Source organism: Cornus florida, unplaced genomic scaffold, assembly GCF_030987335.1.
Source record: "Cornus florida cultivar Cherokee Brave unplaced genomic scaffold, ASM3098733v1 CherokeeBrave_3.0.0_Hap2_Chr10, whole genome shotgun sequence".
NCBI lineage: Eukaryota > Viridiplantae > Streptophyta > Magnoliopsida > Cornales > Cornaceae > Cornus > Cornus florida.
Window position 1 is genome coordinate 91932488 of NW_026775580.1, and position 51955 is coordinate 91984442.

At 35.4% G+C, this 51955-nt stretch overlaps 1 protein-coding gene across 1 annotated transcript; it reads right to left on the reverse strand.

The window, feature by feature from the left end:
* Positions 1–3180: 3180 nt before the first annotated feature.
* LOC132278128 (uncharacterized) lies at positions 3181–26115 on the reverse strand. Its single transcript, XM_059779944.1, has 17 exons — positions 25782–26115; positions 25346–25440; positions 23725–23802; positions 22913–23358; positions 22682–22760; positions 22137–22553; positions 20026–20123; positions 19847–19884; positions 19662–19744; positions 16811–17068; positions 6416–6493; positions 6218–6308; positions 5992–6129; positions 5719–5844; positions 5487–5566; positions 5202–5356; positions 3181–3401 (listed from the first exon to the last, which is right to left on the reverse strand). Exons 1-10 carry the CDS (start codon positions 26113–26115, stop codon positions 16823–16825), a joined length of 1914 nt encoding a protein of 637 aa, XP_059635927.1. The 3' UTR covers positions 3181–3401; positions 5202–5356; positions 5487–5566; positions 5719–5844; positions 5992–6129; positions 6218–6308; positions 6416–6493; positions 16811–16822.
* Positions 26116–51955: the final 25840 nt, after the last annotated feature.

The following is a 51955-nucleotide window of genomic DNA, read 5'->3' on the forward strand; positions in this document are numbered from 1 at the left end:
CAGGATGGCTTTAGGGCATTAGGTGTTCAAACATCCCTAAGGATTTACAAGCTCAAATCGACTAGGTTACAAATCAAAACAACCTCCATCTAATCATTTCCCACTTCTCACCTTTTGGGAGAAGTCCTCACTTTTAATTTATTTTTTGCAAACTTACTTTTTTTTTTTAATCAAGTTATTAACCTAGAGTTTGAACCCTCCACCTTTCGGCGCGATAAATTCAATGCTTGATGAGGCTAGAATCCTGGCTACTCAATGAAAAGGGTTTGTTATCCACTTTTGTCAAGATGAAAGCTTTTAATGCACTACTAGCCCAATTGGGATATAACCAAATCAATAATCAACAAATGATGTACTCCATAAATGAATACTAGTGTGCGCATGTGCTAGTGTAGAATCCTAGAGAGAATCTCAAAGCAATCATAAAGTCAAGATGATGTGAATCACAAATACAAGCATGATATCAATCTTTCAAAAAATTTACTCTTAAATGGTATCCACAAGGCATACAAGGAGTATTGAACTCTCAAGTCAAGCAATTTTTAAATTCTAAATATGATGGTCCTCAAAAGATCAAAATCATAACTCAAATGGATCTCAAATCTCAATCATGCAGTTAAGTCTCAAACTTATGTAGAATACAACAAAATCACCTTACCCCGAACTTAAACCGCACATTGTCCTCAACGTGCAATGAGAACAATGGAAAATATGGAAAGAATATACCATGGTGGCAAAGACATGAAGCCTAGTAGTAATCCATTGGGAAATAGTGCACCTCCAAACTTGGAATCAATAACCTACTTGAATAACTACGCTAGCAAACTCGCATCAAATATCAAATGAGATAAAGATAACCAAATCAATCATTCTAAGGCAATATAGCATAATATGAATGAGAGATATAAGATCAAGCCCAATAGAAAATATGAAAGTAGCATGACTACACATAAGGGCACAATGGTGAAATAAATTTTTATATTTTTCATTTTATGAAAGCAAGTATAGACAAAATATAAGAAAAATAAAGAATAAAATGTATGAACAAAATACAAAAAGAAAAATAAAGAAGGTAAAATGCAATGAAATAATATGTACAATGCAATAAATGAAAAACAAAAAGAAAAAAAAAAAAATGCAAGAACAAAATAATGAAAAATGAAAATAAAAACTTTTTTTATTTTTTATTTTATTAGACATAACAAGTATGTACACACACACAAAAATAAAACAAATAAACATGCAAGGAAATAAGGGATACAATTTTTTTCTTTTTTTGAACAGTGCTCGATTGATCGAAATTTACTTCAATTGATCGAGCTGGCCATGATCGATCGAAAACATGAACAGTATTGCCTTGAAATAAAAAAAATTTCGACGCAATTTCGATCGTTCGAAATTATTTTTGATCGATTGAGACCATATTCGATCGATCGGAATAAGTGTTGATCGATTGAAAAAGTCTTCGATCGATCGAACTACCTGGACACTAATTGCTGAATTTCGAAAAAATTTCAAATGCAAAAATTTTCTAAGGGCCCAAAATGCATGAATATGGTCTAAAAACCTGATTTTTGACAATGAAGTACAATGAAACGTATCTAGGCGCCGCAAGAAAAAAAAAATAAAAAAAGGGGGAAGGAATAAAGTTGTGAAACTTTACGAATATTAGTGTTTAACGTCTTTAGCAAGACGTTGGTTCAACTTACTAGTCAAATGTATCCAAAACCGGATATGAAACATCTTTATTGACCCTCTTTTCCATTTTCTCATTAATGCCTCACTTACAACAAAGAAATCATCTTCCAAAAGAATGACTTGAAAAGAAATTATGGAAGATGCAATTTGTTTCTTTTCATCCACGGTCTTGAAAATAAAATCAACGATGGGCGGCCTTACACTTAGCAATGCAAAGTATTTCAAAGACTCAATTGGATTAATAGAAGTTACATTCTCTTCATTCTTTTTCCCTTCCTTAAAAATCACCATCTACTCACCTTTTAAGTTAGCTAAGGAGTCCATTAGAGAGTTCACTTCATTTTTGGAGCTTTCAAGGTCAAAACCATAATTTTTATACATTTCAAAATGGCATGTCTCGAGAGGATTTTTGGAGATAATAGAAGGAAGGCCTTCTTCAACAAGTTCCTCCTCCATCTCTTCTACCTCTATAGTGGTCAACATTTCCTCACTCTCTAAAGTAACAATGGCCGGGATAAAATCATGATCAAAACAAGGGAAGTCCTCATTAATCATGTTGTGCTCTATTGGAGTAGCCACTAACTCACTTGCCACTTCATCCTCTATACAAGATAGAGTGCTAGGCATTAGATCATTTTTCTTATCCTCCTCGATCTCCTTATCCTCATTTATACAAATTGAAGTTCTTGCCATTTTTTCAGTTGCCTCTTCCTCCTTCTCTTAACGAGAAAGAGTACTTGCAATTTGCTCAATTTGAGCTTCAAGCTTGGCTAAGATTGGAAAATGAGAATTAATATCTTGAGTGTGTGAATTAAGCCCATTAAGTAGAGCTAACACTTTTTCTTGAAACTCGGGTGAACAAGGTAATGGAGGTGGTTCTTCATAAAATGGTGGGGGAGGGTAGTAGTCATAAGAAGGATTAAAAGAGTGATTAAGTCCATGATAAAATGATGCATGTTGAACATTGAACTCAATCTCATAAGGATTAAAATATGACGGAGGAGTGTAAGGTGAAGGGATATAATTTCCCCCCAAACTTGGATCAAACAAGTCCTCTATTCACAATTAAAAATCTAAATGTAATAAAATATTGGCCTCCACGCGGGTCGATGCTTGGACAAAAAATTTAAGCAATATAACGAGCCTCAACAAGGGCTATCACAAGCATGCAAAGAAGTGCACAATTAAAATACAAGAGTTCCCAGAATTGCTCACAATGGTCCTTAAGCAATTTCAAATTTTAATATTAGCTTTAAGCTCAAATGATTGCTTCAAGTTCCATAGTTTGTCTTTCTTGTATTCAAGTACTGTGATACCCCCGGATTTCCGAATGTGGGTTGGCCAGGCCCACGCCTGATTACCCGAGGATATCAAAACAATTAGCAATAATCGAACACAGAATATAATTAAGATAAACATGAGTAAATAAAATTCGCTGGAAAGAAACTAAATGCAAATCCTTTACTGAAAACTTCAAAATAAATCTTATAAATAAGAACTAGTCTGTTACATCCAACTCCTCCAATTATAATACAACTCGGGAATCCATCTGGTGGACCCCTAATCAAAAGCCAATACTGGAAAGCGAACAACTAAAAAGAAGTCCACTGCTAAACCATGAAGAACCCCCTACATCGTCGATAGAATGAGTAGTCATCTCTGCTCGGCACGAACAAGCTCTAAGACCTGGAACCGTCCGTTACCTGAAAAATAATAGTGGGTCAGGCCCACGAACAAGTTCTATCCTAACTACAATCCAAACAGAGACTCGATACGCAGATACATCCTAGACGTCTCAAACATATTTATATAGTCCGTAATAGATAAATATATATCCATACTACAGGACTCTCACCAACTATGCTGAGGGTCTCAACCTGAATAGAAGGTAACATGCAATACGCACCTGAGTGGGCATGACTACCTAAGCCTAACAGGGTATACCTCAACCAACATAGCTAGCTACGCATCCTACTGCATATACGCACCCTAACCGTCGACTACGAGACTCAAGCTCTTGTCACGGTAACATAATGATATATTTAAAATCCATTTACATTCATCCATAAAAAATTCAGTAAGTCGTTCAGCTTATTCAACTGCACAGACTTAAGTATTTAGGGTGGATTCTGTTTTAATCATCCGAACCCTTATTCCAGTATAGGTAGGACTTTAGCAACTGGTGCTGTCCAAACCTAGTATGACACCGTCCCATACCGGTTCATACAATCCTCCATATCCATGTAATTGACTGAACATATAATAATTCAGCAATTAAATCCACGATCATGTAACAATTATAGACTATTAATAATAGTTCAGCAATTAATATCCAAAAACAAATCCATCCATGTAATTAAACGAGACAAAGTTTAGTAACTCATTAAGTTAAAATCCAGCATCCATCCCGTTAATTGACAGAAAATATAAATATAATTCCTCAATTAATTCCAGGCCAAGCATTGAATTAGATTTATAAAGCCTAAGTACTGGTTCAACAATTTAAATCCAAATCCTAACCCAAATAATTGCAGTGTAATGCTTAATATTACAACAATTGTAATTCAAATCTTACATCCATGTATTGCAGAAAAGAATTTAATATTTTAACCAATAATGTCCAAACTATACACAGACCAAACTTGTTAATTAAATGGTCCTAGCATGCCACCAAAAATTAAGATTTATAATTATAATAATATTTCGTTAAATTGCTAAAGTTTACTTAAGCAATTAAGCTCATTCCATCCGTTAATCGCCTGTACTGTTATATACTTTTCTACGGTTAAACTCATGAGTACTAAGACCTTAATTTATTAAAGATAGTATGGTATAATATTTGGAATCCATGTTCCAACTCTTTTTAATTTTTAGACACAGTTTGCACAGTTAAATCCTTTCGATCCGCTAAATCCGTAAACTGCCTGCGACTTGCCTTAGATTTTCCTACGGTTTAAAACATTAGCATATAGTTAAATTAATGCACCCTAAGGCTTAAACACTTCATGAATTAATTTTTAAAAACCTTTCCCTAACTCAACACAGTTCAGAAAGTCTAATTTGAACTCAAACAGTGCCAAAAATATCAAACAGTGCCTTAAAACTAACCACCGAACGTCGGAGAAAAGTGGAGCCGGCTCTAGACAAGTTGAGCAGGCTCCAAAACACTTTGGAGCTGGCTCCTATACTCTTGGAGCCGGCTCAATGAAGGGGGAGCCGGCTCCCAACTTCCTGGAGCCGGCTCTCACCTTATTTGAGAGCTCCGTTCCCCTTTTTGCTCCGGCATCGACCCTCTGCTTCATCTCTGGCATATTTCTACCATTCAGTTGATTTATAAAACTGATTCTAAGGGTTCTAGGAGTATCCAGTAACATCTTAAACATTAGTTACACTAGTGGGCATCATTGAAAAATCTTAGAACACTTACCAAATAGAATATGCTTAAAGACTAACACTGAAACTCAATAAGCACAAACTGAAACAGATTAAATTGCAACACATACCAAATAGAATATGCTTAAAGGGTTAACTTTTCTCGAGCAACCAACAGTAGAGTAGCCATCTCAATAAGTTCTCCCTCCATAGCATAATGAATAAATACTTTATCAACCTCCTTTGTGTTCCATGCCAGCAACCTATTAATTTGTAATGGTACTTTCTGCCACATTTAACCATAATAAGCAACAAACAGAAAGGAAAAAAAAAAAATAGATCAGACCACTCAACCCATTCAAATGTATAGAAAGTAAACATTATTTGTAATACACATAAATTTTGTCTAAACAAACCATTTGAGGCAGACAAAAGAACAACGATCAACTTGAAGATAGATTTTTTTGGGGTCCAATCAATCAAGGATCGATGATAACTGCATCAGCCACATTAAAAATACAATCAAGAAAAAGGGAAAAGAATTAGGTAGTTAAGAATGATGTATTAAACCTTGATCTAAGTTCATATTATAGGCCCCATGAAAGATATAAGAAAGAATAATTTTATATTATAAAATCTGTCTTCTACCTTACTGTTTCAAGTGATACGTTGAGAGGAAACAAGTCGCCCCTAAATTCACCCTCTATGGTTCTGCATCAGTCCGAGCTCCATGGCAAAGTAATGTCGCAATCATTTCATATGATAAACTATTAGCTGCTAAATGCAATGGATATAATCCATCGTTAAACGGAATATTGAGATCAGCGATGAAACCAGTCTCCCCTCCGAGAAAAGCGATGGCACAATCTATTATGCCAAACTGACAAATTTGATACAAAATTATTGGTGGGCAATATTTACCTTGATAATCAGATGATTCCTTCTTTCCAACTTCTTCTGTTTTTGGTACTTTTCTTTGAAATAGCTCATTCATAAAAGAGAGAAATAGAGGTTTGTCATCATCACAAACAATTTCTTCTTTAGATGAGCATATCCAACCTGTCATTATCTGAACAACACTAACATCAACACGTGAAGACGACCACAAAAAGATAATAGTGCATATCATTAAAATAAATGCACGAACAGTAATATAAGTAAGAAAAAGGGAGCCCCGATCCTCTGCTGTAATCTCCCTTGCTGTAGTGGTGCCATAGGGTTTTTCAACACAATTACACCTGTTTTCAACATATTACATATGCCCCAATTACAACAGAGGAGATTATAAGTGAGGATCCGAGTGCATGAAAAGGGAATGTGAATGTATTCAAGTTTAAGTAGACACCTCAGACATCCTTGCCCCAATTACAGTATCTGCTCTGAATTCTGACCTCCTTAAAAGGCACTCCAATATAAGAATAACCTTCAGAAGGAAAAAAAAAAAAAAAAAAACATAATCGAAATAAACAACTAAATCACAATGGGGAGGCAATCACATAATTATATACTGTACTTCAATTCAGTTTATAGTGCAAAATAACTACTAGAGAATGGAATCCCAACATTCGTCGGATGCACAAAAGGGTTTATGCACTTGTGTATAAAAAACATAAAAGCTCGCATACGAAACAAGAGGCCATTACTGGCCTAGTTGATAGAGCACCTAGCTCCTCGAGCAGGTGTGCCCGAGTTCAAATCCCCACTCCACCTAGTTTGCGAAGGGAAAAAAAAAAAAAACAAAACAAAACAAAACATATGAAACAAGACAAACTTAATCCCTACCACTCGCGCCTGTTAAGGTACATAAGCCGATGCTATGTATTTGCTACAATCAGATCTACACCAAATCAAACTAGGTAGAGAATATCTGAATCCAAAAGCACAAATATTTCCAATAGAGATGAAATGCAAATTGATCCAATATAGTCAAGGGCATAAAACTTCTGCACAATAATCATACAATTTCGGAAAAAATATTGAAACAAATACAGGCCAACGAAGAGATATCAAAGACCAAAGGAACACCGATATTGGTGTGGCGGACTAGTTTCGATCTGGTGGCAGTGGTGCTCATAAAATTTAAGCACAACAATCATACAATTTTGGAAAAAAAAATAAAGAATACTGCCCCACGAAGAGATAACAGAGACCAAAGGGGACACCGATATGGGTGTGGGGGACTAGGTTCGATCAGGTGGTGGTGGTGCAGTGGGAGAGAAGAAACCCACCTGGTGCACAAGGTCGATCACTCTTGGGGGAGAGGCACGTGAGATAGAAGCTGGGGAAGTAAGTTTTGAAATAACATAAATAGCCACCTTTTATGAGCTGACATACTCGGAGGTTATTTTTTCCAACAAAAAAATTTGGGGGAGAAATCCTCCCCATCAAGGAGGGGAGCTCAGCTCTACAGTATATATCCGATTCATTGTTAGGGTTGATAAGTCGGGTTTAAATATAGTTCAAGACCGCCTCAGGTTAGGCTTCAAATTGATCCACACAGTAACTAGAGCTCCAATCAAAATGAAATGGGGTTGTTACTTTTCAAACCAAGCTCGGACCAAATTGCAAGTTAAACAGCCCGCCCAAAAACTTTGGAACTAGGATCGAGTTTGTCCGAATTGGGCCCAACAATTTGCACCCCTAGCTATATTTACTATGGAAAGCTAAGTGACCTCACTGAAATTTCGATATTTGATGGGTAATTAGTTGGTTATTACCAAGTGAAACTAATAGAGAGAGTGCTCTTACTACTACCTTTCTTCATGATTATCATTACAACCTTTCTTCTTCTTGATTAATTACAACGTACATAGGGATGGTAAAGGGGGCAGGAGTACCTTCCCCCTCCCGTTTAAGTCTCCCCACCAAAAACTGTTTAGCAAAATCCCCCTCACCGTCCCACTTAAGTTTCACTGCCCCGCCCCATTTAAGTTTCAATTTACTGATACACTAACATATAATCAAAATGAATGATCAAGTATGCGTTCTGTGAGCTTAAATGATAAATGAACTACTGTAAAAATAAAGGAAATATATAAATGAAATGTGTTCTGTTAAAGTAATTTTATGAGATCAGAATCATTAGATCTGTGTAAAAGATAAAGAAATTTCAGAAGATTGGATGTATATTCTGTTCGAATTGAACCCATAAATCATAATCAAACACAAATATCTGTAAAATAAAGATTTACCCATTTTTCAAGTAATAAATTGGTGTAAATCTATACGCACTTTAGACATATAATATATAGACAGCCGCTGTCCACCCACGGAGTAAGTTCACTGAGTTTTACTTTATGTATACCACACGCAGCAAGTTCACTAAGTTGTACTTTGGGTATACCACACACAGCAATGGATCTTTAACTTTGAAGAAAAAAAGAAAAAGAGAGAGAACTGACCGTAGGCCGTAAAACCAGTGGGCGGGTGGTCGGCGAGGTTGACGAAGCCGGCTTCGGTGGCAGGCCGTGAGGGATGCGAGAGTGAGGGTAATTGGTTATCTCTAGAACGGCTGTACGCTGAAGCGATGAGATATTGATTTCTATTAGTCTATTACCATATCGTGTGTGTATATATACGTATGGGTAAATTACAGACTTCCCTTGAGTTCTGGGTAAAGAAAGACCATTTGGCATTTAGTTATTCCTCATATTTGTGATTCAATTGTTTTGTTTTCGATGCCAAATTTTATAAAATAATAATTTTTTTCCTTTTCTTCTATAAAATAAAAATTATATTAATTTTTCTTAAAGTTTATCATAATTACCGAACCTTCCTTAAATTTTAAAAATTACTCTAACCCCCTAAAACAAATCTTGTGACATAGGTCTCCCTTTTTAACAATTACCACTAGTCCATGACGAAAATTCGATTTGCTTCCAAACATTTTGAATTCTACCTCACTCCTAATCTATTCATACATCCATATATGTATGTAAATCACCTCCTAAAATTCAAGTATACCTTCTCCAACACCATATTGCAACAACACAATGTTATAATTAACCATAAATAACGGGTGTTGTCTATAAGGAGGTGACTTATGAAGTTGAAATTATGGAAAAGAAAAAAAAATATGTTTGTTGCAAGGTGGTGTGTGTTACAAGGTTTAGTTTTTAGGGGATGCTCGAGTAATTTCAAAAATGGTAGGGGAGATCCATGTAATTATGATAAATCTCGAGGAGGTCAATGTAATTCGCCCTATATTATAATATAAGGGCATTACTGACTTTCACACTTTTGGGCCACCCGTGAACCAGTTTAAGGGAGATTAAAGTAATAAACGCTAAAATATTCTTTATATTTGTAATTTGTTCAAACATCATGGGAGGTCAGTGTAATTTACCATATATATATATAGACACACATGCAATATTGTTCAACAACGCAAAGACTCTCACTCACCTTAATTATGATACCCCTAATTTTCACACATAAGTTGATCATACACGCAAAAATCGGGTGATATCATAGGCAATAGATAATAAGCAAGCAAATAGTACAAAATGATAAATAAAATAAAAAAATTAAAAGCAAAAAGAAATAATAATAAATGATAATAATCTTCAACCATCCATAAAATCGATAAATGTTTAAATCTCCAAAAATACAACTCGGAAATCCCGTAAAACAAGGACCCCTAAATCCATATTTAATTGTGTCCAAATTGTTTTACCACTTTAAGTGGGTATTCGCTTTTTGGAAAACGTTGCATTGGTTACGTATTGGTTAAACTATATCGTACATTAAATAACGTGTTAGTTATATATTTTATCCCAATTGTTATAACCAATTTGGATAATGTTGTGTTGATTAGGTGTTGGGTGAATAATTCTAAATAGTTATATGACGTGTAACGTGTTATTTAAATATTTGTTATAACCACTTTTTGGACAATATGGTAGTGGTTGGTCAATTTTACCACTTTAGTGGAAAATACATGCTATATATTGTTACACGTAATTACTATAAATGGTTAAATTACGTAATAAGTTCTAAATTATTTTGTGCTAACACGTTAATTGTGCAATTAATTTCATAATCTAATTTATGGTTTAATTATATATGTTGATGTCCTTGTGATCTATAAACATGATCTATGATTGTATTATTCGTTATATCTCTAATTTATGCCTTGTGGATGAAATAAATGAATGTATGTGATGTAATCATTGAGATAACTAATAAGGTAAACTCATTGTTAGATATGGCTTTATATATGACAGAATCATTAAATTAGCTACAGGGACAGAGGCATAATTTTTTTTTTTTCAGGGGGGCACATTATACACTAAATACATATAAATTAGTATTTATGGAGTATATATACATAAAGAGACATAGGTGGATATATATAGAGATTGATATTTCTGGGATGAGATAAATTAATCAATTACATATATATAATATAATAAAACAATTTAAGAAAAAACATTTAAGGAAACATATATAGTATATAAAGGAAGGAGAAAATTCAGGGGGGCATTTTTACACATTTCCAACATATGTGACGTTTCTGATTTTTCTCATTTTCCATTTTTCTGGAATTTCTGATTTTTTTCTAGGGTATTTTCGTCTTTTCTCGTTTCGCGTGCCGAACACCGTGGGGTGTGCCAGTTATGTCTAAGAGTTAGTTGGGGGCATTCCATTGAGCTCAGGACTCTTAGAAATGAATGGGTTACCATTTCGGCATTTTTCTGCTTCTTATGCCGGGAGTCCTAGGTGGGACCCGCTACCGGAATTGTCGCGTCCGGGGGTTTTGTTTGGGTCTAATTGTATTTCATTTATTTTGTTTAATGTGTTTTATGTGGTTGTGATTTATTATGTGCATATATATATTTGTGGTAGAAATTAAAAAAGGGAAAAGATATTTTAAAAGGTGGGACCCACTAATTTTTATTAAAAGAGGGCAAGAGGCCAATTTTGGCCTCACTTTTCCTCATTCCTCTCTCTCTCTCTCTCTCAACGAATCTCTTTCCCCCATTCTCTTTTCATTTATTTTCCCTACAAGCTTTAAATCTCGATTTTTCTCAAACTATTAGGAAATTTTTGGTTCCGTTTGTGGCAAATTGAAGAGCTCGTTAAGATTTACGATTTGATCGGAGCAAAAGTGTTTTTGGTGCACCTTGGAATTCCAAAAATTAGGGCTTGGATTTGGGGATTTTGGGGTTCTCTACATCAACTTAAGGTATGTCTAATTGTCGATTTCCTTGGATTTAATAGCTAGTTTGATGTTTTTCCCATCATTTGGCATGTCAATTTGATTATTAATTGAATAATGCAATTTCTAGTGTTTTAGTTTATGCTTGAGTTTAACCCAATTGATGGTTTTGATCGAATTAAATGTTTATTTTGGGTATGAATTTATAATAACATGCTAAAAAATGACTGTGGTGGATTATATATGTTATTCCTAGTATGGTTGTTTAGTGTATGTTGAAGCACGCTAAAGTTGTTTAATTAACTTGTTGTGGCCATGAAATTGTTTATTGCATAATGAAGGAATGTTGAAAATTGAATGATTGAAACTAAGATGTTCCATATGCATCACATGAGGGTATTGATAGGCATAAAAGAGGTGAGGGTGTAGATGAGATGTGTAGATGTGTGGGAGTGGATACACGGTGGTATGGATGGGATGTGTGAATAAGTGGGGGTATGGTGTGACATGCGGTTGCATTGATATTTTTATGTATTGCATTGTATGTGATGGTGATATGCATTACTTGAAAATTTAAGTGCCGTATGTGAAATCCCTCGCATGACCCCACTCATTTTACCTATTCATTGTGTGTAAGGCATTGGATTACTTACTTTGTTTGAGGAGGTGCCACTTAGGCAATCTCAATTGAGCCGTTGTGCTCACTCCTCTACAATTTTTCAGGTCACGGGATTGAGCTGGTGGGTGTTGAGCTTCCACGAACACGGATGGGGTTGGACTTATATCACATTGTATTAAGATGTATATTTTGTGAATCTTAAACAATTATATGTAATCGTTTTATTGTTATAATTTGACAGTGTATCCGTATTTTTAGACAACAATTTGATGTATTTTGTGTATGGCTATGGAAGTATGTAATAATCATGATGGTTTATTGGGATGGGTGAGATGACTATGGGTTATTTGATTAATTTCATTGATGATGATGACTCGTGATGTGTATCATTATTGTTGTGAGGTTGGGATAGGTTGGGCATTGGGTTTGGCTCACAAAGAGCCTAGAGTTTATAAACCTTCAGGTACATTCCAGGGCTCATTAGCCGACTGGCAAGGCATGTCAGCCGACTGACAGGCATCTCGAGACCATTCCATTGAGTTGTGTAGTTGAGAAGTCTTATTTCGGCCAACCGAACCTCACCATCGGTCGACCGAAACTCCATCATCAGTCGGCCGACACTTCATCACCAGCCGGCCGACACTTCATTTTAGAGAAGTCCCGGGAGTAAACAATTTTGGAGATCATTTCAGCCGGCTGAACCTTACTTTTAGTCGGCTGAAGGATCACTTTACCAAAGTCTCGAGAGTGAGCAGCTTTGGGAGTCGTTTCGGCCGACTGACTATCTCAGTCGGGCCGACCATGCATTCTCAGCCGGCTGATCCTTCCATTGACTTGGTTAACCTCTCTATCAGCTGGCTGACCTTATCCACTGACCTGTACTTTGACTTCTCCTTCTAAACTGTGTTTTAGAATGACTCTGGACCCTTGAATGATCTGAGTATCCCCTGTGAGCATAGAAAATGACGGAATTGCCCTTAGTTGACCCCGGTTTGGGTCGTTACAAAATTGGTATCAGAGCTTTAGGTTCGAAAACCCAAAGACGACGGGTAGGGTTGACCCAGGTTGAGTTAGAGTTGAGATTGACAGTATTGCATGCTTATGTAGTTATAGTTTATTTAGTTAAAAAGCACGACTTGCTATTACGTGTTTACATGCGAATCGATTATGAGACTTATAAAATGGTGATTAAATTTAAACATGCTAAATGATAATGTGCTTATTTTTCTTAAGTCATTGTTTAATGAATGTGAAAACATGCCTATTTGCTAGATGCTTATGTGAAATTTTTTGTATGATTAATGAAATGGTTAAATCTGTTTAAAGCATGCTTAATTGCTATATACATATATGTTTAAATGTTAGTATGTGTATTTCATGACTATAATTATTAAGTGCTTAATTGTCTACTGTTTATTGAGTCCTTGCTTAGTAGATGTACGTATGACTAATGCGTTTCATTGTTGATGGGTTTGAATGTTCGTGGCGGTGCTGTGTGTTGGGTTACGAAGGGTTCTAACCCGCGTATATGGAGAGCTTAGTCATTCCTATGTTTCTGAACGTTTTAGTTCTTATCGAACGGATAATGTGAGCACCATAGCTCGTGGATTGAGTTACTTCATGTATTCTTGTTTTGATCGTTTAGTTGTCTTTGTAGAACCATGTTTGAGGACGACGTAGTGAGATGGATCCAGATGAAGTTGGACAGCGAGCAAGTGAAGGGCCATCCTAACCAGACAGGGTTTCAATAGGACAGGGTCGAGATAGAGAGACGGATGATAATCCACAAGTACCGGTGGATGATATCTTATTAGCAGGGGCTGTAGCCTCAACCTTTCAGAATTTAGCGAATACCACATCTCCTCAAGTGGTACCACAATCGGCTATTCAGCCGTAGGAGACGGAGACGAAGCAGAATCTTAGGTACCTGATTCAGTTTGACAAACTCATGAGAGTAGCATTTGAGGGAGGTCCAGATCCGTTGGTAGCGGACGATTGGTTAAATGAAGTTGAAAAGCATTTCAGGGCAATAGCCGTGCCCGATGATCAGTTGAAGATCACCCCAGCCACGTATAAGTTTGTTGGCAACACGGCAGTATGGTGGAAGACCATGACTAGCGCACATGATATTGACAGTATGAGTTGGGATGCATTCAAGAGTCTTTTCTTTGATAAGTATTTCCCGCAGACTAAAAGACGGGAATTGAGGACGCAGTTTGACGGGCTTGAACAAGGTGACATGGTAGTGACAGAGTATGAGAATAAGTTCACTTCTCTTTCACGTTTCGCTACAGATGTGTTAGGGATCGAAAATGAGAAGACATGGCAGTTTATGTACGGTCTAAATCGTTTAATTAGGCCGGGGGTGACACTTTTGGGATTAAAGAATTATTCGGAAGTGGTTACGAGCTGATGGCAGAAACAGAAGCCAAAGATTGGCAAGAAATGAGTGGTATTGTGGGTTCTCAGGAACGAGGTACGAATGTGGGTACTTCTTCCAAGAGCCAGGACAGGAAAAGGCACAGAGGTGCTTCATTATTTTCTCAGGAGCAGCAAACGACAGGTGTTACTCCTATTGTTGGTGTTTCTTCAAGGTCCTCTAGGACGAGTGTGATGTGTTATCAATGTAGACAGCCAAGACACAGCAAGGCAGAGTGTCCTCTTGATAGACCTAGTTTCGGAGTTTGTTTTCCGTGTGGTCAGCCGGGCCACATGAAGAGGGATTGTCCACAGAGGAGACGAGATATTACTGTGATTGATTATGATGTAACGGGGGGTTACCTGTGACTGTGATGTAACGAGGGCGACCTGTGACTGTGATGTAACGGGGGGTTACCTGTGACTATGTAAAGGGGATACCTGTGAGTTTTGTAATGAGGGCTACCTGTGAGTCGTGTCGTGTTGTAACGGGGGCTACTTGTGAGTCGTGTTGTGTTATAATGGAGGACACCTGTGAGTCATGTCGTGTTGTAACAAGGGAAACCTATGAGTCGTGTTGCACGGTTGTCTGTGAGTCGTGTTGCATTATTGTCTGAGTCGTGTCTCATAGTTATCTGGGAGTCATGTCGCATTATTATATGTGCGTCTTGTCATGTTGTCGTCAGTGCGTCGTGTCGTGTTGTAACGGGGGTTAGCTGTGAGTCGTGTTATGTCGTAACGGGGAATACCTGTGAGTCTGGTGCAGTAACGAGAATTACCTGTGACCATGGTGCAGTAACGAGAATTACCTGTGACCATGTAACGGGGGATACCTGTTAATTCTGTAACAGCGGATACCTATGAGATTGGGTGTGACAGGAGATGCTTGCACACTGTTGTTGTGGTAATAGGGGCTACCCGTGAGTTTGGGTAGATGCCTGTTCACTTTTTGTAGGCATCTTTTTAATTTGTAAGCTTATACCAAACCCAAATGATTTAAATCTTAATAGGCATACGCAAACCCAAGTGATTTAAATCTATAATAAAATCACACTTATTCAATTTTTAAGCTTATTCCCTTACTATTGTAAACATTGACACTCCTTAATTTGTCAAAATATTAATAATAAATTTTTATTTTAATTCAATTTAGGGTACCAATCAAATATATAATTATATAATCTTATTATCTTATATAATAATATTATTAAGAAAATTTTATATTTTTAATTACAATATTGTATTTTTCTTTCATTTTATTTTATTTTATTTTGGTTGAATTATATTACACTCGACGAACATTGCACCTGCATTTTACAAGTACGATAATAAATTCATTATATAGGACACATGATTATTATCCGTTCTTTTATTTATTATTATTATTATTTTTTTCTCATCTAACTAATGTTTTCATTTCATTCATTTTCCATTGGACCGAACAAAGCCCTAGCGATCTTTGATATTACAGAAACCTCGTAGAAAAGTGAAATGCGATTATCATCTCCCTTACAAGATTGTTTCCAAAAGGAATTGATTAGGACACCCATAATCTAAAATTAATACTTAACAAATTCTACCAAAAATTGAGTGATTCAAGCTAAAGTAACAATACAATTAATAATAAGATATGAAAATAAGTATCAAGGCATAAAATGTCATAATTTATTATTTTTTAGTATCGAGGCATAAAATGTCAGAATTTGTTCCTCCTATTTATTATCTTGGTCATAAATCATAAATAATTAATTGACGAAAAATACATAAATTTCAATCATTCATCCTTACTTAGGCATAAAATGTCATAATTTATTATTTTTTTCTCAAATAGTCCAATGAAAATTACTAATTCATGATTATATATAAGTAACCTTTATGCTAGACCCCAAATACAATCAACTGTAGTCTATGGTTAAGTACATGAAATTAACAAACTGGAACATGCATTTAAAATTGTTTAAATATTTTATTCAGTTAGTATGAACATCAAACAAATTTAAAAATTGAAAACATAGAGTTACAAGACTAACTTACGAAGGCTTTCCTCTCAGGCTCTCAGCCAAAGTTGAGAGATTAGGACTCAAATAAATAATAAAATAACAACTATAAAACAAGGCATCATGAGTAGAAAATCTTCTGTATTTTATTTGTCACTTGCATAAGCCTCCCAGCTTTGCTTCTTAAGAAAATGCACGGCCTTTAGTGCTCTTATAACAGCTTCCATTTACAATTCAAACAGTGGCCAAGTCAACCCCAGTGCAATCATGAGTCCATTGACTACAGTAAGACAATATAATTTTCATTATCCATAAAGATCCAATCCAAGCAGGTAATAATTCAATCACCAAAAATTCCACATGCACACTAATCAAATCAAAATCAAAACATATTGTAGAGGTAATTATTTGTAAAAGCTGAAGATAGGGCAAGAGGATATGCCAAAGTTGAGTTGTCGATCATACAATATTGATCAACAAATGAAACTCAAGGAATAAATTTGAAATGAATAGACAAATTCAAAATGCAGGAAAAGCAATCAGTACCTTATTTGCCAATCATATGCAAGTTAACCTCTTCTTGATTGCTAATGCCAAGGAGGCAAACTGATTTCTTGATAGAAGATATGCCGCAGATACTATCATTGCTGGGGGTCTAGGGGTTCTCGAAAAGTTAGCACTTATAGCAACACGATGTGTCTTTTTATCCATGAGCGGGAATGTAACGTATGACCGTGACGAAGGCGTAAAAACAAGGGGCCCATATTCGATGAATGTTCTAAAAGTTTTATATATGACCGAACTCTGTTCAAAAATACACAAAAAGCATACTTGTTAAGGCTCAAGGTATACACTAAAGCGCCAAAGGTCTCCTGGAGCCCAAGCACAAGGCACAATACAAGGCAAGAGACTGATAAAAGGCGCATGTATGATAAAGAAGCATATTAAAGATTAATTTAATAAAAATTATTGAACTATGCAACACATACTAGTCAATATCAAAATAAAGAAATCTTTCCAACATTTCAATGATGTGCAAAAATCATATCAAAATAATAATTCTATAAAAATGGGATTTTTGACCTATCAAGCTAAGAGGATCTGGTAAACTGATGTTGCATAAATCATTTCTTAGGCGTATAAATTTAGTAAATTAGATGTGATTACAAACGTAAAACAATAAAAAGCTATGATCAAGTAGACATTAAACATATACAATCATGTTTATTTAGAATCAAAATGAATGCAATTAATGTAATAAGTCAACCATAAATCTATGAATTTGTCAAATATATCATAAAGTCAAACAATATGATCCATTAAATATGATCGTGATATTATACAAAACATTTTAATTTAATGGTCATTAAATAAAGGACGTAAAATGAGAGAGTCTGGGGGCTTGGGCTTGGCCTTTAGTAGGTCGAAGCACTCTTAACTGAGCCTTGACAAGCCTGGGGCTTTTTTGGATACTAGGCACACTTTTAATGTTGATCAACATTCCCACTTTGTTACTTCTTTATCCAAGAAAAAAAAAAATTAATGAAACAAAAATTACAAGTACACATACAAGGGTACCAATATTTCTCTAAAAGTGAGTCCAACTCATTGATAGTTTGGCATTCCACTGTCGTAAGGATTTAATTGGTAATATTGTTGAAATAATAAAAAAATGGAAGAAAGACATCCTCAACATCCCCGACTTGCTACTTCTTTATCCCAAAAACAAAAAAGAAAAAAAATACATTTAATGAAACAAGAATTACAAGTAGACAAGGTTACAAAAATTTCTCTAAAAGTGAGTCTTACTAATTTAATGTTTGACATTCAATTGTTGTCAACAGGCTATCACACATAGAACCTTTGGATTAAATGAGGTTGGAAGGAAAACAAAACACGTGACTTTTGGTGCTCATATATAGCCAAAGAAATTTGCTAATTGTAGAAGTTATACATATATCTTTTTCCAGAATTTCAAGCAAATTGTATAAAACAATAAAATGAAAAAAGTGGACAAGTCCACCGGATAAGATCTCTAAGTGAGAGACCAGGCCCAATTAGAAACCACCACTTATAAATGGGAATACGATACAAAAAAAGCCAAAATAAACCCAAGCCCAGTAACAATTCTCAAGCCGATCTCAAGTCAAGAGGCTTCCTTGGAGGATGGCAGGAGGAGGGGGAGATACCCCAGATGAGCAAAACACAACAAGATTGGGGTGAATCTTTCAAAAACCCACCCATGAGCCTCTCTATGATGGAGGAACAAATTTGGTCCAAAACATGGTTCAGCAAGGAGATCTTGCCTCTGAAAACCCAAGCATTTCGTTTGATTTCCAGTGGTGGGATGACGCATTAAAAGACCTATCAATATTGAACTCATGATGTTGGCTGACTCAGTAGACTTAGTAATATGCTACAAACAAATAATTTTCTGGTGTTCTTTTATCAACAAAATCATATAGAACCATCGCCCTGAAAGGTAGAGGAACATGTATATGGTTTATAGATGAAAGGGGTCAGAATTAGTTTGGTTTGGGAAGTGATCGATTGCTAGATTGTAGATACAAAAACTTTTCCGCACTAATGAAGTAATGCAACCCTAAGGTTACCTAGATTCAGATTATTAAGAACAATTTTTTGGGGTATAAATAAAAAATTGTGGAGAATATCGTGGAACGGCTCTTAATAGACACAAGACCAAATCTGAGATTATGTAAAATGCACCTCTAGCCTTGAAAGCTTCATGCTTTGATAGACTAAAAAAAAGGGATATGATAGAGGATGCAGAAAAGTACGTAAAAGTATGCAAGTAAAGAGTAGATTTCAATAATATTGTAATGAGAGCCTGGAATAGTCAGGACTATGCAAATGGCCACATAAGACACTTCCAAAACCCAATTAAACATACGGGAAGAAAGAGAATAATTCAATATAAGATGAATAGAGGGAAGAAGAAGAGTAGAGAGAGGCAGCAAAAACATTTGGAATTTTTACAATCAACCCAACCATAGTTTTTGGGAATGGGCAAGAAAAAGATAAGCCACGAGATCATCACCCGCGTTTTCCAAACCTCCAGTGCTAAGAACCTATGTAGGTAGAATCAATGCATCATATAACCAACCACACATAGGTGATCCTCAAATGCCACATAAAAAAGCTGATAATATAGTAGCATCAACCTCGGATATGAGAAACACCAAAAATGAGTGTTTGCTAGGTCGGGAGGAATGATAAGCGGATGGGAGAGATATGAGTTGCTCAAGTATTCATGAATATAATTCTTAACAGCACACCAAAAGATTAAAATTTATACTTCAAAAAATGTGAAGCAAGAATTTACCATTCCTAATGAGAAAAACATCAGCAAGGACAAACTACTATCTATGTCTCTTACCTTTTCCTCGGAAAAACTGTTAGACAGTGAGGGAGGTGGCATCCAGAGATCCTTTGAATAAGACCTCATTGTTAAACTCTCTTCTGTGTAAAACAAAACATAACAAAATCAGACTAGTTTAATGGGTTTTTTCTGGAAAATTCCTTTGAAGCATGAGTCAGTTGAAGTGGAAATCAACCAATCACCTAATTCTTCCGTTGCCTCTTTGATACTTTCACTTTCACTATGGCATTTTAATGTCACGAAAAAATAAACATGCATTAGAATACTAAAGCTTATTCACAATCAAATCACCTAAAGAAAGAGAGATAAGAAGATACAAAATTTTCACTGATCAACTGAACAAAGTAATTAGGTGCCAAACCAGTCAATGTCACTTAAATCAACATCTTTGTCGTTTATAACAAACCCGGCTCTCTCAAGCAGCGCCTTAATGTCGTTGACCACCTTTTCTTTTGGCATCTATAAGAAAACATTAAGGGAGTAACTTTGTGGAAGTGTTGGGTCAAAGCTTAAAACATGAGGAAACTGGTAGTAATACGAGTTGAAAGATGACCATTTTCATTCAAAAGGAAAAACAACTAGCATTCACAACACCCCTGTGGTTTGCCTCTTTGACACCCAATTCTTTCATAGTGACACCTCCTCAGATTCGCTCCATTAGACAAAGACACTCCATGAACGCTCTCGCACATGGTAAAATGACCTGAATGCCCTTTTACTAGTGAAGTGACACTTTGAATAGTTAAATTACCAATTAACCCATTCTAACTAATTTTAAATGTCCAAAATAACTTCTTCATCTCAACCACCTACCCACAATGCTGCCACCACCACCACCCCCACCCCCACCCACAGCCACCACCTCTTCTTTCTTCTCTTCCTTCTCTCTCTAAAACACATGCATTGCAATCCTCTGCAACCACTACTCCATGGTCGAACCATCAAGGTCCAGACCACCCTCAATCACCCCCAATTGAAGTCTTCACCATTCAAGATGGCCCCATATAACCCCTTCACTGACAAAACAAATAACTAATGAACCAATGAAGGCAAGTCATGCAATTTCATCAATTTCATTCCACCAAACACCTTCTCTAAAACCTCTCTATGCCTTCCCTTATCTAGAAACGAAAAGTTCTCTCCATAATGTTTATATTTATAAAAATTTCCTCCATTTATGAGGAAAAAAAAAAGTTCTCTAAAAAATGACACCATCTTCACCATCAAAACCTTAAACCAATCACAACCAAAACACGAAAGAAACAAAAATTCTCCAAAAATTGACGCCATCTTCACCATCAAAACCATAAACCAATCACAACCAAGCAACAATCACAAAGCACGGGCAGACGTGGCTTGCCAAAGCCTACATCCACAATGAAATTCTGGCGAAAGCATTCGCTATGCAAAAATCTGGTAGGTACAAGTTTCAACCCCCAAACCCTAGCTCTCGCTCTCGCTCTATTTTCTACAATTTTCAATGTCTATCTATATCCCACTCCAAACCCTAAACGCCCATTATATATCGGGCTACAAGAGGGTACTAAACGGGGCGTAGTTGCGACCCCAGAACCAAACTCAGGCCACAACATCACAAATTCTAAGTAATTGAGTTGTCAATAGTGGTATAGGCTAGGGTTTCAGAGGTGTGTAGTGGTTGGGTGGTTAGAGTGGTGGAGTATGGCGAAGGGAGTGATGGAGGTGGGTGGTTGGAGTGGTGGAGGTGGACTATTGAAAGAGAGAGTGAGAGAGAGAGGAAGGGTGGAGGAGAGAGTGTCCCAATTGAAATGTGTAGAGAGGGATGTGACAGCTGATTGTGGTTGTGGAGGAGAGAGAGACATAACTGAGGTGTATAGGGGTATTTTTGTCTGCCTCGGTTTCGAGGTCGAGCAAGGCTTCAATGGCGGACGAGTTGGACTCAACTGAGTTGGGGTTCGGGTTGGTATGTGATTGATGCGAAGCTTGTTTTAATGGTGGTAGTGGGGTGAAGGTTGCGGTGGTGAGTGGGGAGAGAGAAAAGGAAGGGGCAGGTGGTGGTGGGCGGCGATGGTGGGTGGTGTTGGAAATGGTCAGTGGTGGGGTAAGCTGAAAATGTGAGAAAAGCATTAAAAATGGGTCTTTTGGTTTTAGGGGCAAAGTAGTCTTTTGGTTTCTCTATTTTTTATAATAAAAAAGCATTAAAAATTTAGGGCAAATTAGACATTTCACACATTTTTTATGTGGAAAAGCTAACGGGAGGTGTGACTTTCAAAAACATTGCCAAGTTCTATCTGGGTGACAAAGGCAAACCACATGGGGGTCAGTGTAATTTTTAATAGGTATAAATATCATAACCAAATAAATCTCTACACAATTTCTGGAAGAAAAGAAAAAAAGTTTAAATCTATGCATGTTGCAAACAATATGAGAATTACAATAAATCGCAAGAAACAAGCACAAACACCATAAAAAACACGGATCATAACAACTTACTTCACTCTGTACTAACTGCCTGTATTTTTCAAGAGCAACACCAGCCTTCTCAAACACTTTGAGCAACAATATTCCCCGCGTCATCGCTGCCTTAATATCGTTAAGCGACCGAACCAACTTACCAATCTTATTAATTCCGAGCAACTTGCTTTCATCTTGAGTTAGTCCTACAATCTCTTCAACCAACTTATCATTCTTGTGACTTCCGATCAATTTGATTTCATCTTCAGTTAGTCCTACAATCTCTTCAATGATGCTTTTGCGTATTGACATGCTCAAAGGGATTAACTTTTCTCGAGCAACCATCAGTAGAGTAGCCATCTCAATAAGTTCTCCCTCCATAGCATAATGAATAAATATTTTATCAACCTCCTTTGTGTTCCATGCCAGCAACCTATTAATTTCTAATGGTACTTTCTGCCATATTTAACCATAATAAGCAACAAAAAAAAAAAAAAAAAAAAAAAGATCAGACCTCTCAACCCATTCAAATGTATAGAAAGTAAACACTATTTGTAATACACATAAATTTTGTCTAAACAAACCATTTGAGGCAGACAAAGAACAACGATCAATTTGAAGATAGACTGTTTTGGGGTACAATCAATCAAGGATCGATGATAACTGCATCAGCCACATTAAAAATCCAATCAAAAAAAAGGGAAAAGAATTAAGTAGTTAAGAATGATGTATTAAACCTTGATCTAAGTTCATATTATAGGCCCCATGAAAGAAATAAGAAAGAATAATTTTATATTATAATATCTGTCTTCTACCTTACTGTTTCAAGTGATACGTTGAGAGGAAACAAGTCGCCCCTAAATTTACCCTCTATGGTTCTGACATCAGTCTGAGCTCCATGGCTAAGCAATGTCGCAATCATTTCATATGATAAACCATTAGCTGCTAAATGCAATGGATATAATCCATCGTTAAAGGGAATATTGAGATCAGCGATGAAACCGGTCTCCCCTCCGAGAAAAGCGATGGCACAATCTATTACGCCAAACTGACAAATTCCATGCAAAATTTTTGGTGGGCAATATTTAGCTTGATAATCAGATGATTCCTTCTTTCTAACTTCTTCTGTTTTTGGTACTTTTCTTTGAAATAGCTCCTTCATAAAAGAGAGAAATAGAGGTTTGTCATCATACCAAACAATCTCTGCCAATGTTGCTATGACATCATCACCAATTTCTTCCTTTAGATGAGCATATCCAACCTGTCATTATTTGAACAACACTAACATCAACACGTGAAGATGACCACAATAAGATAATAGCGCATATCATTAAAATAAATGCACGAACAGTAATATAAGTACGAAAAAGGGAGCCCCGATCTTCTGCTGTAATCTCCCTTGCTGTAGTGGTGCCATAGGGTTTTTCAACACAATTACACCTGTTTTCAACATATTTACATCTACTTATTTTTATTGCGTTGAGAAACAGATGTAATAAGTTGAAAAATCACAGTTGAAAAGCAGATGTAATATGTTGAAAAACCATCAGCACAGCAAAGGATATTATAGGTGAGGATCCAAGTGCATGAAAAGGGAATGTGAATGTATTCAAGTTTAAGTAGACACCTCAGACATCCTTGCCCCAATTACAGTATCTGCTCTGAATTCTGACCTCCTTAAAAGGCGCTCCAATATAAGAATAACCTTCAGAAGGAAAAAAAACATAATTGATTGAAAGTTTTTCAAATAAACAACTAAATCACAATGGAGAGGCAATCAAATAATTATATACCGTACTTCAATTTAGTTTATAGTGCAAAATAACTACTTGAGAATGGAATCCCAACATTCATCGGATACACAAAATGGTTTATGCACTTGTGTATAAAAAACATAAAAGCTCGCATACAAAACAAGAGGGCATTACTGGCCTAGTTGATAGAGCACCCAGCTCCTCGAGCAGGTACGCCCGAGTTCAAATCCCCACTCCACCTAGTTTGCGAAGGAAAAAAAAAAAAAAAAACAAAACAAAACAAAACATATGAAACAAGACAAACTTAATCCCTACTACTCGCGCCTGTTAAGGCTACATAAGCCGACGCTATGTATTTGCTAGAATCAGATCTATACCAAATCAAACTAGGTAGAGAATATCTGAATCCAAAAGCACAAATATTTCCAACAGAGATGAAATGCAAATTGTTCCAATACAGTCAAGGGCATAAAACTTCTGCACAATAATCATACAATTTCGGAAAAAAATTTGAAACAAATATAGGCCAACGAAGAGATATCAGAGACCAAAGGAACGCCGATATGGGTGTGGCGGACTAGTTTCGATCTAGTGGCAGTGGTGCTCATAAAATTTCAGCACAACAATCATATAATTTTGGGAAAAAAATAAAGAATACTGCCCAACGAAGAGATATCAGAGACCAAAGGGGACACCGATATGGGTGTGGGGGACTAGGTTCGATCTGGTGGTTGTGGTGTAGTGGGAGCAAAGAAACCCACCTGGTGCACAAGGTCGATCGCTCTTGGGGGAGAGGCACGTGAAATAGAAGCTGGGGATGTAAGTTTTGAAATAACATAAATAGCCACCTTTTATGAGCTGACATGCTCTAATGAGGTTATTTTTTCCAACAAAAAAATTTGGGGGAGAAATCGTCCCCTTCAAGGTGGGGAGGTCAGCTTTACAGTATATATCTGATTCATTGTTGGGGTTGATAAGTCGGGTTTACATATAGTTCAGGACCGCCTCAGGTTAGGCTTCGAATTGATCCACACAGTAACTCGAGCTCCAATCAAAATGAAATGGGGTTGTTACTTTTCAAACCAAGCTCGAACCAAATTGCAAGTTAAACAGCCCGCCCAAAAACTTTGGAACTAGGCTCGAGTTTGTCCGAATTGGGCCCACCCAATTTGCACCCCTAGCTATATTTACTATGGAAAGCTAAGTGACCTCACTGAAATTTCGATATTTGATGGGTAATTAGTTGGTTATTACCAAGTGAAACTAATAGAGAGAGTGCTCTTACTACTACCTTTCTTCTTCTTGATTAATTACAACGTACATAGGGATGGCAAAGGGGGCATGAGTACCTTCCCCCTCCGGTTTAAGTCTCCCCACCAAAAACTGTTTATGTATACCACACGCAGCAAGTTCACTAAGTTGTACTTTGGGTATACCACGAACAGCAATGGATCTTTAACTTTGAAGAAAAAAAGAAAAAGAGAGAGAACTGACCGTAGGCCGTAAAACCAGTGGGTGGTCGGTGAGGTTGACGAAGCCGGCTTCGGTGGCAGGCCGTGAGGGATGAGAGAGTGAGGGTTTTTGGTAATCTGTAGAACGGCTGTACTATGAAGCGATGAGATATTTTTTTTTTTTTTTTGGTAAAGTACACAAACATCCCATAAGGTTTGGCACAAAGACAAATAGATACAAGTTAGTCTATTTTTGGACAATCACACCTCCTGGTCAAAAACTTGATCCAAACCGCTCCTTAAATTTTGTAAAAAGTCAAGATTGCCCTTTAATATTTTATTAATTTAAATTATAAAATATCAAAAAATTTAAATGACTCTTTTACCCTTATACATTTATTACACCAATACATACATACATATATATATATATATATATATATATATATATATTATATATCTATATGTATATTGTAAACCTATCAAACCCAGACCCGGCCATGACACCACTTCCACACCTTCCAACCACCGGTCGACGAGTGGTTCACCATCTCCTTCATTCACATGTTGGTTACTCCTTTCACCGACACCTTCATCCTCCAAGAACCCCTCAAATAACTCCTTAGCCGCCGCCGCAAGTTTCTGGCGTGAAGCGGACAGATCAAGGATTGACAGAGACATATTCCCTACGCCGGCGTCTTTGATTCTTGACGGCGGCAGAGAGTTGATGTTTGAGTGTAGAGCGAAGCTTTGAGTATGGAGTGATTGCTGAATGAGGGGCGTTTGGCTCGACTCTACAATTGGTTCCGTCATCTTTAGATCTGGATGATATGGACAGTTGAGGATGAAATCGGTGGTTTCGCCGCCGATAAGGGTTGCTGTGAGCTCTGTATGTGAGAGAAAGCTTGTAGATGTGGCCGTTGTTGGTAGGAGGTGAAGCTGGAGCAAGGGTTAGCAAAATGTGGCTTCGGTTGGTTTCTAAGGCCGAGAAATTGAGGTGGTTAGCACCGGCAGCAGATGGTGAGCACCATAACATCGTCTGTAACTTACAAGGGTTTCATGAAGGAGGTGGTAAACCCCAGCGACAGATGGTGAGCTTCGAAAAAACATCGCTGAAGAAGGAGCGCGTGAAGGTGTGATGATGATGAGCGTGAAGGGTGAACCCCGACGGCTGAGGTGTGATGATGTGGCGGCGGTGGCGGAGTTTAAGGTGTGATGTTGGCGACGGCGCAGGGGTGATGTTGATGGCAGTGGCAGTATATGCAGTGTGTGTATATACACATACAGATGCTTCTGGGTTTCGCCGGCAATTTCTTTCGCCGATGCTTCTGGGTTTCGCCGCCACTGTCGCAGTCATCGCCGCCGCCACCCCCACTGTCGCAGCCATCACCACAATCTCTCTCCTATCTTCTTCCTCCCTCTCCTTTTCACCTCATCTCTTCAACTAAGGCTGCCCCTCTCTTCCCCCTATCTCTACACCCACCACTACAACCGCAGCCACAACCACCATCCATCTGATCTCCCTTCTCTCTCCTCTGGTGAACTGTATAAGGCGGGTTCGGGTTTGGGTTTGGGTTTGGTTTGGGTTCAATCAAAGGGTATTTAAGTCAATTAAAATGTTAATTTTATTTGAAAGGGTAATAAGGTCAATTCACCATCTTCAGGGTCTCTTTGTCCATTTTTCAAACTTGAAGGGGTGTCATTGTCCAAAAATAGGCTAACTTTCCTCTGCTTGTCCTTTCCTCAAACCTCAGGGGGTGTCAATGTACTTTACCCTTTTTTTTTTTTTTTTTTTTGGGTTAATTACAATGACACCCCCCGAGATTTGCCTTAATTACAGCCATATATAACTTAGTGTTTTTTTGAACAATGACACCCCTTCTTAGTTTTATATCAAATTTTGGTAACGAAATGTCTACATTGCCCTTCAATATTTAATTAATATATGATGAGAAAATATTAGAATCGTAAAATGACTAAAATGCCCATCTTAGAAAACCCAACCACCACAACTCTCTCTATTGTTTCTCTCTCTAACCTTTCAACTCCTTTGTCATCACTCTCTTAACCCTTGCAGATCTCACCTCTCTTATGTAACCCTAGCCTTATTTTCAACCGACAAAATCTCTTTATACCCTTACCCTTAGATCATGACAAACCCTCTCGAAATCCGACCGACTTACGACGACGACCAGCACCACCGACCATCGTCGACGATCAAATTGGCAGCGATGATCTTGACGTCTTGGCCAAGGTGATCATGGCTTTGGTGTTGAAGAGATCATGGTCGTTGATCTGATGAAAACGATCATCCCAATTGCCCGCATTGGTGGTCTCCTCGAGCTCTCGATGAACCTCTCCTGTCATCTCGTTGGATGCATTTTCTCAAGATCAAGGCATGTTTTTGCGAAATCATTCCACAGCTAGCTCATAGAACTCCAATGAGAAGGAAGTCGCAGTAGGGGAATTCTCAAGTACGACAATTAGGAATTCTTCGTAGAATTAACAAACCTGTCTAGCAAGTTAAACCCAAGTTTGGTTTGATACGTTCTTCACCAAAACTAGGTGTGTGACCCCAAATGCCTCATGGGTTTCTTCGATTGGTCTCGTCTCTAAATGGGTATCCCTTAATTCTTGCGATTTTACTCTACAATTTGTATTTATTTACGCATACAAATTAAGTTATTGAGTGAATGATTGAAAGCGATAAGCCCGTTTCGGCAATTTTGGATTCAATTGTTACTTGTTATGCGAATCTTGTGTTTATAATGGAGGTAATGGTTGGGGTTCTAGAGAGGTGAAAGCTGAAGTGGGTTTATTGAGATAAATATGTGATCATAGAGGTATAATTTATGTGTGGAGAGCATTTAGCATAAGGATCTAAAGCAAGAAAATGCAAAAAAAAGAGAATGGGAGAATCTTCCTTGATCGTCGCCATCATAGGATTCTCACCACCATGTTTGTTCTGTGTCGCCAGGATCTCGTCGCCTTGTCTACGTTGGAATTGCATCACCACACGTCGCTGCTAGTCGCCAAACAAGATCTAGTCGACGTAAAAATCGCTTCACCATCATGCCAACACCACTGCTACTCAATGTTGCCAGAGCATCGTCACCGTTGCTGGAGCCCGAGAGAGAGAGAGTTGCAGAAGTATATGGGTTTCTCGTTGAAATGATAGAGTTTAGACTTTATTAACTAATCGTTTGATATGGATGAATTGTTTAGAGTGAGTGAATGTAAGTCACCGAGCTCGGCAAGGACAGTTCCGGTGAATTTAGTATCTGAAATGATGAGTCTTGAATCAATGAAGATAAATTCAAATTCAATGGAAGTTGTAAAGGGACTGATTGGATATTGATTTTGGATTGTGGGTGGAGAGAGATAGGGAAGATGAGGGTATTTTTGTCCTAAAATGGCCTTTTGATACATTTTCTTATTTTAATTAAAAAATTAGGGTAATTCAAAAGCTAAAGGGTAATAACGTCATTTTAACTTGTGTCAGACCTGGCAGGAGTGTCTTTGTTAAGTTTATGAAATCTGAAGGGGTCTCATTGTTCAAAAAGAGGTTAACTTGTATATGGCTGTAATTAAGGCAAATCTCAAGGGGTGTCATTGTAATTAATCCTTTTTTTTTTTTTTTTTTTATGGAGAAACGATGAGATATTGGTTCCTATTAATCTATTACCATATCGTGTGTGTGCATATATATATATATATATACTATTTTATTTTATTTTTAAATACAAAAATAAAATTTTAATGAATTATAAATATGTTATAATTTCATTAGTTGAGTTTAAGCTTTTGGAATACGCACTTAATAAAGTTATAAATAGCCATTTGAATATCATTGAAATGAGTATATTAAACATGCAAAGGAAAACCATAAAAATGGAGTTTATATGTTTTAACTTGAAACTCAAGACTTGCAATTTATTCTTCAATCTTTGTTCTAATCAACTTTCTTTCTATCACGATCGCTTCTTTCCTTTTAACATCTTTAGTTTATCAGGTAATTATAATTCTAAATTTCTTGTTTTCAAATTCAATATTTTTGTTTGTTTTTTGTTTGTTTCATTGTAGATTTTTTCTATTTTGTGGGAATTTTGAGGTCAAACTTTTAATTCCTATCTCTTTATTCTAGTTCTAAAGTATAATGAACTTGTTATACCAGCTCTTTTCCACATATGATTGCATACATATATTTTCTCATCATTTAAATATATTTTTGTTAAATGTCATTTCTTGCTATAAATTATAATTGAGAAAGTGTGTACTTCTATCTCAAAATGTCTTCTTTTGATTTGGAAATCATCTACATCCAATCCAATCAAATGAATATATGCTTAATCTTGAGCTAAGAGCAACCAAGAATATAAATGGTATATTTTGAGGTGTTTGTTTCTTTCTTTCTTTCCAACTCTTTTTTTTTCTTCTATTTTTTTATTTATTACTTAACATATTTTCTCTAGATTTATGAAGTTAATATTTACTTGTGATTCATAGAGTTAATATACAGATACATATACATATTGTGAATTATCCAAATTAATTTTTTTATTATTTTTAAAAAAATTTATCTAAAATTCATTTATAATATAAAATGTTTATTTTATCACGTGCATCGCACGTGGATTACACTAGTATATATATACATATGGGCAAATTACACAGACTTCCCTTGGGTTCTGGAAAGACCATTTGGCATTTATTCCTTTTACCACTCCCTCATATTGTGCTCAAAGACACTTATATTGTTTTGTTTTCGATACCAGATTTTATAAAAAAATAATTTTTTCCTTTTCTTCTATAAAATAAAAATTATATTAATTTTTCTTAAAGTTTGTCATAATTACCGAACCTTCCTTAAATTTTAAAAATTACTCTAACCCCCTAAAAACAAATCTTGTGACATGGGCCTCCCTTTTTAACAATCACCACTAGTCCATGATGAAAATTCAATTTGCTTTCAAACATTTTGAATTCTATCTCACTCCTAATCTATACATACATCCATATACCTATGTAAATCACCTCTTAAAATTCAAGTATACCTGCTCCAACACCATATTGCCACCTTACAACACAATGTTATAATTAATCATAAATAATGGGTGTTGTCTGTAATGAGGTGACTTATGAAGTTGAAATTATAGAAAAGAAAGAAAAAAAAATATTTGTTGCAAGGGTGGTGTGTGTTACAAGGTTTAGTTTTTAGGGGATGCTCAAGTAATTTCAAAAATGGTAGGGGAGATTCGTGTAATTATGGTAAATTTCGAGGAGGTCAATGTAATTCGTCCTATATTATAATATAAGGGCATTACTGACTTTTACAGTTTTTGGCCACCCGTGAACGAGTTTAAGGGAGACTAAAGTAATAAACGCTGAAATATTCTTCATAATTGTAATTTGTTCAAACATCAGGGGAGGTCAGTGTAATTTATCATATATATATATATATATATATATATAGACACACACACAATATTGTTCAACAACGCAAAGATTCTTACTCACCTTAATTATGATACCCTCAATTTTCACACATAAGTTGATCAGGCTTATACAAAAAAATCGAGTGATATCAGAGGCAATAGATAATAAGCAAGCACGGAGTACAAAATGATAAATAAAAAAAAAAATTAAAAGCAAAAAGAAATTATAATACATGATAATAATCTTCAACCATCCATAAAATCGATAAATGTTTAAATCTCCAAACATACAACTCCGGAATCCTGTAAAACAAGGAACCCTAAATCCATATTTAATTGTGTCCAAATTGTTTTACCACTTTAAGTGGATATTCGCCTTTTGGAAAACGTTGCATTGGTTATGTATTGGTTAAACTACATCATGCATTAAATAACGTGTTAGTTATATATATTATCCCAATTGTTATAACCAATTTGGATAATGTTGTGTTGGTTAGGTGTTGGGTGAATAATTCTAGATAGTTATATAACGTGTAATGTGTTATTTAGATATTTGTTGTAACTTTTTTTTGTACAATACGGTAGTGGTTGGTCAATTTTTACCACTTTAGTGAAAAATACGCGCTATATATTGTTACACGTAATTAGTATTAATAAATGGTTAAATTAAGTAATAAGTTCCAAATTATTTTGTGCTAATACATTAATTGTGCAATTAATTTCATAATCTAATTTATGGTTTAATTATATGTGTTGATATCCTTGTGATCTATAAACATTATTTATGGTTGTATTATTCATTATATATCTAAATTATACCTTGTAGATGAGATTAATGGATGTATGTGATGTGATCATTGAGATAACTAATAAGCTAGACTCATTGTTAGATATGGCTTATATATGACAGAATCATTGAGATAGCTACAGGGACAGAGGGCACATTATACACTAAATACATATAAATTAGTATTTATGGAGTATATATACATAAAGAGACATAGATGGATGTATATAGAGATTGATATTTTTGGGATGAGATAAATTAATAAATTACATATATATATAATATAATGAAACAATTTAAAAAAAAAACATTTAAGGAAACATATATAGTATATAAATGAAGGAGAAATTTCAGGGGGGCATTTTTACAACATATATATATATATATATATATATATATATATATATATATATATATATAATAAGGGAAAGAAAAAATCCAGGAGGGGGGGGCACGTGCCTCCCGTTCATATACTGGTTTCGTCCCTTAATAGTTAATAAATTAGGCACTATGATATTTTATGCCATTGTTAGACATGCCTTTGATGATTCGATTTATAGGTGGACTGGCTAATAAGTCAAGACACGCTACTTGTGTCATTGTTAGATATGGCTTTACTTATTGATGATGTTATATATATTTTTGTATATGCCCTGATACGAGTTGATTCGTGGCCTCGGGATCAGTGGTTAGGACTGAGGTGTATATTGCCGAAAAGATGAGTAGCTGAATATAGGAGATGTGTGTGCCCTGATAGAGGGGGACTCTTAACCACCCAGTGTGCGATTTTTCATGAGATATCCACTATCTGGTTGAGACTGTCCCGTATTGCAGTGAACATCTCATTGTGTATATATATGTATCGACTATGTAGCTATAACATGAGTTTGATTAGGGATATATCGTTTATCGGTTCTCTATTAAGGATGCAGCGAAAATAACTTGTTCATGTGTCTAACCCATACTTATTTTTCAGGTGTTTATCAGTTTCAGTCTTAGAGGTGATTCGTGCTGATCAGAGAGCATTCATCTTCATTCTTCCGGAGTCATTGACGTAGGATATTATCTTTTGTAGGTTATTTAGTAGTCTTAAGACATTTATATTTCAGTTATGGCATTTCATCAGGGGTCCATGAGACGGGTTCCCAAGTTGTATTTTGGAGACTTATTAACTACTGGTATCAGAGATTTATTATTCATCAGTTAGTTTTATTTCGACGTTATTATTTATTTTATTATTTTATCTTGTATTATGTGCTTGTTAATTACCAATTGTTTTTTTATATCCCCGAATTTTCGGGTGTGAGCCTGTCCAACCTACACGTGGAAATTTGAGGGCATCACACGTAATACCCCTATAGTCCCCAGTACTAAAATGGCATGGAAATAGGTACAAATGGCATCAATGAACATACATGATATAAAGACTAATAAAACTTATTCATATTAACATTTTATTATTTACAACCTACTACAACTTAAACAGTCATCTATTCACATATATGAATTCATACCCCAAGATTAAACAACACTTTCATAAGATTAAATATAAACCATATACTAATCTCATGAAATAAGATATATAGATGGAGGTATAAATGTCAAGTATTCCAAAAACACATTTCATCTCATAACCACAAAGATACATCGATGAGTATACCATTTATAAAGTTACTTCTATTCGTGATTTAGAACATTAAAGTATATATTAATTATAACAAAATATGATGAAAACTCTCACAACTCAAACTATACAATCACAACATATAGTATACTAAAAAAAAAAAAAACACTAGTTTAAAGTTATACTACACCCTCCACTTCACTCTAAGACAGTAACCTAGAAAATCCAAAAATAAAGATGTTTCAAATCCAAAATAAAATGGAAGGTTATGTCAGCAATGGAGTCCACGAGCTTTTCCCCTATAACGACAACACCAAAATTCAAAAGGAAGTGATGAGCACTGAATATTGCATATTTAAGCCCCTAAACGTGCGTATGTTAAGACCTTAAGTAGTACTTCTATCTAGTTTTAGACTGATTTGAGTTTACTTTGCTTTTGTAGGTACTTTCCCAAATAAATGGACAAAACCTAGATTTTATGATGAAAAGACTGATATCGAAGCTTATAGAGTTGTCACCGATCATCTGAATCAAGTTTGGAGTCAAAATGGTGATTTTGAAGAAGTTCAAGTGCCAAAACTTGAGCACAAAGTCAACTGAAGCAAGAAAAGCAACAAAGTCCAAAAGGTTCGAGCAGAGGTTCAAGGTGCTCGAGCCTTTGCAAAAGGGATCGAGCACGAACTCCATCGGAATATGAAAAAATGCTTCATAAGATCCATGTTGCCAGACCTCCAGTAGAGACCAAAAGGCTCGAGCATAATTCAAAACGCTCGAGTAGAAGTCCCAAGGCTCGAGCACCAACTCAAGGTGATTGAGCATCGTGAAGAAATTATCCCAAAATATTCTATGTGTTGGTGAAAAAGACGTTTCGAAAATTACTTGAAGAATATTGGCTAAGTATGGAATTCCTGCTCAAGCACAAGTCAGAAGGCTCGAGCAGATGCCAAAAAGCTCGAGCCTTTGCTGTTAAGTCAGACTTTAAAGTTGTAGGATTAATTATAATTAAGTCCTAATTCGTCTCAGATCCAATCCTTGTTAGAAGTCAGTTGCTTATATAAAAGGATGCATGAGGCCACAAAAAATCTATTTTGTTCTCTAGTTTTAGTTTTCATTATATAGCGGCTTTTAGTTGTTCTGAAGCATTGAAGGTGAAAATCCTCAAAAGAGAAGTGCAGTCCATGATGATAAAGACCACAATAATACAGATGATATCTTATGTCGTCATGAGTAGCTAAATCTCCTCTTAGGGCATTGATGTAATCTGAATCCGAATACTATGGTTTGATTGTTCTATAATTTGGGAATTTAACTTTTTATGTATTTTGATTGCATAATTGTGGGTAATTGACTTAGATCAATTGGTTTTTAATGAAGTACACGATTTTTGAATTATTAGTACCTTGTCTTAGATTTAATTGTTCATTAATTATATTCAACCTATTCTTAGTATACGAGATTGGCGACTAAGGGCTTCTCGGACAATAAGAATAGAGATCATGCAACAGTGTTCAAATGTTTTTCATTAATGAATATTTTCATAGTCTATGCATAGGGAATGCGAGTTATACTACATCATTAGTTAGAAGTAGGTAGGTAGATAATTCGTGCCAATCGAAGATAGATTATTATTAATTAAAATTCATAAAACATCCTTTATTAAATCTGAATTAAGCGAATGTAATTGAGTTTAATTCTATATTATACATAAGTGTTGAAATACCAAGGTTAAACAGTTGACCATAATATAAGGTTTGTGGTGAAAGCAATCCCTAAGATCTTCTCTCTCTAATCTTATTCCTTTATTTAGTTTAATTTTATTTATGCCAGTGACACACACCAAATCAAACAATCTTTTTCTCTAAATTAAAATAGTATTAATTGAATGCTTGATAATCCACCAGAGTCCGTGAGGTTTGACACCCTCTAAGTAGCCCTATCTTGCAAAGGTTCTATTACAAGTGGTAATTTTATAATTGGAAATTTCACACATATCAGGATGCAAGCCAACACAAAGAGAGAAACCATAAAAATAAAAAACAAAAAAACAAAAAAAAAACAAAAATAGAGGAAAAGGAGGAAAGAGATAGCGAAAGAAACGAAATGGGGAAGAAGAATAAAGAAGATGGATAACAAATATCATAAAAGAATCCCAAAATCGCAAAGTGACGCCTCTAAAATCCAAAATGGAAACATTTTCATAACATAATTGCACTCTTGCCCCAAATAAAAATATATGCAAAAAATAATTACACAAATACCCCCGAGCAATAAAGTCAAAAGTGTAAACAAGTACAATATACATCAATGACGATATGAGGGTAAAATATGCAAGTATGGAATGAATGAAATGTCTGGAATTATCCTTGATCACTTGACTCGATTTTGGGCCAACATGTCCGGAAGACAAAAGAAATAAAATAAAAATAGGATAAATGCGAAAAAAAAGAAAAAGATGACAAGGTCATCACAACTGTTGACGATCCCCTCTCTATGTGTTTAGAAAATGGACTTTGTAATGCGAGAGGTCGCTTCGCAAGGTCAAAATATGAATGTGGTTTCGGAAGTTTTTCTAGTCAAATTTACATTTGTAAAAACCACTACTACAACTAATGAAGTATAGTGAGTAGGGATCGTCTATAGAGATTATACGTGTTGGAATTTAACTTCGACTTTAATGTACCAATTGATTGCAAAGAGAGAGATTGATTGATTAAACTAAGATACAAGGAAATTAAAAAGCAATTAAAATAAACTAAGTTGAGTTAGGGATTTAAGAGATGAGAAGTGAGGTCTTGGGGTCTATTGGAATTGCCACCAAACTTATTCACCAAACCACACACTTTCAACTAATTTGGGGAAAACATTATTGTGAACAAAATGCGATTACCATTACAATATTAAGCACGGACCATCAAATTCATGTATGAATTGTCTACCTAACCAATAAATAAACTAAGTGTAACACAACCTATCAATTTTAAGCATGAAACATCAAACTAGTCACAATTGTAACACACATCATTCTAGAGAATCATGGAATTTGCAATAATAAGCCATAGAATATCAACTCAAGTATATATTGTCTACGTACATACAAGCATGAATTAAATTGTAGAACAACCCATCAAACATAAGAATAATCCATCAAATTAATTGACAAACCCATCTAGTAAAAACCATGTCTAGCCATCACTAGATTCTCAATCAACCACACATAGACATACAATTAATATAGAAAAATTAGTGTAGAGATCAATTTCAAAATAATCACATATAAGACAACATGTAATCATATAGAAAATCAATATAAATAATTAATCCATAGAAATCAAAAAAGAACCCAAGATTCATTAAATTCACAAGGCTAAAACATTAATAACAAGATATTATTCCCCAAAAAGTATGAAAAAGATAGAAGTTTATATTACAAACTTGGGGCTTATCTAAGCCCCAAGGAGAAGTCTAGCCAATCATGGAGGAGGTGGGTGTGATTTTGGAACCCTCAAGGGCAATTCCCAAACATGGCTCCATCTTCTTCCTCTTCTTCTTTGTTGAATTCTAGAGAGAGAGTGTGTGTAAATATTGAGATGTGTTCTTGGACCCTCCATTCTTCTCTTTTCTTCTAACCCTAATCTTTAACTTTTCTAGAAAGAGAAGATAAAATTATAATGAAAAATAAAATTAAAGACTAAAGATATTGATATATTACAAAATGGTTCAATTTCCCCTTTATAAAAGGTCCTTGGAGTAGTGAACAAGTCATAAAATAAACCCTTAAAATATATAATCCCGCAACTATGTGGTAGGTGGAATTCGGGCGCGCGGGAATAAAACAGCTCGCTGCCAGCATATTTTCGATCGATCCAAAATATCTTCGATCGATTGAATAAATCTTCGATCGATCCACATTTTTAGCATTTTTGACCTTTTTCTGGATTTTTCTGAAATATTTCTGGAACTTTTGCTTGACTCCAAAAAGGCTGTAATAGACCATTTTTAGCCCGTTTGAACCTTATTGACCTGAAATAGACAAAAACACAAATAAGTACTAAAACGGGAAAATAAAGATAGATGAATGGATTAAAATACCCTCACTTAGGTACTAAAATGCGTCACATTTGGCGTATACTTTCTAAGCAATGCCAATCTTCGAACTAAGCCTTCAATCCTAAGTTCTGTTTCTTGCAAAGAACTCGACAACAAACTCCTTTACTCCGTTAGGTCCGTAACGCTTTCGTCCTGGACCCCATCCTCCTCCTAGTGCCAACCATTCCAGAACTATGGAATATAATTGACATCCGTTCCTCCTAACGATCCGTAACAAGAGTACAACGAATCCTAACATGGCTCTAAGTTTTAAGAGACGCAACGCGGAAGTCTTATAACGAAAACACTCCTAAGGACACTAGAACCTGGAGTGCTCTGATACCAACTGTGATACCCCCAGAATTCCGGATGCGGGTTGGCCAGGCCCACGCCCGATTACCCGAGGATATCAAAACAATTAGCAATTTAATGAACACAGAATACAATATAAAAAACAAGAATGAATAAAATTTTGCTGAAAAGAACCTAGAATGATAATCCAATAATTGAAAACCTCAGAGTAAATAATTTCATTGATAATTAAAACTATTTTGATACAACTGATCCACCACGAATGGAAATCGTTCTCCAATTTATACAACTCGGGAATCCATCTAGTGGACCCCTAAAATATCCAAGGGTACTCAAAAGACTGGAACAAAACCCAAGTCTTAACATGAAATAAAATCCTACGCCATCAGTAGAGTGAATAACTGTATCTGCTCAGCACGATCAAGCTCTACAGCCCAGAACTGACGAACACCTGAAAAAAAAATAATAAAAGGGTGGGTCAGGCCCACGAGCAAGTTCTAATCTAACTGCAATCCATACAGTGACCCGATACGCAGATACACCGTAGATACCTCACAATATCTATTTACTTCATACATATATATATCCACACTATGGGACATTCACTGAACTACAATAGGGGTCTCAACCTGAATAGAAGGCAACATGCGAAAACGCACCCAAAGGTGGGCATGAGTACCTAGACCTAACAGGGTACACCCAACCTACTATAACCAGCTACACATCCACTACATATACGCACCCTAACCAACAAGTTTGAGACTCAAGCTCAACTCGTGGTACCATAAACATATATATCTAAACTCCGTTCCTAACCATTCACAAGAAATTCAATAAGTCATTCGGCGTATTCAACCGTACCGACTTATATATATATAAGGAGGATTTATTTAACAACCCATTCCCTTATTCCAAAATAGGTAGGACTGAGTATTTTAAATCAGTCTGTCCCTAGTATGCCACCGTCCCATACCGGTGCATACAATCCACAAAGTCCATATAATTGATAGAACCAGTCACACTGTTCACCAATTAAAATCCATAACATTTTGAGCTAAACCATACCTAGTATGCCACTGTCCCATACCGGTGCATACCATCCTCCATATCCATGTAAATTACAACATTCAAATGATAAGCAAGTAATTTACAATGCAAAACCAAACCCAGATAATTGACAGAATTTTAATGTGAGAATTCAGCAATTAAAATCCAATATATAATTCTAAATAATTGGTCAAATTTAATATAAGAATTCAGCAATTATAATCCAATATATGATTCCAAATAATTGACCGAATTAAGTATAAGAATTCAGCAATTATGTTCCAATACATAATTCCAGGTAAATTACAAGGCATAAATAATAAGCACGTAATTTATAGTCCAAAACCAACCATCCACATCGTTGCAGAATAGTATTTAGTATTTCAACAACTTAAAACCAAAACCATGTAAATTACAGACTATGAATGATAGTACAGCAATTTACAATCTAAAACCAATATCCAATTAATTACAGAAGATTTTTAAATGTTTCAGCAATTTAAATCCAAACAATTAACCATATAGTTGCAGGAGATGATTTAATAAATCAACAACTAACATCCAGAGCCTGTATAGATCACATCTAACACATCAATGACCCTATAATATATTTAAGACCATTTTATAAATATATTACATCCCACTGGAATGCCTAAAAATAAGCTTAAGCATTTAAAACTTCATCCATCCACCAACCGTATACAATTGTACATAAGTGTTATACAGTTTGATCCGTTAATTTAGAATTAACCTTAAATCAATTTAGGGTCTTAATAACACCCAAAATTAACTATTTAATCCCCCCGTGAAGTCTCATTAAATTTTTAAAATTTTAATCAAGCCATTTAGTTCCTTTCTCTGTTAGCAGCATACACCGTTGTATATTTTTACACTGCTATATCCTTTATCTTAGAGACTTAAACTATGCAACAATAAGTTTAATATCACTTAGAATTAACTACTTAGATCCTCTGTTAAGTCCCTACAGTTCATTAGAATCACTCAGAAGCTCAAACAGTGCTCAAAACACCAAACAGAGCCCTAAAAACACTTTCTGGACGTAAAAACAAATTGGAGCCGGCTCTTGGAATGGAAGAGCCGGCTCTTCCCCTATTGGAGCCGGCTACAATTCCCTAGGAGCCGGCTCTTGCTGAAGGGGAGCCGGCTCTTGACTTCCTAGAGCCGGCTCTCTCCCTCTTGAGAGCCTCCAGTTCATCTCTGCTCCGTTTTTACCTATCTGCTCGTTCTCTGGTCAGTCCCTACCCTTCTGTTTATTTCTTAAACTGATCTTAAGGGTTTATTATCACTCTATTAACATCTCCAAGGTTTGATTACAGTAATTTAAAACAATTACAAAGCTTAAGGTTGCTATTGAACTTACCAAGCTTTTAGTATCAAAACTGAAACTATATGCAGAAACAGAAACGGAATAGATTGCACACGTATTTAAAACAGAATAATAACATCCCTATGAGTTTTGTATAACCCCAGTAGAGTTCCTATATTGTGTCTACAAGAGTTGCAATCAAATACAGAAACTAAGGCTACGATGGAAACCATCTGCTTAAAGTACAGAAAACTGAAACAACACTTACATACACTGTAACAGATATTGATTTCAACACATACAGACCAACAATATAACATATTATAAACATATCAATTCCAGTTTCTGCTTGATTAAACCCTAGAGATTATCTAGGTGCACAGAACACGGCCCAAAGGGAAAGAGGAAGATAGAACTTGCCTCTGTAATTGTTGGTCTGCTTTCCTCTGTTCTGGCCACACTGAAATACTGCTTAGCCTCCTATTACTTCTGTTCTTCCCTTCTCCTAGGTTAAACCTTGGAACCCCAGTCGAAATTCTCACAAACTGCTTTGTTCTCACCAAAACTCCCTCTGTAACTCTCTCTATTTGGTAGACTTTTCCGTGTAAAAGCTACGACAATATGTAACCCTAGGTTTAACATATACTGAGGTATTTATAATTGCTAGATTTAAACCCTAATCCACAGAGCCCTAACTTCGTCGGCCCACTAAGTAACCCAGTTTAGTTACATATCAGATGCCTACGAGACGGCTCCAAAAACCCTAACTAAAACGTATCTAAAACCCTAGTTAATTGGAATTACATAATTACCCTGTTCAAAAATTAAATACTTAATAAATAATTAATTTAATAAAACCCATTAATTAAATCAAATAAGCAAGCAACGAATCACTTAAAACACATAAAATAAATAAAACAATTAATTAAAATAAACCAACAAATAAAGAATTACACCCTTAATTAAAATAATCAAACACTTAAAAAAATAACACAATGAATTAAAACAAACAAACAATTGGACACATAAACATATAGATATAAAATCAATTTAAAATGCACAAAAATAAAATTTAAATTTCATTTTTATCCCTTTTGAAATTAGGAGTATTACAAAAACTAACTCAAGTATTCAATTTTTCAACCCTTTCCAAGCAATCTCCCAAAAATTTAGCATCAAGCAAACAAATATGGTTTTCCACACATCAAGACAATGATTATGTAAATCAAAATAACACTAGAATCCTTTTTGAGTGAACCGGTATCAAATATGTTGCTATCTAAGCCAACTAAAAAAATAATCACATCCTTTCCCTCAAACTAACACACAAATCTAGTCCCGATCATCAAAACAAAGAGTGAACATTTTATTAAAATTTTATTGATCTAGGTCCGCTTATTCTTTTCACTCGATTTTTTATTTTATTTTTTTTATTTATCCTAGAGGATCAAAGATGGAAGTATGGCGCAATATAGTGATTTATTAAGCTTTTTAGCGATCCATGAGGTCGAGCGTTAGGTCAATGACTCCCAAACAGGATGGCTTTAGGGTATTAGGTGTTCAAACATCCCTAAGGATTTACAAGCTCAAATCGACTAGGTTACAAATCAAAACAACCTCCATCTAATCATTTCCCACTTCTCACCTTTTGGGAGAAGTCCTCACTTTTAATTTATTTTTTGCAAACTTACTTTTTTTTTTTAATCAAGTTATTAACCTAGAGTTTGAACCCTCCACCTTTCGGCGTGATAAATTCAATGCTTGATGAGGCTAGAATCCTGGCTACTCAATGAAAAGGGTTTGTTATCCACTTTTGTCAAGATGAAAGCTTTTAATGCACTACTAGCCCAATTGGGATATAACCAAATCAATAATCAACAAATGATGTACTCCATAAATGAATACTAGTGTGCGCATGTGCTAGTGTAGAATCCTAGAGAGAATCTCAAAGCAATCATAAAGTCAAGATGATGTGAATCACAAATGCAAGCATGATATCAATCTTTCAAAAAATTTACTCTTAAATGGCATCCACAAGGCATACAAGGAGTATTGAACTCTCAAGTCAAGCAATTTTTAAATTTTAAATATGATGGTCCTCAAAAGATCAAAATCATAACTTAAATGGATCTCAAATCTCAATCATGCAATTAAGTCTCAAACTTAAGTAGAATACAACAAAATCACCTTACCCCGAACTTAAACCGCACATTGTCCTCAACGTGCAATGAGAACAATGGAAAATATGGAAAGAATATACCATGGTGGCAAAGACATGAAGCCTAGTAGTAATCCATTGGGAAATAGTGCACCTCCAAACTTGGAATCAATAACCTACTTGAATAACTACGCTAGCAAACTCGCATCAAATATCAAATGGGATAAAGATAACCAAATCAATCATTCTAAGGCAATATAGCATAATATGAATGAGAGATATAAGATCAAGCCCAATAGAAAATATGAAAGTAGCATGACTACACATAAGGGCACAATGGTGAAATAAATTTTTATATTTTTCATTTTATGAAAGCAAGTATAGACAAAATATAAGAAAAATAAAGAATAAAATGTATGAACAAAATACAAAAAGAAAAATAAAGAAGGTAAAATGCAATGAAATAATATGTACAATGCAAGAAATGAAAAACAAAAAGAAAAAAAAAAAAAAAATGCAAGAACAAAATAATGAAAAATGAAAATAAAAACTTTTTTTAATTTTTTATTTTATTAGACATAACAAGTATGTACACACACACAAAAATAAAACAAATAAACATGCAAGGAAATAAGGGATACAATTTTTTTCTTTTTTTGAACAGTGCTCGATTGATCGAAATTTACTTCAATTGATCGAGCTGGCCATGATCGATCGAAAACATGAACAGTATTGCCTTGAAATAAAAAAAATTTCGACGCAATTTCGATCGTTCGAAATTATTTTTGATCGATTGAGACCATATTCGATCGATCGGAATAAGTGTTGATCGATCGAAAAAGTCTTCGATCGATCGAACTACCTGGACACAAATTGCTGAATTTCGAAAAAATTTCCAATGCAAAAATTTTCTAAGGGCCCAAAATGCATGAATATGGTCTAAAAACCTGATTTTTGACAATGAAGTACAATGAAACGTATCTAGGCGCCGCAAGAAAAAAAAAAAAAAAAAAAAAAAAGGGGAAGGAATAAAGTTGTGAAACTTTATGAATATTAGTGTTTAACGTCTTTAGCAAGACGTTGGTTCAACTTACTAGTCAAATGTATCCAAAACCGGATATGAAACATCTTTATTGACCCTCTTTTCCATTTTCTCATTAATGCCTCACTTACACCAAAGAAATCATCTTCCAAAAGAATGACTTGAAAAGAAATTATGGAAGATACAATTTGTTTCTTTTCATCCACGGTCTTGAAAATAAAATCAACGATGGGCGGCCTTACACTTAGCAATGCAAAGTATTTCAAAGACTCAATTGGATTAATAGAAGTTACATTCTCTTCATTCTTTTTCCCTTCCTTAAAAATCACCATCTACTCACCTTTTAAGTTAGCTAAGGAGTCCATTAGAGAGTTCACTTCATTTTTGGAGCTTTCAAGGTCAAAACCACAATTTTTATACATTTCAAAATGGCATGTCTCGAGAGGATTTTTGGAGATAATAGAAGGAAGGCCTTCTTCAACAAGTTCCTCCTCCATCTCTTCTACCTCTATAGTGGTCAACATTTCCTCACTCTCTAAAGTAACAATGGCCGGGATAAAATCATGATCAAAACAAGGGAAGTCCTCATTAATCATGTTGTGCTCTATTGGAGTAGCCACTAACTCACTTACCACTTCATCCTCTATACAAGATAGAGTGCTAGGCATTAGATCATTTTTCTTATCCTCCTCGATCTCCTTATCCTCATTTATACAAATTGAAGTTCTTGCCATTTTTTCAGTTGCCTCTTCCTCCTTCTCTTAACGAGAAAGAGTACTTGCAATTTGCTCAATTTGAGCTTCAAGCTTGGCTAAGATTGGAAAATGAGAATTAATATCTTGAGTGTGTGAATTAAGCCCATTAAGTAGAGCTAACACTTTTTCTTGAAACTCGGGTGAACAAGGTAATGGAGGTGGTTCTTCATAAAATGGTGGGGGAGGGTAGTAGTCATAAGAAGGATTAAAAGAGTGATTAAGTCCATGATAAAATGATGCATGTTGAACATTGAACTCAATCTCATAAGGATTAAAATATGACGGAGGAGTGTAAGGTGAAGGGATATAATTTCCCCCCAAACTTGGATCAAACAAGTCCTCTATTCACAATTAAAAATCTAAATGTAATAAAATATTGGCCTCCACGCGGGTCGATGCTTGGACAAAAAATTTAAGCAATATAACGAGCCTCAACAAGGGCTATCACAAGCATGCAAAGAAGTGCACAATTAAAATACAAGAGTTCCCAGAATTGCTCACAATGGTCCTTAAGCAATTTCAAATTTTAATATTAGCTTTAAGCTCAAATGATTGCTTCAAGTTCCAAAGTTTGTCTTTCTTGTATTCAAGTACTGTGATACCCCCGGATTTCCGAATGTGGGTTGGCCAGGCCCACGGCCGATTACCCGAGGATATCAAAACAATTAGCAATAATCGAACACAGAATATAATTAAGATAAACATGAGTAAATAAAATTCGCTGGAAAGAAACTAAATGCAAATCCTTTACTGAAAACTTCAGAATAAATCTTATAAATAAGAACTAGTCTGTTACATCCAACTCCTCCAATTATAATACAACTCGGGAATCCATCTGGTGGACCCCTAATCAAAAGCCAATACTGGAAAGCGAACAACTAAAAAGAAGTCCACTGCTAAACCATGAAGAACCCCCTACATCGTCGATAGAATGAGTAGTCATCTCTGCTCGGCACGAACAAGCTCTAAGACCTGGAACCGTCCGTTACCTGAAAAATAATAGTGGGTCAGGCCCACGAACAAGTTCTATCCTAACTACAATCCAAACAGAGACTCGATACGCAGATACATCCTAGACGTCTCAAACATATCTATATAGTCCGTAATAGATAAATATATATCCATACTACAGGACTCTCACCAACTATGTTGAGGGTCTCAACCTGAATAGAAGGTAACATGCAATACGCACCTGAGTGGGCATGACTACCTAAGCCTAACAGGGTATACCTCAACCAACATAGCTAGCTACGCATCCTACTGCATATACGCACCCTAACCGTCGACTACGAGACTCAAGCTCTTGTCACGGTAACATAATGATATATTTAAAATCCATTCACATTCATCCATAAAAAATTCAGTAAGTCGTTCAGCTTATTCAACTGCACAGACTTAAGTATTTAGGGTGGATTCTGTTTTAATCATCCGAACCCTTATTCCAGTATAGGTAGGACTTTAGCAACTGGTGCTGTCCAAACCTAGTATGACACCGTCCCATACCGGTTCATACAATCCTCCATATCCATGTAATTGACTGAACATATAATAATTCAGCAATTAAATCCACGATCATGTAACAATTATAGACTATTAATAATAGTTCAGCAATTAATATCCAAAAACAAATCCATCCATGTAATTAAACGAGACAAAGTTTAGTAACTCATTAAGTTAAAATCCAGCATCCATCCCGTTAATTGACAGAAAATATAAATATAATTCCTCAATTAATTCCAGGCCAAGCATTGAATTAGATTTATAAAGCCTAAGTACTGGTTCAACAATTTAAATCCAAATCCTAACCCAAATAATTGCAGTGTAATGCTTAATATTACAGCAATTGTAATTCAAATCTTACATCCATGTATTGCAGAAAAGAATTTAATATTTTAACTAATAATGTCCAAACTATACACAGACCAAACTTGTTAATTAAATGGTCCTAGCATGCCACCAAAAATTAAGATTTATAATTATAATAATATTTCGTTAAATTGCTAAAGTTTACTTAAGCAATTAAGCTCACTCCATCCGTTAATCGCCTGTACTGTTATATACTTTTCTACGGTTAAACTCATGAGTACTAAGACCTTAATTTATTAAAGATAGTATGGTATAATGTTTGGAATCCATGTTCCAACTCTTTTTAATTTTTAGACACAGTTTGCACAGTTAAATCCTTTCGATCCGCTAAATCCGTAAACTGCCTGCGACTTGCCTTAGATTTTCCTACGGTTTAAAACATTAGCATATAGTTAAATTAATGCACCCTAAGGCTTAAACACTTCATGAATTAATTTTTAAAAACCTTTCCCTAACTCAACACAGTTCAGAAAGTCTAATTTGAACTCAAACAATGCCAAAAATATCAAACAGTGCCTTAAAACTAACCACCGAACGTCGGAGAAAAGTGGAGCCGGCTCTAGACAAGTTGAGCAGGCTCCAAAACACTTTGGAGCTGGCTCCTATACTCTTGGAGCCGGCTCAATGAAGATGGAGCCGGCTCCCAACTTCCTGGAGCCGGCTCTCACCTTATTTGAGAGCTCCGTTCCCCTTTTTGCTCCGGCATCGACCCTCTGCTTCATCTCTGGCATATTTCTACCATTCAGTTGATTTATAAAACTGATTCTAAGGGTTCTAGGAGTATCCAATAACATCTTAAACATTAGTTACACTAGTGGGCATCATTGAAAAATCTTAGAACACTTACAAAATAGAATATGCTTAAAGACTAACACTGAAACTCAATAAGCACAAACTGAAACAGATTAAATTGCAACACATAATTAAATAGGATAAAACTGACCCCATGAGTTTTATATAACCCCAGTAGCACTCCCCTATTTTATATTCAATGGTTGCAAACAAATACAGAGATTAAACGTGCTACCGATTTAGCATGCGTACAGATTTAATAGTGAAACCAAACTTAAAAATAAAATGATTTCAGTTTAATTTCAACCCCTATAGATAATTAATTTATCATATACTAAGCATGCATAATCCGTTTAATATCCTAGAGAACAGCTATGAATGCACAGAACACAAGCCAAAGGGAGAGAGACAGAATAGAACTTGCCTCTGTAACTTTAGTTTGCCGTCCTCTGTCCAGACTTTCCGGTGACCTCTTGACTATCATCCACTCCATTGTTGTCATAGGTTCAACCCATGAGCAGCATCCCTTCCTCCTCTCCTTGGTTCAGCCTTAATTCTTGGCCAAAACCCTCGTCTCCTCCTTTGTTTTCCTGTGATACCCCCAGATTTCCGGATGCGGGTTGGCCAGGCCCACGCCCGATTACCCGAGGATATCAAACAAATTAGCAATTAACGAACACAGAATAATTATATCAAAAGAGATAAATAAAATTTGCTGAAATGAAAACTAAAAGAGTAATCCAATATTTGAAAACCTCAGAAAAATAACTCCATTGATAAATAAGATATTTCAGATACAACTGATTCACCACGAACACATATCGTTCTCCAATACAACTCGGGAATCCATCTAGTGGACCCCTAAAATAACCCACTGAACTCAAAAGACGGGAAACAAAACCCAAGTCTACACACAAAATATACTCCTATGTCATCGGTGGAGTGAACAACTGTATCTGCTCAGCACGATCAAGCTCTGTAGCCTGGAACTAACGAACACCTGTAAAGAATAATAGAAGAGTGGGTCAGGCCCACGAGCAAGTTCTAATCTAACTGCAATCCATACAGTGACCCGATACGTAGATACACCGTAGATACCTCACAATATCTATTTAGTCCATACATATATATATCCACACTATGGGACATTCACTGAACTACAATAGGGGTCTCAACCTGAATAGAAGGTAACATGCGAAAACGCACCCAAAGGTGGGCATGAGTACCTAGACTTAACAGGGTACACCTCAACCTACTATAGCTAGCTACGCATCTACTGCATATACGCGTCCTAACTAACGAGTCTGAGACTCAAGCTCATCTCGTGGTACCATAACCATATATTTAAAGTCCATTCAAATCCATCCATAGGAACTCCAATAAATCGTTCAGCTTATTCAGCTGCACAGACTTATATAAGAAATCCAGTAAGTCGTTCAGTTTATTCAACTGCACAAACTTAAATATAAGGAGAATTATGTTTTTATAATTCGTACCCTTCTTCCCAAAATAGGTAGGACTGAGTATTTTGAATCAGTCTGTCCCTAGTATCTCACCGTCCCATACCGGTACATACAATCCACAAAATCCATATAATTGATAGAACAGGCAAATCTGCTTACCAATTAAAATCCATAAGGTAGGAATTAGCATTTTGAGCTAAACCATACCTAGTATGCCACCGTCCCATACCGGTGCATACAATCCTCCATATCCATGTAAATTACAACATTCAAATGATAAGCAAGTATTTTACAATGCAAAACCAAACCCAGATAATTGACAGAATTTTAATGTGAGAATTCAGCAATTAAAATCCAATACATAATTCTAAATAATTGGCCAAATTTAATGTAAGAATTCAGCAATTATAATCCAATATATGATTCCAAATAATTGACCGAATTAAGTATAAGAATTCAGTAATTATGTTCCAATACATAATTCCAAGTAAATTACAAGGCATAAATAATAAGCACGTAATTTATAGTCCAAAACCAACTATCCATATCATTGCAGAATAGCATTTAGTATTCCAATAACTTAAATCCAAAACCATGTAAATTACAGGCTATAAATAATAGTACAATAATTTAAAATCCAAAACCAATATCCAAATAATTACAGAAGATTTTTAAATGTTTCAGCAATTTAAATCCAAACAATTAACCATATAGTTGCAGGAGATGATTTAATAAATCAACAACTAACATCCAGAGCCTGCATAAATCACATCTAACACATCAATGACCCTATAATAAATTTAAAACCATTTTATAAATATATTAAATCCCACTGGAATGCCTAAAAATAAGCTTAAGTATTTAAAACTTCTTCTATCCACTAACCGTATACAATGTACATAAGTGTTATACAGTTTGATTCGTTAATTTAGAATTAACCTTAAATCAATTTAGGGTCTTAATAACACCCAAAAATTAACTATTTAATCCCTCCGTGAAGTCTCATTAAATTTCTAAAATTTAATCAAGCCATTTAGTTCCTTTCTCTGTTAGTAGCATACACCGTTGTATATTTTTACACTGCTTCATCCTTTGTCTTAGAGACTTAAACCATACAACAATAAGTTTAATAACACTTAGAATTAACTACTTAGATCCTCTGTTAAGTCCCTACAGTTCATTAGAATCACTTAGAAGCTCAAATAGTGCTCAAAACACCAAACAGAGCCCTAGAAAACACTTTCTGGACGTAAAACAAATTGGAGCCGGCTCTTGGAATGGAAGAGCCGGCTCTTCCCCTATTGGAGCCGGCTCTTGCTGAAGGGGAGCCGGCTCTTGACTTTCTAGAGCCGGCTCTCTCCCTCTTGAGAGCCTCCAGTTCATCTCTGCTCCGTTTTTACCTATCTGCTCGTTCTCTGGTCAGTCCCTACCCTTCTATTTATTTCTTAAACTGATCTTAAGGGTTTATTATCACTCTATTAACATCTCCAAGGTTTTATTATAGTAATTTAAATCAATTACAAAGCTTAAGGTTGCTATTGAACTTACCAAGCTTTTAGTATCAAAATTGAAACTATATGCAGAAATAGAAACGGAACAGATTGCACACGTATTTAAAACAGAATAATAACATCCCTATGAGTTTTGTATAACCCCAGTAGAGTTCCTATATTGTGTCTACAAGAGTTGCAATCAAATACAGAAACTAAGGCTACGATAGAAACCATATGCTTAAAGTACAGAAAACTGAAACAACACTTACATACACTGTAACAGATATTGATTTCAACACATACAGACCAACAATATAACACATAATAAACATATCAATTCCAGTTTCTACTTGATTAAACCCTAGAGATTATCTAGGTGCACAGAACACGGCCCAAAGGGAAAGAGGGAGATAGAACTTGCCTGAATAGGTTTGCAAACAAACCCTTGTTGCCGTTGTCTCAGTTTTTTCAACATCCACTGAAACTTGTCTAACCTCCTATAACCTCTGCTCATTCTTTCTCCTTGGTTAAACCTTGGAACCCCAGTCGAAATTCTCACAAACTGCTCTGTTCTCACCAAAACTCCCTCTGTAACTCTCTCTATTTGGCAGACTTTTCCGTGTAAAAGCTACGACAATATGTAACCCTAGGTTTAACATATACTGAGGTATTTATAATTGCTAGATTAAAACCCTAATCTACAGAGCCCTAACTTCGTCGGCCCACAAAGTAACCCAGTTTAGTTACATATCAGATGCTTATAAGACGGCTCCAAAAACCCTAACTAAAACGTATCTAAAACCCCAGTTAATGGGAATTACATAATTACCCTGTTCAAAAATTAAATACTTAATAAATAATTAATTTAATAAAACCCATTAATTAAATCAAATAAGCAAGCAACGAATCACTTAAAACACATAAAATAAATAAAACAATTAATTAAAATAAACAAACAAATAAAGAATTACACCCTTAATTAAAATAAACAAACAATAAAAAAAAATAACACAATGAATTAAAATAAACAAACAATTGGACACATAAGCATATAGATACAAAATCAATTTAAAATGCACAAAAATAAAATTTAAATTCTATTTTTATCCCTTTTGAAATTAGGGGTATTACATTTCCTCACCATCTCTCTCTGTTCCCTCTCTGTTTTCTTTCCATTATATTGTACGTGTATAAGGTTTCCACCCTTTGAAGACCATAGCAGTATATATATATATATAAGCCCCAAGAAACCCTAAACCCAAATCCTAATCCACGATGGAAAACTAAATTCTAGTCGGCGTGAGATGTACCAAACTCAAACCCTAATTAACATTACAATTTAATTCATTTATAATTTAAACCTAATTAGCTCCTTTAATTCCATAAATAAAATCACACAACATTTAAACCGAACCTAACGCAATCACAGAAAAATAAAACACAATCAAACTAAATAGAATAATTAATCCAATAAGGCAACTTCAAATACAAAATTTAATTTTAAATCAAATGGAAACAAAAAAAAAATAAAACAATTAAGCACCTAGCCACATAAATACCAAAAAATAATTAAAATAAATAATGAAAACAATAAAATAAATATTAAAATTCCAATTATAACCCTTACAAAATCAGGGGTATTACAAGTACCTAATTGACAAATAATATCAAGAATGAGAAACGAATATGCAATGGAAAATAAAATAAAAATAGAAGCAGTCTAATGAACACTATTGTCTAGTTTAATTCCAACAAAACCATTAATCCCTGGCAAAGGCGCCAAAATTTGACGAGCCTTTCTTCTATGTGTTTAGAAAACGGACTTTGTAATGTGAGAGGTCGCTTCGCAAGGTCAAAATATGAATGTGGTTTCAGAAGTCTTTCTAGTCAAATTTACATTTATAAAACCACCACTATAACTACTGAAGTATAGTGAGTAGGGATCATCCACATAGATTATACGTGTTGGAATTTAACTTCGACTCTAATGTACCAATTGATTGCAAAGAGAGAGATCGGTTGATTAAACTAAGATGCAAGGAAATTAAAATGCAATTAAAATAAACTAAGTTGAGTTAGGGATTTAAGAGATGAGAAGTGAGGTCTTGGGATCTATTGAAATTGCCACCAAACTTGTTCACCAAACCACACACTTTCAAATAATTTGGGGAAAACATTATTGTAAACAAAATACGTCTACTATTGCAATATTAAGCATGGACCATCAAATTCATGTATGAATTGTCTACCTAACCGATAAATAAACTAAGTGTAGCACAAAAGTACAACAAATCCTAATATGGCTCTAAGTTTTTAAGAGACGCAATGCGGAAGTCCTATAACGAAAACACTCCTAAGGATACTAGAACCTGGAGTGCTCTGATACCAACAGTGATACCCCTGAATTTCCGGATGCGGGTTGGCCAGACCCACGCCCGATAACCCGAGGATATCAAATCAATTAGC

What these genes read in the sequence shown, in the direction of transcription:
- LOC132278128 (XM_059779944.1), bottom strand. Translation starts at nt 26,115, where the DNA reads ATGACGGAACCAATTGTAGAGTCGAGCCAAACGCCCCTCATTCAGCAA. An exon ending in TTGGGGCAAGGATGTCTGAG is followed by an intron (nt 23,359 to 23,724) that starts GTGTCTACTTAA and finishes AAATAATGACAG; the next exon opens with GTTGGATATGCTCATCTAAA. An exon ending in GTATCACTTGAAACAGTAAG is followed by an intron (nt 22,761 to 22,912) that starts GTAGAAGACAGA and finishes TGGCTGATGCAG; the next exon opens with TTATCATCGATCCTTGATTG.